The sequence below is a fragment of the Helianthus annuus genome, chromosome 10 (genome assembly GCF_002127325.2).
Source record: "Helianthus annuus cultivar XRQ/B chromosome 10, HanXRQr2.0-SUNRISE, whole genome shotgun sequence".
NCBI classification, from domain to species: Eukaryota; Viridiplantae; Streptophyta; class Magnoliopsida; order Asterales; family Asteraceae; genus Helianthus; species Helianthus annuus.
The window spans coordinates 62,430,248-62,502,336 of record NC_035442.2 but is presented as its reverse complement, the minus strand read 5'-3'; the positions used below and the strand labels follow the sequence as shown (position 1 = coordinate 62,502,336).

The following is a 72,089-nucleotide window of genomic DNA, read 5'->3' as shown; positions in this document are numbered from 1 at the left end:
AAAACCACCAAACTATCAAAGGTTTCGTCTTTTGTTTTCAAGAACATGACCCACGAAAATCTGGAGTAGTCATCAGTCACGACCAAACAGTAAGAATCTCCTGTTATACTTTTAACATTCACTGGACCGAACAAATCCATGTGAAGTCTTTCCAAAGGTCTCGAAACTGAATTGACTTGTTTTGTAGGGTGTGACTTTTTCTTCTGTTTACCTCTGACACAGCTTATGCACTCCCCTTCCAGATGAAAACCTTTAATATTCACTCCGGTGACCAAATCATTATGCACTAAGTGATTCATTTTCCTTAGGTGAATATGCCCCATCTTTCTGTGCCATAACCTTGACTCCTTTTCCGTTGCTCTGGACACAAAACAATGAGCCTGACCCGTGGTTGTAGTAGCAACGCTCATGTCCAACACGTACAGATCGTTGACTCTTGGTGCCCTCATGATGATCCACTCTTCAGGTATCACAAATCCCGGTTTCAAGATTAAACATTCTTTGTCGGTGAAATAGGTAGTATACATCCTGTCACAGATCTGGGAGATACTCAGCAGGTTGTTCTCCAGCTCAGCGATGTAGTTAACTCTTTCAAACGTGATAATACCATTTGATAATGTTCCTTCACCTATGATCCTGCCTCCTTGATTACCCGCAAAACCCACATAGCCACCATTAATGTCATTCACATCATACAGCAATGCGGTCTTCCCTGTCATATGCCTTGAAGCTCCACTATCCATTATCCACCTGGATACAAGTTTTGGAAGATCCTGCACATAACAAATCATCATTTAAACAACTTTTAAGAAAGATGCCGATTCATGCTTCGCAATCCAGGAAGCTCCGGCAATTCAAATTGTTTAGTCAAACATGGAGTCCACCCAGGCCTTATCAGCCTTAGGGACAACCGTGACTTTTGCAACTTGAATTTTGAAATTCTTTGAATTAAGAGGTGGAAAATTTGCATCATAATCAATTTTCATTGATTCTTCAGCATTTTTCACCTCAGGAATTGAGACCTTCTTCTCAATTTTTGTTACAACCTTTGGTTTCCACACTTGTTGAGTTTCAGCACCCCGCTTATAAAATTTATCTTGTTTAGGTACCAATTTCTTCACTTGTTTAGATTTTTCTTTCAAGTTGTTAGTTTGAACAACTTTCTTCTCAACATACATCGGTGCTTTTCCCTTTTTGTCATCTTTTCTTTGTTGAACCTTCACAATTTCAGTCTTAGGTTTTACAACAGTACACTTTCGTGCAATATGACCCATTTGATTACATTTGAAGCAAGTACGAGTATCAACTACTTGACTTGTGCCTTCAGACTGAATTTGTGAAGCTTTCTTCTCAAAAAATTCTTTGTTAGATTTTGAAAAAATTTTCTGTTCTTCCTCAGCAAGTGAACTTGAGCTGTTCACAAATGTTTTCTTTTTGACATATCTTTTATTTTGATCAAATCTTTTCTGATATGATTTACCCCCCTGATAACCACCTGACCAATTTCTGTTGTTATTATTATAACCACGTGATGAATAGGCAGTTTTCCTGTTATGAACCTTTTCGACCTTTCGAGTGTTTACTGTTGACAACTCGACTTCAATCAATTTAAAAACTTTGGCCAATTTGTTCAGATTCACATTCTCTAATGGAAACTCGGAATCCGAAAACAACTTATCCGATCCTGACATCTTGTACATGACAAGATCAGATTCATCATGCAAGTTGCTTTTGGATTTCTGTTTCGGAATGTATTTGTCTAGAAAACAACCATCCTCCTCAGAAGTGTCACAATCTGGTTTAAGCACATTATCCACCACACTTTTCACCACATCATTTTGGACACCCTCGTCATTGGAAGACGTGAATGTGACATCAATACTCTCAGGGAATGTAACATCATTTTCTTCTTCAATTTCCACCAAACTAGACTGCTTTTTCGTGTAGTTGTCTAAGATTGGCGGTGGAACTCTGTGAAACCCTACACCTTTTCCATCTGAAAACACATCCTCACCAGCTTTGTTTTTCCCTATGGGTTTAGGAACTATGTGCTGCAAAACAAAGCTAGCTGAGCTATAGCTGTTTAATTTTAACTGGATTCTTTCATTTTCAATTTCACTTTCTTGAACCTTCAGTTTTAATTTTGCTATCTCATCCAGTTGTTTGTTGATTGTTTCCTCTTTTATTATCAAAACAGCTCTTAAATGCTCGTTTTCCTTAGTTGTTTTTCCATTTCTATCATCACTCTCTTTAACGACATTTTTCAATTTTTCAAATTTTTCAACAACATTTCTGCTTTCAAGAAGAATTTTGTCATGATCAGCTTTAATTTTCAGGTTTTCAGTTTTTAATTCTTTTATTTGTTCAGCTGATTCTTTTGACTCTTTGTCACACTCAAGAATTTGACTTTCAAGTTTTCTAACATTATTTGTCAGATTCTTGATTTTCTCCCCATTGAGATATGTGACTGTTGTACAAAAGTTGCATTGTTTATTACAACTTTTGCAATCAGTATTGCAATTGTTTTTGTTACCTGACACAGTTGATGACTTAGTTTGACTGACCTGTTTCTTTGACTCAGAATTAGGAGTAGAATCTACCTCAAGTGCTTTGACAGCAAGCACTTTATCATCCATTTCTCTCAAGTTTTCAGCTGTCATCTCCTGTGAAGTGTTGATCATCCCGGTGTCAATTTTCACAGGTTCTTCTATCTTCTCCTTTTCTCTTCTTTCTTTCTCTCTTTCTTCCTCGATCATTTTCGATGTTGGTGTACCCCACCATTTGTGTTGCCAGTACTCATCCTCTTCTTTGTATTCTTGGATAATGGCTTCAATGTCTATCTTCTTGTAGTCGACAGCAATGTTACCATATTCATCCAAATAACACTCTCTATCTGGATCCCATCGGTTTGCACGTGTTGCTTCCTCATAAACACCTGAGAGTCGGATGATCTTTGCTTCAGCAACCATTTTTCGATATTCGTACTTTTGTTGTTCTGTACGATTATCCTTCCATTGAATTGGTTCATTATGACTCGCCATAAAAGCATAACCAATAGCATCATCTTCAGGTAACACTTCCTTACTCCAATCATATCCTTCATCATCGTAAATCACTGCCAAGGCTCTAGATTTTCCTTTGTTGTCTTCAGATTGCTTTATTCTTGGCGGTTCGGACTTATTCTGATGATAGATAGCTTTCTTGTAGTAGTCATCCTTGAATGGATTCTCAGATTCTTCAGCATATGCATTTCTGCATTCTCGTTTGAAGTGGCCTTTCTGTTTGCACTTGAAACACTTCACCTTTGATTTATCAAATCCCAGCTTTGTTGAAGGACCACCGATTGTTTTTCTTCCCGTTATCTCCATAAAGCGTTGTGCACGTCGCACTGCACTCGCCATTGCCCATTGGATATCAATTAACTCCATCTCTTCGGGATCTATCTGATCATAGTCTTCTTTTGTCAGATTAGTATTCCCAATTTTTCCAGCAATCAGCCCCTCATATGATTCTAGCACAGATGCTAGAAACACCATCTGTTGCTTCACAGATTCTTCATCAAAGTTTTGTGCATTCTTCAGATCAACAGCAATATTACATGAGAACTTTGAATCAGAACGATTTGTCGAGGTAGTAGGAATAGAAGTAGACCCACTATGATATCCACTGTGACTTTCTTTGTTTGAGTTGCTTTGATTTTCTTTAGGAGCAGGAGATATGTTTTCGGCAGAAAATGCAGTTTTCGGTGATGAGGCTTTGGGCATCAAACTTTTGGGATAGTATAGTTCTGGATTTTGTTGATATGAATGATTGACTTTGTACGTTTTCTTCAATTCTAGCTCATGGCTTTCCAGTCGTTCAATCACTACATCTGGTTTTAGTTCTTCTGGCGGAATGGTGTTTTTTAACATCAAAGCATAGTACCTCCAGTCCATTTCATCTGGTAAAGAATCGAACAGTTTATCAACTATCTCCTCATCAGGATATTTGATATCATGACGTGCAAGTTCCAATTTAAGATGACCAAAACGTTCGATCATTTTGCAGACTGACTCATTTTTGAAACAACTGAACATATCAAACTCCTTTTTTAGTAGTTTAGTTTTGTTCTTTAAGATTTCTTTACTTCCCAGACATTTCTTTCCCAGTTTATCCCACAAATCTTTGGCGTTGGTGTAGCTGATCAGTGAAATAATATCTTCCCTGACAGATTGAAATAGTAGTGCTACACATTTCTGTTCAGCAACGAATAGATCAATCTCTTCATTACTTCTCAATACTTCACCATTGTTTTTACCCGCAGCATACCCACTTTTCATGCTTTTCCAGCTGGGGAAAGCAAACGCCATCAGCCATTCTTCAAATTTTATTGCCCATCTTGTATAATCTTCAATAGCCATTAACTTTGGAGGACGATTAAAAGTTCCAAACGCGCTTTCTGATTCCCATGCTTCCTTCCTTTTCTCTTTGATTTGATTTGTGTTGGTATTGTTTGATGTAGAATCATCATTTTCTGGATTTCCTGATCCTCCTGAGCTTACAGTGAAACCATACATATCACTAAAAGGGTTTGTGAATATGTCATCCATTTTGAATGTTCCTGTAAAATCAGACAAACACTTAGAAAAATTTTGACTTCTTAAAAACGCTTAACACTAACACTTGGATCGAACAGGGTAGTCGATCGAGTAGTGTGTTCGATCGAGTAGCTTAGCCGATCGGTTAGACAAATGCTGTTCGATCGATCAGCTGTTCGATCGAATAGGAATCTAGTAAACTTCAAACTTCCTTTTAACAATAATGCAGTCCGATCGATCAGCTGTTCGATCAGATTACCAAGATGATGTCAGCAATAACTTCCAAAATATCTTTGAACGGTTATCTCTTTCAAATTGATGACATCAGTAAACGAATGAATATGCTAATCGATTCGACCAGCTGTCATCAGCAAGTTCATGCAGTTTTTCATTGAAATTGTTCAATTTTAACACGAATTTGTTTGAATCTGATTATGAAACTTAGTAGGATTGTAAAATTTGAGATTCCGAACCGATTGATAGTAATTTTATCAAGTTTTATCCATTGAATCTGTTTTAATTTTGAGTTTTTCAAGTTTTATGATGAAAAAGATGAAGAACGGAGAGAAATATGAGAAAGATAGAGTAGATCTGCAAGTTTTCCGGTGAAAACTATATCAGAAACAAATTTCCGATGAAATTTGTTCTTCACAATGCAATCTTTGCTTGAATTCAGTTGAATCTCTCTTCAAATCTACAAGAATTTGACTGAAATCGATGAACTATGTCTTCTGGTATCTTCAATCAACATCCATAGCTCTGATACCACTTGTTGGTCCCTGGTTGATCGGGATCTTCCTGTTAATGAATGTCACACTATGATTGCTGTGCGGAATCCAGCAAATCATATACAGATACAGAAAGACATATGATTTCCATGTTCAACAGTCTGCAATTCAATTGAAATATATGACAAGATACAAGTTCCAGTTGATCACAGACTTCAGCTCTCTAGGTTACAGACAGATTCAAAAGTCCTAAATGAGCTGACTGAACTTCTATTTATAGGCAACTCAGAATAAGCTAAGTGCTGTCCGATCGGTTAGGCTAACCGATCGATTGGGCCACCCGATCGAACAGCTGTTCGATCGGTTAGGCTGTTCGATCGGCTAGGCCAGCCGATCGGCTTACAAAGCAGCACTTTTACAAAACAAAACCCTGTATTCTGACGCCTTATACATTAAACTATACAACTTTAACAAAATAAAGACTTTAAGCTGACGGAAGCTACAGACGTTTATGTACTAACACCATAACGTACCTAAGGTCCTGCAAGGCATGCAGCAAATAATCAACAACTAGTTAAGCGAGTTCACAGAAAGTAAGTTCGTAACAGTAATGCGTAAGTTCATCTAGTGGGGGCTTCCCATACATGTATATACTATTGGTGAGGGATTCTCACAGTTATCCTTAACAATGGGGGATTCCCATTATGGTACTTACTAGACTAGGGCGACCATGTGTTCTTCTTTAACCAAGAACAGGAATACGTACTGGGTCACGTAGGCTTTACGTGACGTGCCCTTCCCCGAGGACAGTGGTACGCGTGGGGGCTACGTAGGTTTTACGCAGCGTGTCCTTCCGACCCGGAAGACAGTAGAAGGTATTGGGTTACGTAGGCTTTACGTAACGTGTCCTCCCGACCCGGGAGACAAATGGAAATTACTGGGTTACGTAGGCTTTATGTAACGTGTCTTGACTATCCTGAGGACGATGGTCTATAGTCTAGTGATTGCGTAAGTACGAGAAATCATCAAACATTCCAACCCAATTCCCAACCCGGGAATCCCATGCCTTGGCTGTGTGAACTCACATTGGATTGCTCGGCAGATACACAAAGAGTACGGGTAAGCTAGTAAATGGTCAACCACGTCCTATCACGGTTTATATACAAGTTAGGTTCTGACTTCATGTAATGCACGTATAAAACATACAAGTTAACATGTTTCGAGCACTTATAGAACATGGTAACACTTAGCAGTCAAGAGCATAGCTTGTGCGTTCTAATCTCGGCCCAACATAACCCGGCCCAATGATATACTACCAAATAACATATCGGCCCAACCAGATAAGCAGTCCAATAACATACAGTCATAAGTCCAAATTATTTGGCCCAACTGATTTGGCTCGTGACAGGCAGGTCCAATACAGTGTACGTGCAATACCGGTCTCAAGTCGCAACCAGCGATCTCGAGTCGCAACAGGGGGTTACGAGTCGCAACGAGAGGTTTCGAGTCGCAAGGGATGGTCTCGGCTCGTCATGGTCTGGTTACGAGTCGCAACGGGACTCGCAACCATGGTTTCGGCTTGTGCTGTTGTGGTCTCGAGTCGAGACTGTGGGTTCCCGACTCGCAATCTGGGTCGCAACCAAGCGTGTAACTGATTTCCATAATTCATGCAATGATTTATCCGTGATTCTAGCAAACATCTAAGGCAGTTTCGGAAAACAGATCAAACAACAGTTTCAAACAATTCAAAGTATATTCATATCATCATCATCAAGAACAGCAATCATCAATTAATCAAGCATAAAATCGGATCATCATTCAAACCAAATCGACTCCTTTATCTAACATGCAACATAATTCTTTAATCACAGCCGGTTATCAAGCAATATCTGAACCAATTTAACATGTTACCAACACCAATTCAATTCAATAATTCATGCAGCCGGTTCACAATCATTATTAACTATTATCATAAACAACATGTTAACAAGAAATCCTCGGGTATCAAGCAAACATACCCGGAAACATCAACACCCAAACAATAACAAACATATCAAATACTAACCGGATTAGAGAAGAAGCAAGGGTGATCCAAGTATGGAATGATCTTGCCGTCGGGTTCAAGCAAAACGAGAGAAAGAGAAGTCGTCTAGGGTTCTTGTGTGTGTTGTGTGTTTGCTAGTTGTGAGAAACAACCCACCACTTGGGTGTTTGTACGAATAAAAGGGGTGGGCCGGCCCTTGCTTGGGCTGCCCTCGGGCCGTGTGCGAGTGAAGTAGCCCAACATGGGCTTGCACGATTGTTGTGTGTATGTGTTGTGCGGTTCGAGTCAAAATCATACATACATATAATATACACAATGCACGTAACACATCATTCATTAAATCGTATAATTCAGTTCTCACAAGCACGTAACGTACATCAAAGTAAGTCTAAAGTTCGAGTTGTCACAGAGACAAGCATAAACTAGATTAAATCACAACCGAGTTCATTTTACAAATCTTGCACATAAATTCACCAAGATAGCAATTTTGGCCGAAACTACTAACTAAGCTAATAAATCATGGCAAGAATTCATAACAACACCATCTAACCCGTTAGAGTCCTTCCGTGAGGGCAAGCTTTCTTGATTAACAATAATTACATTTTATTAAACCACTAACCATTTCTAGTATCATGATGCCCACATTTTAACCAAGTTAAACTAGTTAACCAAATTAAAAGTTTACTAATACATGATTAATTAAGCTTCATTTTTCAACTATCTTAACTAACCAAGTACCAATCATCCAAAACAATTACTTATAATCAAGAAATCGATATCAATAACAAGGTTGCAAACTAATCATCAAAGATAATCATAGAAAATACTTCAAAATGTAATTACAAACAAAGATTAACATACTAATGGCTATAATCAAGCAAGGGATTGTTGTGTTTTTGCCCAAAGGCTTACATTAATACATAATAATCAGTCTAAATGCTTGAAACATAACAAAATTATGGAAAGTTTTGAGAAACCAAACCATAAACAAGCATAAGAATGAGAATCTGGATAGTAACCGAGCTAAACCGGGCAATGTGGCTTGAATCCGGGCTAAAGCTGATGCTTCCGGAGCCTGAAAATCGCCTGTGGAGCTCTCCAAAATTCCAGAGTTACGAACAGAATGCTTCTGTTCGCTTTTTGTATTTTTTTGATGTCGCACGGTCGTGCACCGATCGCACGACCGTTCACTTTATGCATTATTGTAGTTACTGTTCATGACATCAGCAGAGTTGACTGGTCTTCGGTCTCGCATGACCGTTCTTCATATGGCACGACCGTGCCATTCTGGGATCTCGTTACACGGACAGCAGAACTGGTCGTTCATCACCGGGATATAGCTGATCATCGGATCCGCACGGCGTGCAAGGAATGGCACGACCGTGCGTCACCGAGATTATGTTTAACGCCTTGTTGCACTGGTCGTTCATCGCCGACTGATCTTGGTTTGTCGTAGATGCACGGTCGTTCCTCAGACCGCACGACCGTGCCACTTGCCCAGGTCAGTTTTCTAACAGAATGTCCGCAGCTTTGTCGTTTTGTCCGGAAAGTTCTCGTTTTCACTATCATCTCGTCTGGTATGTTGTTTTAGGCCTGTAAACGAAAGTATACATATTTAAGTATCCGAATGACGGTTTTACGACCGAAAACGCATAAAATGGGGGTAAAATGGGGGACTAGTGAATATCACACACCCTCCCAGGGTGAGACTTTCAACATGATACGATCGTCTACAGCGAACGCCCAGAGTTTCCTAAGTTTATCAACCTTCCCGGCGGTCACGCGTTGCCGCCAACGATTTCCGATCCAAGCAATCTTCCCTATAGTTTCGAGTACAAGTCCTGAACCTGTGATTAGGTTGTCACCCACCCTAATCCAACAAGGAGATTAGTGTTATTGTCCATGCAATGCCTCAAACAGAGTTGTCTGAATACCAGAATGGTATCTATTGCAGCATAACTCAACCAAAGTAAGTGTCCTTCCAATCTACTATGGTCAGTCACACACATGCTCGCCGCATGTGTTCGAGTGTCAGGATGGTTCGTTTACTTTGACCGCTTATCCAATGCTCATGTCTAGACGTGAGCCACGGGTGTTGTGCGTTGCCTTTCATAAATCAAGCATAAATCAAAATCAGAGGTAATAGGAGTTGGCACCTCGTGCCTAAAATCTGCCTCTCAGAGGAACATTCACAGCTGTGAAGACTCGTCAGTTTCCTTGATTGCAAGAAAGTGTGCTGGTAACTTGAGTCCATCAATGATCACCCAGGTGATAATGTTTCCATTTTGAGTTGTAAGTAGACTAGTGACAAAATCCATGGCAGTCTATTCTCATTTCCATATATGTGTTTCTGGTTGCTAAAATCCCACCTTGACTTTCCCACAAGTTAAACATCGTTCCCATGCGTTGCCACGTGGGCCTTCAGGCCCGGTCATCTGTACAGGGTCTTCAGGTTTTAATACATCCTATCAAAAATCAGATGAATAAGATATCGAAACCCGTGTGCTTCGCCTGCACCAGTCCCCTAAGGTTGCTGTATAGTGAAGTCCATATTTGTTCCATGAAGTAGCAAATATCGTCCGACCTACCAAAGGTTGCTTCCCCATGCTCCGCATGGGTCAATGTTGAGAACTCTCTTCCTTCAGTTCTTTAGTTTGGGCAAGGCGAGTCTGATCAGGTATGTTAGAGTGGATAGCGAGCTGCAAAGCTCGTGCACGTCCAGGTTTCACGGTCATATACATTCAAAAGTTCCATCCAACGTTGCCATCACATGTTTAGCTCTCTTGAAGCAAGGGTATACGGGAGGCCCTTGTGATCGGTCTAAGTGGTGCATTCGGTACCGTCCAAGTAATGCCTCCAATTTAGATCCAAAGACTATGGCTTCCACCCCAAGTCGTGACTCATGCAATTCTTCATGTAAATCCACTACCTAAACCGTCACCTTCTCATGCCGCATTGGCATGTAACTGGGTCTCTGCGTTGAATCGTCATGATATACCACTAGATCATTCGTACGATAGTAAATCCTGTGATGAATCTACAATAGTATCTAGCTGGACCAAGAAGTTACTGTATCCCCGATGGACTATTTGGTGCCGATCAATATCTAGTAAAATAGATCTTTAGTGAGATCTGCATATATCCCCTCTTCGTTGACTACGTGACCATAAAGAGTATGCACCTCTCGAATCCAGAAGTTACTCCTAACGAGACTTTGCGTGTAGTGGCTCCTCCCTCAGGAGCTCTAAGATAGGATGCAATTGCCGCCCATGGTGTTCCTTTCTCCTGGAAATGATTCAAGGCGTCCTCAATAAACATGGTCGGTTCATGTGATCCATAAGGCCGCTGGTGTGTTGTTTATCCCCAAAAAAAATCATGGAATAATTCTTCCTATATCCCCTGGAGATGACCGTATCGCGTTCAATATGCCGTTTTAGGAACATCCTCCCCTTGGACTTCCATCCGATGTTAGTTCGTTCGTTAATCAATCTTCGGATAGGAGCTTGACCCTTGCAACTGGTCAACCAGGTTGTCAATACATTATCGAGACAAACAGTTCTGGACTGTCATTTTGATGAGTTCTTAATAGTCAGCACAAAGCGAAGAACTAGGTCCCACAAAGCTCCTGTCCAATAATTCCTGTAGTTGATTTGACAGTTCTTGCGACCCTCCTGATGCAAAACGGTGGAGAGTACGAGTAATCAGGGCTGCCTATGGCGTGAGTTCAAACTGAGATTCTACTTAACAGTTGTGAAAGTAAACCTGAAAGTTCCGAGGGTAGTACACCGGGAGAAATCTCGAACGACTGGTGGATCCTCGATCCTCTTTTCCTTAGCTTTACATCAGTAATAGTTGTTAACGTAGCAGGGTGATCCCTCCGTATACACTTCTGGGCCTTCATTGCTGAAATGATGCTAATCTGTACACTACTCTGACACCTTAGGTCAGGCGACGATTCTCCACTAGGGAGAGGGATACGCAAAATTTCTCCTTACTGGGTGTATCTGTGCGATATCTGGATAACCAATTCATGCTAATTACTACATCGAAGCAACCAAGGTTAGTAAGAAGAAGGTCGATGTCGGACACTTGTCCCACAAGGTCGTGTTTGCATTCCAACAAACATAGGAGGTTTCAATTGACTTGCCATCAGTCGATTCCACAACAGGTTAGTTTCAAGAAGCAATCAGGATTAAACAGAACAGTGACAAAGTGATTAGTTACCAAGAACGTGTAGGCCACCAGGTTGTTATAATCCTGGCGTCGCGCATGCACATCCTAAACGCCCTCCCATGAGCATCATTTCCCGTGTTGTTATGGTCACGTGGATTCCCAATACTGTCATCGTTCCCTTGGTTGTTGATATTTTGATTTAATAACAGTCAATCCTTGTTTCCATACAGCAGGCTACGGTTACGAGTACCTTGATGATGTCGTGACTGTTTCCTCTTCTGTCGTTGCTTGAGTCGAGGCCCTAAAATCTTTCACCAACTGGGTCCATCTTGTCACATTTGCGTGTCACGTCGTAAGGCGTTACTCCTGGTGCGGGCGGTTACACATTCCACCCTATAGTTAGTTGTCATCGATTACGTCCCGATTGATTTGTAAGTGTTGACTCCCATGAGTTGCTTACTAGGGTTAAGGATTCGACTAAAGCCAATTTGCTAGTATTCGTTGCCAGAAACCTAGGCCATTCTAATACTGAAGTCGGTGAGATACTACGATCATCCTTTTGTCCACCGATGCTGCAAGTTACTTGAGTAATACACGGTCCATTACGAGAGTGTTGAAGAAGTGATCACACTTTGGGATCTAAGACATCAATACATTAAGTTTCGGCAAACAGAGAAGTGGGGGATGTATAGACCAATCATTCGACGCTTTGACATCCAACTCAGGGACGTCCGTACAAGCACCTAGCATTCTACACAGTTCGCTAAACGTTCAGATGGGTGTTCAGGTATACTCGATAGCTTCGAGATTCACAAGGATTCAGAGGGAAATGAAAAGGTCACATTCAAGTAGGAGACAATCACTGCTACGACTCCTATAGACTGTTGTATTTCACATCGATCAAATAACGGAACGAAACCCCTTTTTCACTTGTTAAGTCTCACTGGGACTCGCATGCACCCCACATTATTGTTATGTGTGCACCCACAATAATATTGTGATTTGCATGCTCATCTCAGCTCATCCTAACTCATGTCAAATGGTTCCTCAAACTTAAGTAGCAAACAAAGAGCATCACGAAACGTAAGTCATGAATGTTTAGGGAGATATCACCCTATTAGTCACATAACACATGCAAGTAATACATGAATTCATACTGTTGTGCTAAACGTGCAATCACATGCAATATCATATGTAAGTGTTCACTAGTTATGCAGTACAATGAGTATACGAGAGACGAACCTTGCAATCTGAAGCTGAGTGTCATGGTCGATTTAGAATCTGTTCGGTTATAGTCTAGTTTTATATAAAAAAAACGTTTTAAAACCAAGTTCACTATAACCAGTGGCCCTGATACCAAACTATCACAACCCCAAAATACCGCCTAGGGAATGTCCCTGTTAGGCGTGTGACGTGCCAACAACGAGCCACTAATTACACTGAACCCATACAAGATTCAAAATAAAATTCTCAATTAGTAATAAAAATACCATCAACAAGTTTAAATGAAAACCAACATGTTCAGCGGAAGCAAATAGTAGACCAATGATAGACTGTTTCAAAAACAAATGTATGATATCAATGAATCCCTCCAGTCGACCCACGACTACTCCAGCTACTCCAGACAGCAAGTTCCCAAATCCAAGATATCTAACGACCTGCGAGCATGTAACAAGTGTATCAGAGAACGCTGGTGAGTTCATAGTTTTACGAAAACGTTGATTACCAAGTGTTTAGTTAATCCATTGAATTTAATTCCGAAAGTAATGTTGATAATGTCACACCCGCTCATAGCGGAAGCGTGAGGTGTGAGGTGTGATCTAATCGGTTCTCATTGCATAACAATATAAGTGAACATACTAAATGAATAAAAACAAGCTCCAATGCCATTGTCATAATCGTTTCAAAAGAACGCAACATAAGTTAAATGTATTGGTTACAAACCATCAAATGAAAATAAGTTGTCATTGTTTTATACATCAAAATGTAAGTCTTAAAATGTCAAGGCTTTGACCACTATATCACCGCAAAGAGGCGGTATATAACGGGCAAGCGCTTCAAATGGTGGCATGGAGTCTTGATACTTGCTTTCCTTGATTAAAATGTCTGCATGGTCCACTAATTTCCTGAAATACATGTTAAGTTTGAAAACATCAACAAAAGTTGGCGAGTTCAAGCAGTTTAGTTGTATGAGATGTATCTGAAAATGTGAGTTGTATAAAATGTATCTGTAAAATGTGAGTTGCATAAAATGTATCCGTAAAATGTAAGTTGTATAAACTGTATCCATAAAATGTGAGTTGTATAAAATGTACCATAAAATGTGAGTTGTATAAATTGTATCCATAAAATGTGAGTTGTATAAGATGTATCTATATGTAATGATGTAGTATGTAAAGCGTCAATGAAATCATTGATCATTAATGTTTCGCAAGGACATTAATATGTGTGACGAATTAGGAAGCAATCCAAACCTAGACGATTTTGTGTCGACTACTATCAACTGGGACACAAACGCACTCTTCTGTATGGGTCCACGACCAAGAGTGGGGCTCGCCAAAACCCATTAGATTTATCCCCTTGTACCTTGGTCCAAATTGGATTAATTGTGCTTAGATGTATGACCCTAATCGAACATGATCTAAGGTGTTTCATTCCATGACTTAACATACAATTGAACATGTATTTTCCCCGATAGTTATAAAGTTGTATAACATTTAAAATGAATATGGGACATGAACTCACAAAATTGCGTCCGTGAATTGTAAGTAACTGTGATCTGACGTACGATCGTCCTGAATAGTGTCACGACCTACAAACGTTCTATATTTGTTAGACACTTCGGTCTTTGTAAATGACTTGAGTACAAGTCTTGTGTCTTATATATGTGTAAGACGTGTATGTCTTTATTGTTCGTTGAACTGTGTATTAGATTAATGAATTGTTAAACTGTTATATATATTTCACCAAATATATATATATATATATATATATATATATATATATATATATATATATATATATATATATATATATATATATATATGTATACATGTAATCCTGTATCTTGTGAGTTGTATCATCGGGTCTTGTCTTCTTGATTTCCTGTCTTTGTATACGTAAATTGTATAATTGTAATTTTTATTAATTATATGTCATTGGGCTTAGCCCAAGAATTCATGTTATTGGGCACAAATAGTGTTGGGCCCAAATAGTGTTGGGCCTAAATAGTGTTGGGCCTAAATAGTGTTGGGCCTAAATAGTGTTGGGCCTCAATAGTGTTGGGCCTTAATAGTGTTGGGCCTAAATAGTGTTGGGCCTCAATAGTGTTGGGCCTCAATAGTGTTGGGCCTAAATAGTGTTGGGCCTAAATGTTATTGGGCTTAATGTTATTGGGCCTTGGCCCATATGTTGGGTTTTAGGCTTAGCCCATGAGTCTTGATATTGCGCTTAGCCCATGTATTTATGTTAAGCCCAATTAGGATGATAAGCCCATTTGTAAATAGCCCTTTTGTATCATAAATAAGCCCATGTGTTAAAAATATATTCTTTCATTTTTATAAAAGTTACTAAGTATAGGCTTTTTAGTTAAAAGAATACATAATAGTTTTTATAAGTTTCAAAACATCCAGATATTGTTGTCGGTGATTTGTATGTATTCGCGTCGAAGGATCGCCTAAACGTCGTAGTAACTCCTCTGAATGGCGATATGTTCATAGATTCGCCCGTCGTCCGTTTTGACCATAAGTTGTGTTCGAAAGCTCGGAATGTCTGTAAGTGTGTTTTAAGGCGTATTTAACTGTAGTCTTGTAAGCCTTTAGTCGAAATGTACATTGTGTTCATGTGTACCATTGTATTCAAGTTCCTAGTTATCATAAATATAACTAATACAAACAAATAACACATAGCACATAAGTTGTTAAGTTAACTAAATATATATTTTCTCAAAAATATATATTTATATCAAACTTTACTTTTATAAAAACTATTCTTTAAAATATTTTAATCTAATAAAGATTTTGTCAAAAATAATAGTTTTTATAACTTATGATTTTTAAGAAAAATTTGCCATATTTTATTAGAAATATGAACTTTGCCATGTTTAATAAAACATATCTTTTTCTTATAAAATCACCACTAATCTTCTCATATTTTTCTTAATAAAAACATATGAGATTTATAACATAAACTTAACAAGATGAACTCATAATCATGTAGGGTTTTGGTATGATCTTTACATATGTTTACTAGTTCCAAAATCATACTTTACTTCTAGTTTTACAAGCTTTTTATAAAACCCATCTTGTATGTTTCTTTTTATAAATTTGTAAAAGTATTATTTTTAGTGAAAAACCTTATATACTTTTCATCCATCTAAACATTTATGTTTAACAAAACCTTTAAACAATAACTTGTATACTTGTTAGATTATGTTTTTAAACATCATCTAACAAGTTATTCATATGCTAATCATCAAAACTAGATCAAATATGCAAGTATTCATCCTTAGCTCACAACATAAACACACTTTTATATCATGATTATTATTTTGCTTCTTTGTATTTTCATATTATTTTGTATGATTATTTAGTTTACTACATGTTCTTTAACCAAATAATACAAAAATAAGTATGAAAAGGGATTTTAGAAGCTTACTTCTATCACTAATGGCTAGGGATTATCTTAATGATGATTTAAAGAAAAGAAACGTTGTTGATCTTGGGGTTTTGAAAGCTTTTGAATGGATGGAAAGGCTTCTCCAACTTGTTGTTGCTTTAGATCACCATAAGTATCTTCAAGCTCCATTTTGATCATCAAAGAAGTCTTGAAAGGTGAAATGTTTTTGATGGTGTTCTTGGATAATATATGAATGTTGAGAGAGTTTGTTAAGTGTGTGAAAAAGATGGTGAGAAAATGAGATGAAGTGCTTAGAGGATTATGAATAAAAGTGTTATGTCTTCACCATGCTTTACCACTAGGCCCACTTGTGTAACCACTTGAATCTTAAGGTAATTAGCAAGATATTTGTGGAGAAAAGGTAAAAAAAAGTGGGTCCCACATGTGGTTGTAACCGTGAATGAGGGGGGGGGGGGTACCCTTGCTTTGTGAACTTGGTTCATGTTAAAAAGTGTTAGATTTTATTAGATGAAATGTTAGTAAACTTCATATGCTTAAGCGTTTAAGTGTTTAAAGGGTGTTAAGTGAACATTACTAGACCCTAATGATCCAATTAACACTAGATGGTCACTAAAAAAAAGATTTGATATTGTTCGGATATTAGTTTCGAATTGTTTCGGTTAGACGTTATTTGAACGCTAAGTTGTGTAACTTGTGTGAATTGATGTAGTTTTTGGTTCGGATGATACCCGAATGTATCCTCACATGAATTCTATGTTAAATAACATTTTTACATGTCGTAAAAATATTATAAAGCTGATTTCTACAGAATTTCTGTGGAAAAGTGTTGAAATCGTCGCTTTTAGTGCTTTTCGGGCAATTTTTAGTGTTATCGGACTTCGGAAAGGTTTTAAATCAAACCCTTTCACTCCTAGTTAGGGTTTAATATATATTAGATGTTGGACTTTCGTCTGAGTTCTAAAGATGTCGTTTAGATGGTTTATGCGGATCTTGCGTTTTCGTCAAAATACCAGTTTACTAGGTGCTTTTCTAGTAGTTTCGATGCATTGTTTAAACTGTTTCAAATGTATTCAATAAAAATGAATCATGTGCATCCTAAGTAAGTATTCCATGAGTATTCTAGGTCTATGTTACGGAATACGCTGTTCGGGTGTTCAAAATGCATAAAAATGTAGCTAAAAATGAGTACTTTAAGTGTATGAATGTTGCCGGAAAGTAGTAGTTGTCACATTCTCCCCCTGTTATTGAGAATTTCGTCCTGAAATTCAAGTTGAGTCATCCTTTGCAGGAGTATTCTCGAACAGGTGGGGGTATTTTGGTTTTGATTTGATCTGCACGTTCCCAAGTATATGCGGGTCCGTGTCGAGGGTTCCAACGAATTTTACTAATATGTTACGACTCCTTCGTATTTTCTGAACCTTCTGGTCCATGACCTTAACAGTTGCTTTGTGAATTGGAGTTTCTCATCAATGTAAATCTCATCCTCTAGGATGATAACTGTTTCTTGCGTTGGACTCATCTTGAGATTCGACACATAAAAGGTGTCGTGTACACTACTTAGTTCTTCTAGTAACTTCAGTTTGTAGGAAATGGTGCCAATCTTCTCTAAGATTTCAAATGGTCCTAGATATCGTGGGTTAAGCTTTCCATGCTTTCCGAACCTTGCTACGCCCTTCCAAGTCGAGACTTTCAATAAGACTTTGTCTCCGACCTCGAAAGATTATGGCTTCCGTCTCTTGTCTACGTAGCTCTTTTGTCGATCGCGAGCCGTCTTGATACGGTCTCTAATCTGAAAAATTTTATTTGTAGTCTCTTGGACTAATTCCGAACCACTTAGTTGTTTATTGCCTGCTTCCGCCCAACATAGCAGAGAATGGTACTTTCGACCATAGAGAGCTTCAAACGGTACAGTTGGTATACTTGTATGGTAGTTGTTGTTGTAGGAAAACTCAACCAAAGGTAAATGACTATCCCATTTTCCGCCCAAATACAAAACACATGCACGAAGCATATCTTTGGGTGTTTGGATTATCCGTTTGCTCTGGCCGTCAGTTTGTGGATGAAAGGTCGTGCTTAGATTTAAATGAGATCCAAAGGTCAGTTGGAATGACTTCCAAATTCTTGAAATAAAGGGACTGTCTCGGTCTGAAATGGTTGAAATAAGCACTCCAAGACGAGCCACTATTTCTTTGAGATAGAGTTCCGCTAGTTTCTCTGTGCTATCCTTCTCCCGAATCGGCAAGAAGTGTGTGGATTTTGTCAATCTATCAACGATTACCCATATCATGTCGTGGCCTCTAGAGGCCCTGGGTAATTTCGTAATAAAGTCCATCGATATCTATTCCCATTTTCAAACGGGAATCTCGTGGTTGTTGTAGCAAACCCAAGGGTTTCTGATATTCTGCCTTGACTATTGCGTAGGTCAAGCATTTCCCAACATAAGTCGCGATATCCTCTTTGAGGTTAGGCCACCAATAGTATTCTTTCAAGTCTTGGGCCTATGTGCTTCCTCAAAATAACATCTCGAAGGCCGCCAAAGTGTGGAACTCAAATTCTACCCACATGGTATAAAGTTACATCTTCTTTCGGTACTAATTGTTTTTCCATGCCTTGAATTGATTCTGCTTTAAGATGTTCTTCCTTAAGCGCTTCTTGTTGTGCATCATGGATTCGTGTGGTAAGATCCGTGTGAATCGTCGTCTCTAATGCTCGAACTCTCAAAGTTCTAGCTCGTTCCTTGCGGCTCAAGGCGTCTACTACAACCTTCGCCTTGCCCGGATGGTACTTAATTTCACAATCATAGTCGTTCAACAATTTAATCCAGCGTCTCTGACGCATATTTAGTTCCTTTTGACTGAATATGTGCTGCAGACTTTTATGATCCGTGAAAATAGTACTCTGAGTACCATATAAGTAATGCCGCCCTATTTTCAAAGTGAATACCACTGCGCCTAACTCGAGGTCATGAGTGGTATCATTCTTTTTATGAACTTTCAGTTGACGCGATGCGTACGCGATAACTTTCTCTCGTTGCATAAGTGCGCAACCCAGTCCTTGATGCGAAGCATCACAGTAAACTACGAAGTCATCGGTACCATCGGGTAGTGATAAGGTTGGTGCCTCGCACCACTTATCCTCGAGTAGTTGAAATGATTCTTCTTTTTTCTCGATTGGGGCGAATTTAATTGTCTTCTTGTGTGAGGGAGGTTAGCGGTTGAGCAATTTTTAGAAAAATTCTCGGTAAATCTCCGATAGTACCCCGCCAATCCCAAGAATTGTCGTACTTCAATTAGAGTCTTGGGCGCTTCCCAGTTCTTAATTGCTTCGATCTTCGAGGTGTCCACTTGAATGCCTTTCTCGTTCACTATCTGCCCGAGAAATTGTACTTCACGAATCCAAAACTCGCATTAGTGTCTCCTTCTTGAATAGTTCTAAAATGGTTCTCAAATGTTGTTCGTGCTCGTCGGCCGATCGTGAGTATATTAAAATCTCGTTAATGAACACTATGACAAATTTGTCAAGATACGGCTGGCACACGCGGTTCATTAAATCCATGAAGACCGCTGGTGCGTTCGTTAAACCAAAGGGCATAACGAGAAACTCGTAATGACCATAACGAGTTTGAAAAGCCGACCTTGCTATGCTTTCCTCTTGTATTCGTAACTTGTGATACCCCGATCGTAAGTCTATCTCGGAGTAGAAGCTTGAACTTTTCAATTGATTGAATAAATCATCAATCCTCGGTAGTGGATACCGATCCTTGATGGTAAGTTTATTCAACTCTATGTACTATGTGCACATTCTGAACGTTTCATCTTTCTTCTTTACAAACAAAGCTGGAGCTCCCCAAGACGAGAAGCTTGGTCTAATGAATCCTTTATCCAACAACTCTTGAAGTTGTGTGAATAACTCTTGCATTTCAAAAGGTATTAATCGATATGGAGATTTGGTTATGGGTGCGGTTCACGATACCAAGTCGATATGAAACTCGACTTGTCAATATGGTTATAGTCTCGGCATGTATTCAGGAAATATTTCAGGAAACTCTTTTACCACTGGAATATCTATCAGTTGTGGCCCAACAGCCTTCTTGTCGACAACATGTGCTAGAAACGCAATATAACCTTTCCGTAAGCACTTTTGTGCCTTCATACAATTAATAATCCGCAATGGTGTGTCATGCTCCTCTCCATGTATAACCAGTGTCTCTTCGTTTGGTAATGGTAGGCAAATAATCTTCTTATGGCAAACAACTTCGGCTTGGTTATCGGATAACCAATCCATGCCAACCACTACGTCGAAACTACCCATCTCAACGGGTAAGAGATCGATACTGAATCTTCGCTCGCCAAGTTCCAAGGAACATCCTCTAACAACTTTCCCTGACTCGACTAGTTTACCGTATGTCGATTCTATAGAATGAGGGGACGTCTAGCTTACTTGGCTCTAGGCCAAGTATGTCACACCCCCAAAATACCACCGAGGGAGTGTCCCTGATAGGCATGTGACGTACCAGCAATGAGCCACTAATTACATAGAACCCATACATGTTTCTAAAATAAAGTTCTTGATTATTAATAAAACACCATCCAAGTTCAAAAGAAACCAAAGTATTCAGCGGAAGCAAAATTAAACAAAGTTAAATAGCTTAAAACCAATATAAGGTATCAACTAATCAGAACATGAATCCATCCAATCGACCCATGAGACTCCAGCTACTCCAGACAGCAAGTTCCAATGCAAACAGCTAACGACCTACAAGCATGCAAACAAGTGTGTCAGACTACGCTGGTGAGTTCAAAGTTTTGTTACCGAGTTTAGTTTACCAGATACATGTATAAAACAGTTTAACAATTTGGATTGATTTGATGTTGTTATTAACTCGATTACCAAAATGGCCACAAGATGTGTTTGCCCAACCCCAATGTCTCTATCAAAACATTGGTCATTCTTTAAGGAAATTAGTTCACGCCCGACCTCCCTGAGACGGTGTGAGGGTGCCAAACCTAATAGCGCTATCAACTAATAACCTCGTTGCCTTCCCGGCAACTGTCGGTAGATGTAAGGGGTCTTATATGATAGAAACTGAGTAATAACCAACATCCCAATAACCTGCATTCCTCCCTGGAACGTTACCCAATATCCCTTCCCGGGATGCATGCTTGGAAAAAAAGTAGTGAACTCACCTTGGGTTTGCTTGGTAAGATTAAAGTATGTATTCCCAATTGGTCAATTAACCCCTATTGTGGTTACCAAATTAGTCAGTTTCGTGCAAACATAACACATGCGTTCTTTGCATTCATCACACAGGTTGCAATTAAGCAAAACATATTCCATTTCGCAAGTCACAGTAAGTATTCATTCCATTAAACACCGTATCCATAACATAGTAAGTGTTTGGTTCATAAGTGATTCATATTATCAATCCACATAGCTTATGGCAACTAAATCCATTCGAAAATTACCCTAGTGTTTGACTTAACCGAATTAACGGCCCAATTACAATTTATAATTCCACTTTGATATTAATAGTTGTTTACCCTAGTGAGTTGTATAAACTGTATCCATAAAATATGAGTTGTATAAAATGTATCCATAAAATGTGAGTTGTATAAACTGTATCCATAAAATGTGAGTTGTATAAGATGTATCTGTATGTAATGATGTAGTATGTAAAGCGTCAATGAAATCGTTGATCATTAATGTTTCGCGAGGACATTAATATGTGTGACGAATTAGGAAGCAATCCAAACCTAGACGATTTTGTATCGACTACTATCGACTGGGGCACAAACGCACTCTTCTGTATGGGTCCACGACCAAGAGTGGGGCTCGCCAAAACCCATTAGATCTAACCCCTTGTACCTAGGTCCAAACTGGATTAATGGCGCTTAGATGTATGACCCTAATCGCACATGATCTAAGGTGTTTCATTCCATGACTTAACATACAATTGAACATGTATTTTCCCCGATAGTTATAAAGTTGTAAAACATTTAAAATGAATAGGGGACATGAACTCACAGAATTGCATCTGTGAATTGTAAGTAACTGTGATCTGACGTACGGTCGTCCTAAATAGTGTCACGACCTACAAACGTTTTATATTTCTTGTGTCTTAAATATGTGTAAGACTTATATGGCTTTATTGTTCGTTGAACTATGTATTAGATGAATGAATTGTTAAACTGTTACATATATATATATATATATATATATATATATATATATATGTATATATATATTTCACCAAATATATATATATGTAATCGTGTATCTTGTGAGTTGTATCATCGGGTCTTGTCTTCTTGATTTCGTGTCTTTGTATAAGTAAATTGCATAATTGTAATTTTTATCAATTATATGTCATTGGGCTTAGCCCAAGAATTCATGTTATTGGGCCCAAATAGTGTTGGGCCTAAATAGTGTTGGGCCTAAATAATGTTGGGCCTAAATAGTGTTGGGCCTCAATAGTGTTGGGCCTTAATAGTGTTGGGCCTAAATAGTGTTGGGCCTCAATAGTGTTGGGCCTCAATAGTGTTGGGCCTAAATAGTGTTGGGCCTAAATGTTATTGGGCTTAATGTTATTGGGCCTTGGCCTATATGTTGGGCTTTGGGCTTAGCCCATGAGTCTTGATATTGGGCTTAGCCCATGTATTTATGTTAAGCCCAATTAGGATGATAAGCCCATTTGTAAATAGCCCATTTGTATCATAAATAAGCCCATGTGTTAAAAATATATTCTTTCATTTTTATAAAAGTTACTAAGTATAGGCTTTTTAGTTAAAAGAATACATAATAGTTTTTATAAGTTTCAAAACATCCAGATATTGTTGTCGGTGATTTGTATGTATTCGCGTCGAAAGATCGCCTAAACGTCGTAGTAACTCCTCGGAATGGCGATATGTTCATAGATTCGCCCGTAAGTGTGTTTTAAGGCGTATTTAACTGTAGTCTTGTAAGACTTTAGTCAAAATGTACATTGTGTTCATTTGTACCATTGTATTCAAGTTCCTAGTTATCATAAATATAACTAACACAAACAAATAACGCATAGCACATAAGTTGTTAAGTTAACTAAATATATATTTTCTTAAAAATATATATTTATATCAAACTTTGCGTTTATAAAAACTATTCTTTAAAATCTTTTAATCTAATAAAGATTTTGTCAAAAATAATAGTTTTTATAACTTATGATTTTTAAGAAAAAATTTCCATATTTTATTAGAAATATGAACTTTGCCATGTTTAATAAAACATATCTTTTTCTTATAAAATCACCACTAATCTTCTCATATTTTTCTTAATAAAAACATATGAGATTTATAACATAAACTTAACAAGATGAAATCATAATCATGTAGGGTTTTAGTATGATCTTTACATATGTTTACTAGTTCAAAAATCATACTTTACTTTTAGTTTTAACAAGCTTTTTATAAAACCCATTTGTATGTTTCTTTTTATAACTTTGTAAAAGTATCATTTTTAGTGAAAAACCTTATATACTTTAACAAAATCCAAGATTATGATCATCCATCTAAACATTTATGCTTAACAAAACCTTTAAACAATAACTTGTATACTTGTTAGATTATGTTTTTAAACATCATCTAACAAGTTATTCATATGCTAATCATCAAAACTAGATCAAATATGCAAGTATTCATCCTTAACTCACAACATAAACACACTTTTATTTCATGATTATTATTTTGCTTCTTTGTATTTTCATATTATTTTGTATGATTATTTAGTTTATTACATGTTCTTTAACCAAATAATACAAAAATAAGTATGAAAAGGGATTTTAGAAGCTTACTTCTAGCACTAATGGCTAGGGATGATCTTAATGATGATTTAAAGAAAAGAAAAGTTGCTGATCTTGGGGTTTTGAAAGCTTTTGAATGGATGGAAAGGCTTCTCCAACTTGTTGTTGCTTTAGATCAACATAAGTATCTTCAAGCTCCATTTTGATCATCAAAGAAGTCTTGAAAGGTGAAATGTTTTTTTTGGTGTTCTTGGATAATATATGAATGTTGAGAGAGTTTCTTAAGTGTGTGAAAAAGATGGTGAGAAAATGAGATGAAGTGCTTAGAGGATTGTGAATCAAAGTGTTTTGTCTTCACCATGCTTTACCACTAGGCCCACTTGTGTAACCACTTGCATCTTAAGGTAATTAGCAAGATATTTGTGGAGAAAAGGTAAAAAAAGGGGGTCCCGCATGTGATTGTAACCGTGAATGAAGGGGAGGGGGGTACCCTTGCTTTGTGAACTTGGTTCATATTTGTGGACAAAGTCTCCGACTTTTACAAATAGATTTTCGACGACACCTTGTGGATATTTAATGGACCTATCGGCGAGTTGTATGCTCATTTTTGTAGGGCTTGTTTTCCCAAGTCCGAGTCGGTCGAACATTGATGCAGGCATAAGGTTGATGCTAGCCCCAAGATCGGCTAGTGCATTGCGTATGGGTGAGTCCCCAATCGAACAAGGGATGGTAAAGCTCCCGGGGTCGATCTTCTTTTGTGGGAGTTTGTTGAGTAGTAAGGCGGAGCATTCTTCGCTTAAATTAACTAATTGCAATGATTCAATTTTCCTTTTGTGAGTGAGAAAGTCCCTCATGAATTTTGAATATTTAGGCATTTGGGTTAGTGTCACACCCCCAAAATACCACCTAGGGAATGTCCCTGTTAGGCGTGTGACGTACCAACAACGAGCCACTAATTACATTGAACCCATACAAGTTTCAAAATAAAATTCTCAATTATTAATAAAAACACCATCAACAAGTTTAAATGAAAACCAACATGTTCAGCGGAAGCAAATAGTAGACCAATGATAAACTGTTTCAAAAACCAATGTATGATATCAATGAATCCCTCCAGTCGACCCATGACTATTCCAGCTACTCCAGACAGCAAGTTCCCAAATCCAAGATATCTAACGACCTGCGAGCATGCAACAAGTGTATCAGACAACGCTGGTGAGTTCATAATTTTACTAAAACGTTGATTACCAAGTGTTTAGTTAATCCATTGAATTTAATTCCGAAAGTAATGTTGATAATATCTCGATACTGAACAAGACGGCTCCTGATGTATGTTTTGCCCATTCCCCAGTGCTCCTATCAAAACACTAGGCATGACTGGGTCGTTAGTTCACAACCGTCCTCCCTGGTACGGTGTGAGGGTGCCAAACCTAAGTAGCGCTAATACCCCGTTACCTCCCTGGTAACAAAATAAGGGACTTGAGAATGATAGGGTGAGAATATTATCCAACATCCCAGTTTTACCCAAAAGACCTATCCCTCCCCGGGATTCCCACTGACTGTCCCAACCACCGGGACGCATGGTCAAAAGTATTGAACTCACCTTTGATTTGCTCGGTAAGACTAGTTATGTGTTCACACTTGATCAATCGAATCCTAATATCAGTTCCAGTTATGGTCAGTTTTATAGCACTCAATCATACGTCCCTTATACACATTTTGCATGAAATTCCCACATAGATCATACAAGTCATAACAAGAAATCACGCATCACACTAGTCACAACATTCATTGAGGAATCCGTTTCAGTCTCACTGATTCGCTTTCGTCACATGTACATGTATCATATCAACACTTAAATAAACCATTCATGCATTCTACATTTTATAACCTAAGTGTTCACTAACTAGTGCACTTTAACCATTCAATCCACATGTAACAACATATTACATTATTCCACATGAGTCCCTACTTACTATCACGTAGCGTCGCGTCTCGTGCCGTGCAGCCCAGTTGGTTCCGGCCCAATACAGTGTGACCCGACCTCCCGTCGTGCAAGCCGCAGTGACCCAACACCAATATAGAAGGTGCGGCCCAGAGTCCATGGCCCGTTTCCGGCAACAAGGCCCACTCGGCCTAATCCAACAAGTATTGTAATTCTTTTAATCTGAACGACACATTCATTCAGTTTTTGACCCAAGTGATGCCAGCCCAAAGTTCGCTTGGTGAAGTGGTACCGCAGCCTAAATGTAACCCGGGCCCAACTCAAATGCAAGTGTGCTTCCTATTTGGGCGATCCCACACATCCAGCCCATTTTTAACGTGGAACATTACCCAGTGAATTTAGTAGTTGTTTACTATGCAATTAAGTTAACACAAGCCACCTTCAAGATTAATAACATTCCTTTTACAACCCCTCAACATAACCCAACCCTCATCCAGTCGACATCACACATTCCGAGTCATCAAGTAACCTAAGTGTTTATCATTAAACTCCCTAATCTCCTCAAATAATCATGCCGCAATTATAAGCATTAAACCAAGTTAAGCTAACTAAATCCTATCACATACAACACTCAACTAATAATTCAATACGTGTAACGGCCCAATAATCACATAACATCATAGATCGACATAAATCTTCAAGCAATGATTTAGTAGTTCACAACACGTTCACATCGGATAAATCATCATCATAATGAACCTCCTAACATATGCATATAAATTAATCACACATGCTTCGACAGATTCATCCAAATAACCAGTTTCATGTCACGTGTAATTCCTATGATGCTTCATACAGATCCCAATTAAAACATCACACAACATTATAACAGATTAATTAGTAGTTTGAGGAATGTTCATTAAGGTTAATAACATGTGACCCTACACATACTTTAGCATACAGAAACATGATCAAAACATGAAAACAAGTTCTTCACGTATATAAACCATACCAACAACTTTGTTAATCAATATCATTCATACACACAATCATTAACACTTAATAGTTAACACAAATATGGGTTTACTAACCAGTAACCTTGATCGAACAAGGTGATGTATCGAGGGGGGAAAAGTATGCCTACTGGCGTGCGTATTCTTGAAGGGAGGGTAGGGTTTGCAACAAGTTGTATATTGAAATACTTAATTTACGTATGCATAAAGGAAAGGATGAGGTTGGGCCAAGTTCAATTACAAGTGGTGGCGGCCCAATTAAGTTTATCTTGATTGCCCTTTTGTCAGATTCATCACACCCAAAGTAAATCACGTGAAACTTATCAGATTTCATTCAATATGTGTCAGCCCAAAACATGATTGGTCCTGTCACACCCCGACCACGTAGGACAACAAACCGTGGCGGAAACATCGGGGAGTGTTGTAACAGAAGCAATCGTTTCACAACCATGGATACAAAAAGTGTTTCGTTTTTTTGATAATATTAAACATTGCATTGTCTTAACATAGAACAAATAAGTTTTATATCGTCTATCATAGTTATTATGTCACTAAGGCCTCGTCCAGATCCTATGTGACGCATGCACCCTAGTAGTCATTCAAGCATCAAGACCTGAAACATATGTAAAAACTTAGTCAACAAAGAAATGCTGGCGAGTACATAGGCTTTATAGGAGTGTCGAATTCATGGCTAGTTTAAGTGTTGCAATACTTTATTAAAAACTTTGTTTTGAAAAGAGTATAATATTGCAACTTAATTGACCAACTCGAATCAAGTGGGTTATAGTTTATAAAACCTCGTAGCCATGATTCTTAACCCAAAACCCTTTGCTTTAGAACACCAACTTGTAAAACATCTTGTAAAAACTCGTTAAAAACTCGCATAGTTTATATCTCTTAGAAAAACATCGTTGTGTGATATCGTTTCAAAATCGTTTACCCAAGTGAACTAAATAACGCCACAATATGTAATATGATGAAAACACTTATATATAAGAAGTACCATCGGCGTATCTACCATGTTTTCACCACATTACACCCGTCTCGTTATCCAAACACTTAACCAAAAACCAATCGCTTATCGAAATCGTTTAACATCGTTTCCAAGTCGTTCCCAAATCTTTTACTCGTTTCACCTCGTGTATCTCGTTTCAAATCGTTTAACTCGTCCCAAAATCGTATTCGTTTTAATAGTGAAACTACTTTTGGTCGTCTCGCTAACAACATTCAAACCTGTGTGACTCGTTTATTGTTCAACTTGTTTCGTATTAACAAACCACCAAAGGGTAAGTTAACAATCATCAGATTCAGTCGTTACCCACAACCCCCACACATAACCATGGGTGCAGTGCAATAACAGGATTTGTCAGATCCTATGGTACCATAACCTAATACTGGTCGGCTTGATCAATGCTAATGAATGTCATTCGTTATGTAATTACAACCAACAAGTCGTGTACACCTTATCGAAATCGTTATTAGTTTTGTATAAACCACCTTAATCATTTTTGAAATCATCGTTTAAACTTTGAAATTCGCTTTGTACATATGAATCACCCCAAAACAATTGAAAACAGTAAAAGAGGGGACTATGTACTCACCTTGGGTGCGTTTTTAAATGTTAACACAATCCCTCAAATTGTTTATGCGTCCTAAATAAAGTAAGGATGATTTTTAATAATCAAAATTCACATAAATACCGAAGTTTCTCCGATACTTAGAATTTTCACATAACTTTGAGTTTTCTCGAAAAGTCATTATTTTTGATTATTTTGGTGTATTTGTATATATACATATACTCAAGCGTAATACGCATAATCTTGTCAACACTAACACATCATCATACACATATTGTAAAACACATAGCACATTGTGACACATTAAATTTACTTATGAACAACCCATTCTAGTTATGTTGAAAAACACTTATTTTATCGTTTCGGTAACATTTTTGAGCGTCGGAAGCCACGTATGACTAACCGAACACCAAGTAAACTTAGTATAAGTTAAAATACTTGTTTTTATATCAAAAATATCAGTTTGGTTACTGATCAAAAACAGTTTAATAAAAATCCTTCGAAAAGGCGATTTTTAACCGTTTTACCGCATAGTTTTGCATCAAACGTTACCCGAACCATCCCAAATCGAAACGACTTGAAATTTTGACACAACCCATGTTATTTACTGAATAAAATAATGGTTATACTCACAGTAGTGCAGGTCTTAAATAGAGCATATAAATTATGCAAATTTCACATATTTTATCACTTTTTAAGCTATATGTACAACATGCAATGCTACCAAACCTATGTCAAAGTTTTATGCCATTATATTACTCCCAATAATGTTATTTTTAGTGCTTGTAACCTGATCTAAACAGTTTTTGTCATATAACCATTTTTCATCATTTCTTGAGCTTTAAATCCACATATTCCTTCATGTACAAGTGCCTAAATCATACTATCATAACATTAACAAGTATTTAACAAGAAATTGAACTTCAAGGCTCATACACACACATATATATGTACGGTTATACATACATATATATCACCACCATTTTTTTATTTGTTTCATGACCCATTTCTTTTAGAATTTCAAGTTTAGTGAAAATCCCAAGATTCAGGAGTAACTTCAAATCATCAAGAACAACCAAGAATCAAAAGTATGATTTTAACATAGTGTTATACCTTCAAGATTCAAGTAGGTTATGGGATGAGATTTTGATGATAGAAAGCTCGAAATTACTTGAATACACCTTGGAAAAACCTTTGTATCTTCACACCACTTGAAACATGCTTGAAAGGAGCTTTGATTCTTAAGAACAAGGTTTGAAGAAATGAAAATGGTGAGGGTGAAGGGTGTGGACGGTTGGGAGAGAGGAGAGAGAGTGATGAAGATTGAATTTGATCTTGCTTGATATGAAGATATAAATAGGAGATATGGAAAGATATATGGAAGATATGGAAGTAGCATGCATCACCACTTGTCCAACAAAGATCAAATAAAATATTTAGAGATCTTGCAAATATTTTGGTGGGGCCACATATATGTGACCGTGAATTCCAAGGGGGGAGGGGGTCCATGTGTAATTTTGATGGTAAATTAGATAGAAGTAGGTGTTTAATCGGGTACCGGGTATTTTATCTAGCGTTTAAATCCCGGTTTGTGGCGTTCTAAATTATTTTTATTTTTCTATAAAAATAATCTTGCCAAAACATTACTGAAATAAATTTCAGTTGTCAAGATTGGATGCGTTGTCTGCGTTTTGCAGTATAAGCACTGTGTTGCGCAGAAACACGCGGTACGCGCTTAAACTTGAAAAGAACGTTCTTAAGCGTTTTCATTTATTTTTCAAAATGAACCTGATTAGAAATAAAATTTCAATCATAACAGAATATCTTCTGGATTTAAATATTATCCGGGCGGTCACCAACGTTCGTTTCGCAGTTTTGTTGTAAATAGTTCTTTAATTCAAATAGTCATGATTTTGCCATACCGAATCCTTCAAAACTTATTTCTAAGTTATGTAAAGGATATTTAGGGTATGTTTGGCTTACGTCACAGTTCCGGAGTGTATGTTGCGTTAAACTGATTGCGTTTAAGCACCAGTTTGCGTATAACCTTCCAGAAGGTGATCTAAAGCTTGAAATCGGAATCGAATCAAATTGTAAAATTGTCAAACACAAATACACATATATTAACACTAAAACACATAATAACACCAAAGCATATTGTTTTATTGATAACGGACATTGTTTTACATAATACGATGATTACAGATCACAGTTGTCACAGTCTCCCCTACTTTAGGAAATTTCGTCCCGAAATTTTTACTTAGGGGAATCTTGTGAAAACAAATGCGGATATTTCTCCTTCATCTGGTCCTTATGTTCCCAAGTAAACTCGGGGCCACGTTTGGATTCCCAGCGAACCTTGACCAAATGAATCCGTTTGCCTTTCAACTGTTTGTATGAACGGTCCACTATCTCCACAGGTTTCTCGATAAAGTGCATCGTTTCATCGATTTGAATCTCGTCGAGAGGGACGTGAAGATCCGCGTCAGCTAAACACTTTCGCAGATTGGACACGTGAAATGTCGGATGAATATTTCCAAGTTCTGGAGGTAGCTCTAGTCGATAGGCAACTTTCCAAACTCTTTCCACAATCTTAAATGGTCTAACATATCGTGGTGCAAGTTTTCCTTTCTTTCCAAATCTTACCACTCCCTTCCAAGGTGACACCTTGAGTAGGACACGGTCTTCGACTTGAAATTCTACAGGCTTGCGTTTCGAATCCGCATAACTCTTTTGACGGCTTCTAGCTGTCACAAGATTATCGCGAATTTTCTTGATTTTGTCTGTTGCTTCCAGAATGATCTCAGGTCCAGTAAGCTGAGCTTCACCGGTCTCATCCCAACAGACAGGTGAACGACATTTTCGACCGTAGAGAGCTTCGAATGGTGCCATCTTATTGCTAGCATGATAACTATGATTGTATGAGAACTCGATCAATGGTAAATGAGAATCCCAATTACCACCAAAGTCTATCACGCATGCTCTAAGCATATCTTCCAAAGTTTGAATTGTCCTCTGGGATTGACCATCTGTTTGGGGATGATAAGCAGTGCTTAGATTTAGTTGGGTTCCCAAAGCAGATTGCATGGCCTTCCAAAAATGAGATGAAAATCGAGCATCACGATCCGAAATGATATCCAAAGGAACACCATGTCGTGATACAATCTCGTCTACATAGATCTTGGCAAGCTTCTCAGCAGATAGGTCCTCGCGAATCGGGAGAAAATGAGCTGACTTCGTTAATCGATCAATAACAACCCAGATAGCATCATGACCTTTAGAAGTACGCGGTAGCTTAGTGATGAGATCCATCGCAATGCTCTCCCACTTCCAAACCGGTATCTCTGGTTGTACGAGCAAACCAGAAGGTCGTTGATGTTCAGCCTTAACTTTAAGACAAGTTAGGCATTTCGATACGTACAAGGCAACATCTTTCTTCATACCAGGCCACCAGAACTTAGTACGAAGATCCTTGTACATTTTATCAGCACCAGGATGGATAGAATATCGGGACTTGTGAGATTCGTCCATCACTAGGGTGCGGAGATCGTCTTGTTTCGGGACCCACAAACGATCCTTGAAATAAAGCAAACCATCGCTTTTTGTTTCGAGTTTAAGCTCAAGCTGATGTGGTAATTCCATACCCATCAAATTCTGTGAAACACAAAATTGCTGAGCTTGAAGAACACGAGATTGAAGATCTGATAGAGTTTGAACGGAATGAAGCTTGACTCGCTCTTTTCGACTAAGCGCATCGGCCACGACATTCGCCTTACCAGGATGGTAGCGAATTTCGCAATCGTAGTCGTTCAAGAGTTCCACCCAACGTCGTTGCCTCATGTTCAGCTCTTTCTGATTAAGAATATGCTGGAGACTTTTGTGGTCTGTGAAAACCACACACTTCGTGCCATAGAGGTAGTGTCTCCAGATTTTAAGCGCGAACACCACAGCTCCTAACTCGAGATCCTGAGTCGTATAGTTCTTCTCGTGGATTTTCAGCTGTCTAGATGCATACGCAATAACTTTACCTCGTTGCATGAGGACGCAACCAAGGCCTAAGTTGGACGCATCGCAATAGACCACGAAATCATCGCTTCCCTCGGGCAGAGATAGAACAGGAGCATTACATAATTTCTGCTTCAGCATTTGGAACGCTTCTTCTTGCTTGGGTCCCCACTCAAAAGGCTTATTCTTCTGAGTCAAAGCTGTGAGTGGAACCGCAATCTTCGAGAAATTAGAAATGAATCGACGATATTAACCAGCAAGACCTAGAAAAGATCGAATCTCTGTAGGTGTTGTCGGTGTATTCCACTCCTTAATAGCAGTAATCTTGGATGGATCCACATGAATACCCTGCTCGTTGACTATATGACCTAGAAACTGAACTTCTTTAAGCCAGAATTCACACTTGGAGATTTTAGCGAAAAGTTGTTCCTTCTTAAGGAGTTCCAACGTTAAGCGAAGGTGTTGCTCGTGATCGGCTCGAGTCTTCGAATAAATGAGGATATCGTTGATGAACAAAATAATGAACTTATCTAAATAAGGTTTACAGACCCTATTCATTAAGTCCATAAAGATAGCTGGAGCGTTCGTCAAGCCAAAAGGCATGACCGTGAACTCGTAATGCCCATATCTCGTACGGAAAGCAGTTTTGGGAATATCTTCCTCGAGAACACGAAGTTGATGATACCCAGAACGCAGGTCGATCTTAGAAAAATATGAAGCACCTTGCAGCTGGTCAAAGAGATCATCAATTCGAGGTAGGGGATATCGATTCTTGATGGTAAGCTTATTAAGCTCACGATAATCGATACACATTCGAAAAGACCCATCTTTCTTTTTCACGAAGAGGACAGGAGCTCCCCAAGGTGAATAACTCGGACGGATGAATCCTTTATCAGATAACTCTTGAAGCTGTTTCGATAACTCTTGCATCTCTGACGGTGCAAGACGATAAGGTGCTTTCGCAATCGGGTTAGCATTAGGTACAAGGTCGATATGAAACTCAACTTGACGAACTGGAGGCAAACCAGGCAGTTCATCGGGAAACACCTCTGGATAATCCCGAACAATCGGAATATCCTGGATACTCTTACTTTTGCTCCTCTCCTCGCTGACATGTGCTAGAAAAGCAACATATCCCTTTCTTAAATATCTTTGGGCCTTTGTACACGACATAAGCTTCAAACCGCCAGATGGCTTCTCTCCACGAACTTCCAAAACATCGCCAGACGGAAGAGGAATACGAACAATCTTATCGAAACAAACCACCTCAGCGTGGTGTTTGGTTAACCAATCCATTCCAATGATGATGTCGAAGCTCCCAAGTTGCATTGGCGTGAGGTCAATAGGATAAAGATGGCTATCAAGGTTCAACTGACAATCACGAATAACAGAATCGAGAACAAGAGGTTTACCAGTAGCAACTTCGACAGATAAGGGTTTCCTTAATTTAGTTCTAGGTATCGCAAGCAAAGGTTCAAAAGATAATGAAACAAAACTTCGATCGGCACCAGAATAAAAAAGAATAGATGCGGGTTGATTATTAACAAGAAACGTACCGTTGACAACCTCGTTGTCGGCCCTCGCTTCGTTTGCATTCAGATTGTAAGCTCGCCCTCGAGCAGGATTCACATTGGCATTGACGTTCGCATTTGGATTCGCATTAGCATTTGCCAGCCTCAGACAGTTGTTGCGGAAGTGGCCAAACTCTCCACAATTAAAACATGAACCTGGTGGGAATCTAGCAGCATTCCCTTGTGCCGGAGCTTGAACCTGGGCAACCTGATTTTGTCCTGAACGACAAACGTTGGCTAAATGCCCAAATCTACCACACGTCGTGCATTTCTTACAAGCCTGTTGTGCAACATGATGACCGTTGCAGCGAGCACAATGAGGTGCGGTACCAGCATACGCCTTTTTCGCAGGAGGTTGAGCCGGTGCATTCTGTTCAGCCTGAGTCGTAACAGCAAAGTTATGTGCACCCTTTCGCTTCCTTGATTTCTTCGACGACTCACCTTCTTTACCTTTACCCTTCTTCTTGTCTTTAGCAGAATCAGATGATTTCTTCTTGTCACCCTTGCGGGTGAGTTTACCCTTTCTGACTTGGGATTCAGTCAAGGTAGCAGATAACTCGATCGCTTGACGAAGGGTAGTGGGTTTAACAACGATCACAATATCCAGCATAGAATCAGGTAGACCATCAATATATCTTTCGATTGCTTTGTCTGGTGGGGTAACCATGGTGGGACACAATAGACTGAGTTCCTCAAAGCGATCCGTATACGCACGATGCTCAACCCCATCTTGTTTTAAATCGTCAAACTCTCGCTCCAAAGCTCGAATCTCGTGACGGGGACAGAACTCTCTCATCATGAGAGCCCGAAGCTCATCCCATGTTTGTGCTAACGCCACTTCGGCACCCCTATCGCGCATAATACCATTCCACCAGGTAAGCGCTCGCTTCTCAAACACGCTTGAAGCAAATTCAACCTTACGTGCATTCGGACACTGCACATGCCTGAATGTGTTCTCAATACTCTCGAACCACTGTAGGAGCGCAGTTGCTCCTTGTGACCCAGAAAACTTTAGAGGTTTAGCGGAATTGAAGTTCTTGAAATTACACTGCGCATTGTTGTTGTTATTATTGTTATTGTTGTATATCTCGTGAACTTGAGTTACAACACCAGGAAGCACAGCAGCTACTTGTTGAGAGACTAGGGCTGCGATTTCTTCAATGGTGAAAGACTGTGCTTCACGTCGTGGAGGCATTGTCTAACAAGGAAATATGAGAAACGAGTAAGGTTGATAATTAGGAAAAGCGAAAGATGTATCGACAAAACACAAGGAATGCGATCATTTGTTCGTTACCTCGAACAAACAAACGACACGCAGTGACTAATCAAAGTAAATGAATCAAAATAATGCATCGCGAAGACATGCTCGCCTATAAGTGAACACTCACCCCAAGAGTTCCCAGGTAAGAGTGACTGGTCCGATTATGTGGATTTGTACGAACACTCTAGCCTTAGACAGAAAACTCAGGGTACAGGCATTCACTCTTCCAGTTTGCACGTGTTCACATTATTTTAACCCAAACTTTGACGAGATTTTGAAAATGCAAAAGGCACTAAGCCAAATATGAATCAAATTGGAAGGGTTCAAAACCATAAAACAGAGGGTTCAAAACCTAGTAATCAATCATCCTAGAATGGATGATTAATTTTCGAAGCAGATCCGGATTTGTGTTCTCGTTGTGGTTATCACCTAAGGATAGGTGACGGTATTGTTTTAAAATCTAAACACAAGTAAACTTGTGTTAGGGTCCTAAAGTTATAGTCTAGGTCAAAGCATTACTAATAACCTAATTCCCTATAACCATTGGCTCTGATACCAACTTTCTTCTATCACACCCCGACCACGTAGGACAACAAACCGTGGCGGAAACATCGGGGAGTGTTGTAACAGAAGCAATCGTTTCACAACCATGGATACAAAAAGTGTTTCGTTTTTTTGATAATATTAAACAATGCATTGTCTTAACATAGAACAAATAAGTTTTATATCGTCTATCATAGTTATTATGTCACTAAGGCCTCGTCCAGATCCTATGTGACGCATGCACCCTAGTAGTCATTCAAGCATCAACACCTGAAACATATGTAAAAACTTAGTCAGCAAAGAAATGCTGGCGAGTACATAGGTTTTATAGGAGTGTCGAATTCATGGCTAGTTTAAGTGTTGCAATACTTTATTAAAAACTTTGTTTTGAAAAGAGTATAATATTGCAACTTAATTGACCAACTCGAATCAAGTGGGTTATAGTTTATAAAACCTCGTAGCCATGATTCTTAACCCAAAAACCTTTGCTTTAGAACACCAACTTGTAAAACATCTTGTAAAAACTCGTTAAAAACTCGCATAGTTTATATCTCTTAGAAAAACATCGTTGTGTGATATCGTTTCAAAATCGTTTACCCAAGTGAACTAAATAACGCCACGATATGTAATATGATGAAAACACTTATATATAAGAAGTACCATCGGCGTATCTACCATGTTTTCACCACATTACACCCGTCTCGTTATCCAAACACTTAACCAAAAACCAATCGCTTATCGAAATCGTTTAACATCGTTTCCAAGTCGTTCCCAAATCGTTTACTCGTTTCACCTCGTGTATCTCGTTTCAAATCGTTTAACTCGTCCCAAAATCGTATTCGTTTTAATAGTGAAACTACTTTTGGTCGTCTCGCTAACAACATTCAAACCTGTGTGACTCGTTTATTGTTCAACTCGTTTCGTATTAACAAACCACCAAAGGGTAAGTTAACAATCATCAGATTCAGTCGTTACCCACAACTCCCACACATAACCATGGGTGCAGTGCAATAACGGGATTTGTCAGATCCTATGGTACCATAACCTAATACTGGTCGGCTTGATCAATGCTAATGAATGTCATTCGTTATGTAATTACAACCAACAAGTCGTGTACACCTTATCGAAATCGTTATTAGTTTTGTATAAACCACCTTAATCGTTTTTGAAATCATCGTTTAAACTTTGAAATTCGCTTTGTACATATGAATCACCCCAAAACAATTGAAAACAGTAAAAGAGGGGACTATGTACTCACCTTGGGTGCGTTTTTAAATGTTAACACAATCCCTCAAATTGTTTATGCGTCCTAAATAAAGTAAGGATGATTTTTAATAATCAAAATTCACATAAATACCGAAGTTTCTCCGATACTTAGAATTTTCACATAACTTTGTGTTTTCTCGAAAAGTCATTATTTTTGATTATTTTGGTGTATTTGTATATATACATATACTCAAGCGTAATACGCATAATCTTGTCAACACTAACACATCATCATACACATATTGTAAAACACATAGCACATTGTGACACATTAAATTTACTTATGAACAACCCATTCTAGTTATGTTGAAAAACACTTATTTTATGGTTTCGGTAACATTTTTGAGCGTCGGAAGCCACGTATGACTAACCGAACACCAAGTAAACTTAGTATAAGTTAAAATACTTGTTTTTATATCAAAAATATCAGTTTCGTTACTAATCAAAAACAGTTTAATAAAAATCCTTCGAAAAGGCGATTTTTAACCGTTTTACCGCATAGTTTTGCATCAAACGTTACCCGAACCATCCCAAATCGAAACGACTTGAAATTTTGACACAACCCATGTTATTTACTGAATAAAATAATGGTTATACTCACAATAGTGCAGGTCTTAAATAGAGCATATAAATTATGTAAATTTCACATATTTTATCACTTTTTAAGCTATATGTACAACATGCAATGCTACCAAACCTATGTCAAAGTTTTATGCCATTATATTACACCCAATAATGTTATTTTTAGTGCTTGTAACCTGATCTAAACAGTTTTTGTCATATAACTATTTTTCATCATTTCTTGAGCTTTAAATCGACATATTCCTTCATGTACAAGTGCCTAAATCATACTATCATAACATTAACAAGTATTTAACAAGAAATTGAACTTCAAGGCTCATGCACACACATATATATGTACGGTTATACATACATATATATCACCACCATTTTTTTATTTGTTTCATGACCCATTTCTTTTAGAATTTCAAGTTTAGTGAAAATCCCAAGATTCAAGAGTAACTTCAAATCATCAAGAACAACCAAGAATCAAAAGTATGATTTTAACATAGTGTTATACCTTCAAGATTCAAGTAGGTTATGGGATGAGATTTTGATGATAGAAAGCTCGAAATTACTTGAATACACCTTGGAAACACCTTTGTATCTTCACACCACTTGAAACATGCTTGAAAGGAGCTTTGATTCTTAAGAACAAGGTTTGAAGAAATGAAAATGGTGAGGGTGAAGGGTGTGGACGGTTGGGAGAGAGGAGAGAGAGTGATGAAGATTGAATTTGATCTTGCTTGATATGAAGATATAAATAGGAGATATGGAAAGATATATGGAAGATATGGAAGTAGCATGCATCACCACTTGTCCAACAAAGATCAAATAAAATATTTAGAGATCTTGCAAATATTTTGGTGGGGCCACATATATGTGACCGTGAATTCCAAGGGGGGAGGGGGTCCATGTGTAATTTTGATGGTAAATTAGATAGAAGTAGGTGTTTAATCGGGTACCGGGTATTTTATCTAGCGTTTAAATCCCGGTTTGTGGCGTTCTAAATTATTTTTATTTTTCTATAAAAATAATCTTGCCAAAACATTACTGAAATAAATTTCAGTTGTCAAGATTGGATGCGTTGTCTGCGTTTTGCAGTATAAGCACTGTGTTGCGCAGAAACACGCGGTACGCGCTTAAACTTGAAAAGAACGTTCTTAAGCGTTTTCATTTATTTTTCAAAATGAACCTGATTAGAAATAAAATTTCAATCATAACAGAATATCTTCTGGATTTAAATATTATCCGGGCGGTCACCAACGTTCGTTTCGCAGTTTTGTTGTAAATAGTTCTTTAATTCAAATAGTCATGTTTTTGCCATACCGAATCCTTCAAAACTTATTTCTAAGTTATGTAAAGGATATTTAGGGTATGTTTGGCTTACGTCACAGTTCCGGAGTGTATGTTGCGTTAAACTGATTGCGTTTAAGCACCAATTTGCGTATAACCTTCCAGAAGGTGATCTAAAGCTTGAAATCGGAATCGAATCAAATTGTAAAATTGTCAAACACAAATACACATATATTAACACTAAAACACATAATAACACCAAAGCATATTGTTTTATTGATAACGGACATTGTTTTACATAATACGATGATTACAGATCACAGTTGTCACAGGTCCAATAGCTTTAATCCATGGGTTTGAAAGTTAATTCAATAAATGTTGCATTGACAAAGTGTGGCTTTAGAATATTATTTGTCCACTAAAGTGATCGGCCCACTTACACATTTTGGTCCACGGTTCAAGGTGATTAATGCAATGCATTTTTGGCGGCCCATCCTAGTTCAACAGTTCATTCAAGATGCACAAGTTTATGACACAAACAATTATGACAAAGTGTGAAACAAGTAACGTGTCGGGGAAAGGCCTTGAAAGCTCGGGTTGTCACAGTTAGGACTTCTACAAATGGAATATTTACATGCAATTGTTTTAGTAGATTTACAATTTTTTTGAGTGGCTCATCGGTCTTTTGGCGAAGTAACCGACCGGGATAAGGCACCGGAGGATTCTTGGGTGGCTCTTGGCTTGGTGTAGGAGTCGTATCTTTTTGGGGTGTTGATGAAGCTGTGGTTTGGCTGGGTGAACTCCTTTCAGTTGTGGGAAGCGGAGCTTCCTCGGGACCTATGGTACGGTTTCTCAATGTGATGAGATGTACTTGCGCCTTTGGTTTTGTTTCGGTGTTGCTAGGTAACGCGCCTTGTGGTCTCTCGGAGAAATTTTTAGCTAGTTGATTTAATTGTTTTTCAATGTTTTGAATAGTAACTTGTTGGTTTCTAAAATTCGATTCTATTTGTTGAAATCGATGCGAGTTTTTCTTATCGGTTCAGAGATGAGGCGTGAGACGGTGTCTTCAAGCCTCTCTCGTCCCCCTTGTTGTTGTTGAGAGAAATTTTGTGACTCATTTCGTGGTTGTTGAAAGTTTGTTCTTTGGTTTTGATTTTGTTGGTTACTACTATTGCCAGGTTCTCTCCAACCAAGGTTAGGGTGGTTACGCCATCCTTGGTTGTAGGTACCTGTCGGAGGACCTGACGGCCTAGGTCTATTATCAATGTAGTTTACCATTTCCGTTTGATTAACCATTTCTTTCATACAACTCTAATTTTCATGTGATTAACCATAACCGAGGCCGTTTTTGCCATTTCTAACTTTTTGATTTTCGAAGAAAGCGCCTCGATATGGGCTTGTAAAGAAGTGCTTTCGTCAACCTTATGGGCGCCCCGGCAATAGATTTAGTGCCTCGGGGAGTGTGCCACTGAAAATTGTTTTGAGCAATTTCCTCAATTTGATTATAAATTTCATTTGGTCGGCGATTACCTAAAAGTCCCCCGGAGCTAAAGTCAAGTGTTTGTCTTGTGTGCGGCAACAACCCATTGTAGAAAGTGGATACTTGTTGCCATACCGCAAGACCATGATGAGGACACTTTCTTAGTAGCTCCTTGAACCTTTCCCAAGTTTCATATAAGGATTCCCCATAATCTTGTGAATATGTGTTAATTTCAGTCATTAATTTAGCCATTTTAGCAGGAGGGAAATACTTATATAGAAACTTTTGGGCTAGTTCATCCCAGGTGTTTACCGAACCAACTGGGAGGGTATTAAGCCAAGCCTTAGCTCGGTCTTTTAGTGAAAATGGAAATATTCGTAGGCGGATGGCGTCATTTGATGCTCCATTGATCCCTAAAGTATCACATATTTCCAAAAAGTTGGTAATATATAAATGGGGATCTTCGTCCGCAAGCCCGTGGAAAGTTGCGAAGTTTTGGAGCATTTGGATCAAATGCGGCCGAAGTTCGAAGTTGTTGGCATCGATATTCGGCGCATTGATAGCAGCGCCATGATTATCTACAGTGGGTCGTAGGTAATCCATGAAGGTACGTTGATCCGCCATTGGAAATGGGTCCCCCGAAACTTTCTCTTGGTTTTTAGCTTTAAGTTTTTTTCTTAGAAAGCGTTCGGGTTCGTCTAGAGGTTCTTTTATGTCCCTACTGGAACTGGAGCTCATACACTGCATAGAAAGTTCAGGTGCGGCGCCTGGGTTCAAAGTCCTGCAATAAAAATAAAAAGAACGTTGGTCAGAAGTTTCACCACGGCCCCGTGCTCAGATGAACACGGCCCGTGGTCGGAGTTACAGTAATTGTTTTCCGGATCCCTATTACTGGAGAGCTCGACACGGCCCCGTGCTGCACCAACACGGCCCCGTGCTCAGCTCTCTATAACTCGGAAAATAAAAACTGCCAGTAACAATGCTTGGCACGGCCCGTGTCCGACCAGGCACGGCCCCGTGCTGCAGTCTGCAGAAGCTGAAAAACCTAAAAAAACAGAAAAATAAGAAAAACGATTAGGCCGTTGATTCCTAACTTTCTTAAAATCCCTGTGTCCCCGACAACGACGCCAAAAACTTGATGTTTGTCGGTGTGTATATATTTTTATGTATATTTTTAGTCCTTTTTAACACTTTAGTCAAGTTTTAAATTTATAAAACACAATATTCTACGAGCACTAAACACACATATGGCAAGTGCACCAATCGTGAGCGTAGTATAGTGTTGGTAAGATAGCGAGGTCGTCCAAGGACACAAGAGCTTTTAGTACCGGTTTATCCTCAACGTCTAATCAAATCAAAATTTTAGGAAAAGGTTTAAACATGAAAATAAAAACTAAAAATGCTGAAAATAAAAATAAAAATAAAAACAGATAGACAAGATATATCACTTGGATCCGACTCGCCTTTAGTGTAACCTTTGATATTTTCCGCACTTTTTCACTTTTTAAGAGATTATCTTAGTTATGGTAGTAGGCCCCTCTTTTGAAGGTGACGTTACCCTAACCTAGTAGTTTGAGTCAGCAAGGATACAATCCTAAAGGGTTGGATTATTGAAAGATAATTAATTAAGTTATTAATGCGTAATGTGGTATGCCCCTCTTTTGAAGGTGACGTTACCCTCGGCTAAGTGGTTTGAGTCAGCAGGGATACAATCCCAAGTAGCCGGGTTAATGTATTAATAGTAGTTTACATATGAGGGGATCAAGCCATTCGCACGCCCGCCATCCAATACCAGTGGGTATTGAAGGAGGTCCTAGTAAGCTTGACCTAGGTCCTGGCAGGATCTATACACTGAACAAGGCAAGAACCTTACCAAACCATTCCCTTAACCCCCGACCAGGTAGCCAACATATCTCTATATAGACCGTAGAGATATGAATGGTGTAAATCTTTTATTTTATATAGACAGTAAAATAACGCCAAGACACCACGGACAAATGATAAGGAAGTTTCACCTTCAACATAAGAAACTAGTTATTAAAGTCATTAATACAAAACCAAATAAAAACTGCGAAAAGATTAAAAAAACAAAAGTATTACACTAAATGCTTGTCTTCACCAAGTGATGTAAGAGACTTAGGCAAACATGGCCTTTGATTGTCAAGAACTCTTACTATCAATCTTGGATCCCGAGACTACTACACACACTCTATGATGGATGATGGATGATGGTGGTGGATGTGGGTGTTGTGATGGTAGTGGAGTGTGGGTGAAGTGGGAGAGAGGTGGTTTGTCAAGGGATGCCTTTGAAGTGAACCAAGCACCTCTATTTATAGCCTGCAGAGAAGCCCGGACACGGCCCCGTGTCCATTGGGCATGGCCCCGTGTCCATTGGGCATGGCCCCGTGTCCATCCACTTTCTCTTACTTCATTAATTGCAGTTTGTCTGCATTAGTTGACCACGCCCCCGTGTCCGCTGGGCATGGTCTCGTGTGCAGAAGCGTATCTGTACTATCAAGATATGCTTGGATTCTACCAATCTTAGCGTTTTCCATGGCCGTGTTGAGCTGGGCACGCCCCCGTGTTGGGAAATGGAAGCCTCTAGAACTTTGTCTTTTCTGCAGACACTTGAGCACACCCCCGTGTCCACTGGGCACGGGGCGTGTTCAGCTTTCTGATCTCTTGTTTTTGCTTGGGAAGATGCTGTCGAGGGTCGGGCATGCCATGTTTATTCCTTTCCTTGTATTTATGTTAGATTTAGTTGTATATTTGCTTCTTTTGTTTATTTGCGCTCATTTAATACTGAAAATACAAAAGGAAGAAAAAAGCACACTTTTTCCAACATCAATACTAAAAAAGGGGTTAGTTTTATGCCTCATTTGATGTAATTTATATGTTGCATTTTACACACATCAAATACCCCCACACTTGAATCTTTCTTGTCCTCAAGCAAAACTCTTTGTAATGTGGCTTACACACCCAAATGGAATGGGTAGAAGAGAAGTTTTGGGCTTGTCTTGAGTGTCGGGATTCCAAGATCTTTATTAGGTTTTATTTTTATGTTATTTACAATCCTATTCGTTATATTCTTAACCAATAACAACTTATCGAAAAAGAAAACTTTCAAATATTACACATTTAATAACCGAGAAGTTCTAGTTACGAATTATATAGGAATACAATTAATAATGCGGGTTAGAACTGTTCATCCGACACAACATGGTAAACTTAATGTCAAGTCTCCCAAGCTTCTAATCTTGCTTCATACGACACACATGTTGCTTCATTGTTCCACATTTACAACCACTAGATCCTTAAATACACCTCAACTCCAAAATTAGTTATCGCTACCACCTGCCTTATCCTCCCTAGTTCACCATGCTTCCGATTTCAACCATTACCATCTATATAGCGCTTTCATGAACCCTAAGTTAGTACCTTTCTTTGAACCCTTAATTGGCTCCTCAATTGTTGTACTTCAAATAGATGCTTCATTAACATACACTTACACTTAATCTCTAATTCGAACACATATGGGTAACCTAAAGTCATGGAACCATGGGAGGTTCTCCACAAGCATGGTAAATTGGAGCACTAAACTAATTATTCACACACTATCTACTTTGAATAGGTTAATCACTTCACATAATGATATATTACAAAAGCTTTTGATTTAACACCCATTATAGAATGTTGAGTAACATTCTAAGCATTAGAAATTAAAATGATGAAAACACGTTTTCATATATAAATTTTAATGAAGTTGGTTTTGCTATTAAGAGAAGTAGTTACCATTTAATGTTTAATAAAAGTTCAAAAGCTTTCGTTGTGAATTCTCTAATTACTATGTGCTCTGATACAAACTTGTAACACTTATCTTTTTGCCATGATTATATCTGATTGATGTTATAGTCGAAAAATATATGTTTTGAATAAAATCATTTATGTTCATGAACTCAGTAGTTGAGTCCCAAATATTTTTCGGGCACACATCCTAAGTGCCATGTGATTGCAGGAATCGAGGATGATAAGACTACCATATGAGGAGATAGAGGTCTAGAGGGCTTTTGAAGATTTAGATCTCTAGTCTAGTTTAACTGATGAAAATGTTATTGTATAATAATACATATGTAAAGTACTCTTTAATGTTTAATAAAATTTCAAAAGCTTTCGTTGTGAATTCTCTAATTACTATGTGTTCTGTATATCAGATGCGTAACACTCCCAAGAGCTTATCCTGGGATGTGGGTGTTACATACCACCTGCCCTTGTTCAGGGTATTTAATCATTTATCAACATCTAGGTAGTTTGGAAGAACTGATGAAATTATATGAACAATGAACAAGTTGTGGATAACTTTTGATGGTTTTTGGGTGAAGCTCAAGCTTTTAAGAGAAGTTGATACAACCTGCTCTTGTTCATGCTATTTTGTCAATCGTCAACATCCAGGTAGTTTTGAATAGTTGATGAAATTCTATGAATAATGAGCATGTTGTGGATAACTTTGGGATCGTTAATGAATTTTGGGTGTAGCTCAGGATATTAAGAGAACTCGCTACCAGCTCTTCTTCATGGTAATTTATTCAATTGTCAACATCAAGGTATGGGTTGATGAAATTTTTTGAATGTCACACCCCAACCACGTAAAACATCAAATCGTGGCGGAAACGTCGGGGAGTGTTGTAACAGAATTATTGTTCCACAACCATGGTAATTAAATTAGTATTTTATTCATCACCCAGGGGTGGAATACATTGTTTCAAACGAGAACCCACATGTTACATTGTCTTAAAACTACTGAAATAAAGAGTACATAATGTAATTAAACTAAGTCTAGCTCTGTTTTATGTCACTAAGGCCCAAATCCACCCTAGCGTGTCACGATCATCATCCTATGCATTAGCTCCTGAAAACACATGTGAAAATAGGTACGTCAGCATAAAAATGCCTGTGAGTAACATAGGTTTGTAAAAATAGGATTCATGACTTAGGTTTAAGAAAAGTGTTTGATAAAAGTTAGTCATGAACCTTGTAAAATGTTTTGTTTTGTAAATCAATTGAAAAGTGATGAAATCAGATGATATGTATAAGTAAAGAATAATGTATGGTTAAAGAATAACCAAGTAGAAATAAGTTGTAAGAAATAAATTGTTTTGAAAAACGAAGTCTTGTGAAAAATATGTTATTTGCAAAAATATATAAGTCCAAAATCGAATGATTTAAATAACGGTATGTCATGTAATACAATACAAGCACTTGTATATAGGAAGTACCAGCGGCGTATCCACCATGCTTGTAGCATACTACACACATATCGTTACTTAAGTCACTTAAACAAATCACCAAAGCATATAATTCATGTTCAAACCAATCATCAAATGTTCTTGTCTAAACCATTGTCAATGTTTAAAACCCAAAATGTAGTCATGTAGTTAAAACAAAAGTTATGTATGGTAAGTAACAAAATGAGAATACTTAACCATAAGTAAAAAGGAACAAAACAAAGTATTTTGAATAAATCAAAAAGTTATGTTTTGCCAAGTAAAAGCTTGTTTTATTGATACAAACATTTATGTGGTAAGTTAACGCATTACATTCAAGCCTTGAGACAGCAGGATAACCTTAGAGTAAAGGTTATCAAAGTAAAATGTTTTCGGATTCAGCCATTCCTTTCACCCAAACAAACCTTGGGTGTCAGGAACGGGATTTGTTAAGTCCTATGGTACCATTACTTACTACCGAGCCGCATAGCTAATGTTAATGAATGTAGTAAAGAACCGTTTATGCAAACCAAATGTCATACCAAATGTAAACAAGTTATGTGAAAACAATGTACTAAGTATGCTAAGTAAACATACAAAGCAGAAAAGTCATGTAAAACAGTGTGCTAATATGCCATGTAAACATATATAGCAAAACAATGTAATGTAAATCAATGTGCTAGCATGCTAAGTTAACATACATAGCAAAACAATGTAATGAAATCATGTACTATAAGTGTACTAAAGAACATAGCAAGCATATGATGTGAAAACAAGAAAGCACGAAAGTAACAAGTAGGCACATGTGTTTCACCCCAAAATGTTTGGAAAACAGTAAAAGAGGGAACTATGTACTCACTTGAGATTGCTTAGAAGTCGTAGGATAACCACCAAGCAATGCTAGAAGATCACGGAATCAAACGGCACCTATATAGGTATCTACATTAATAAACGGACCTATCGGAGGATCGGGTAGTACGAGGGTTCGTAAACCAAATAAGTACGGGAACTTATGTAATATGGTTTGACAAAGCCTACATACTAAAACGAAACTTATTCTTAGTGCTTTTGACCCGTTACGACCCGCTTAGGTAGCTTATGCTACTTTAACGCGTCATTCGCATAAAATGCGTTCGGAAAGCATAACTAGTCCTATAACAAGTAAGATATGCCTTAGCATGCTTAATATTGTTGTTAAATCAGTTTAGATACCAAAAATTATGTTACATAGGCTTAAAATAAATTTTAGCGTAAAAAGGGCATTTTGGTAATTTACCTAAGGCACATATACTACCTATCATACAACTACTTAAACGATGTGACCATAAGGCATAACCTCGGAAGGTTATTCCCTATATACTATGGTCACCTAAAGTGTTTGGTCGGACCCTAAAGATCGACCAAATGGGTCGGGTTCGTAAGCATAAGCGATTGATTAGATCGCTTACCTTTACGACCCTAAACAAGCACAAATCTAAAAGCGACGAGCTAAACATGCTAGAACATGTTTAGTAAAGTTTAGAAAACAGGTTTGGTATTAAAAAAAACGGTTTTAATACCCTAGAGTAGTTTGGTTACAAAATACGCGAGAGAACGCATTTTGGCCGAAACTACGACTCGTCACTGAGCCTAGATAACGTGGTAATCAGTAGGTATAGTTACTAGGGACTATAACCATCGTGATTACGCTCACTTTATGAAGTTCAAACGAACTTCGCGTTGACCATAAACTGGTCAATGCAGAAAGTCAAACACAGTTTGACTTTAACGCTAACACGAACAAAAAAATGCGAAAGAATACTTACAGAAGGTCCCCGCAAGATTTGAACCCGATTCACTCTCAGGTAGGAAGTATATAAACTTCCACTTAGAGAGCTTTGAATCAGATTTCAAATGTGAGGGAAAATGAGCAAGACATGGGGGGTATTTATAGGAAACATGGAACCGTTAAGATCGTTTCTTGTTCCCCAAGCGTTAAATCTGAGCCGTACAACACATACCCACTGAATTACAAACCCATGGGAGCCCCTAGGATTGATAAAAAACATTTGCAAGTGGTTTTGAAGTGCTAAACAGCTGTAAACAGCTGTTTGCAACATTTTTGCATATCTGGGGAGGCCATGCGGCCCGCATCAGGATCCACACAAACTCAGGCGGGCCGCCTGAGGTTGTCTGATCAGCATAACTTTTCAAAAATGGCAGTTTTAGCCCCTGCATGCTTTTAAGTCCATTTTCGACATGTTTAAGGCCCGTTAACCTCATTTCAAGCCTCTAAAATGAAGTTAAAGTATAGGGAACTCAAAACATGCTCAAAAATATCTCGGATGTCGGTTCGTTTGGTCGTACGATCGCGATGTTCGCTTAATTACGACGGAATGCGCATAAGCGCGAAAACGATCCAAATTGCGCGACGAATGGATTTTTCTCATGCCAAACATTAAAACATAATATTTTATGCTTACATAAATTTTTGGATATTCCGGATGTATTCAGAACGTAAGTTATGCGCGAAAGTGCAAACTTATGCACTTTTTGACGCTTTTAGTCCCTGAATGAGCATAAAGTTTATTTTAGCACACCGAACCCCTCAAAGCCTATTTCTAAGCTATGTAAAGGATATTTAGGGTATGTTTAACTTATGGGCATGTTCCGGAATGTTCGTTACAGTTCAAATCGGCATACTTTCACAGTTTGTCAATTTTAGTCCCTGTAAGCGAATTAACTTGAATTTTGCCATACCAAAGCCTTCAAAACTTATTTCTAAGTTATGTAAAGGTTATTTAAGGTATGTTAAGCATAAAATGATGTTCCGGAGTATTTGTTTCATATAACTGATTACGTTTTCGCACCAGTTTGCGTATAATTCTCCAGAAAGCGATATAGAGTTTGAATCGAATAAAAGTCAAAACATGAAAAGCATCAAACACAAACAGACAAACATAGGGATCAAATAACTTTATTTCATTGATAACTGAACTGTTTAATGAGCATGATATGGATAATTTTGAATGGTTGGTTAAATTCAACTAAAAATGTTGGTAATTTTTGAAGGATTGAGATAATTCTACGGACAATGGTGGATAACTTCATCCTGAAGGACAAAGTAATCAATTAACATAAAATCACATCATGTCCTATTTTTGTTATTTTATTTATAAGCCCAAGTCTCATTCTCTCAACCTTGGAACATGAAAGAGATATTAACTAACATATTTGAAACCTTATTTATCAACACAAAATAGGTTTTTTTTTTGTTTTGCAAGAGCAGATTTTACTTAAAACAAAAAGTTCTTCAATTGTGCTAGAGTAAAATTAAAAGGTATGAAAATAAAAAAGTATCAAAGAGATATTTGTTAAACACCTATGCTCTTTAATTTTTATAACTAGATAATTGACTTCAAAAGTGATATTATTATAAGGAGTAGTTGTTTAAAAAATCATGTTAATGTGGAGTATTTAAATTACTAATGAGAAGCCGAGTCTCCTTCCCGAGGATCCTAAAGATTTGTAGAGTGTACATATTAACGAATCCAGAACCACCATTTCAAACTCTAACCAATATGAGTCCTAATATTTATTAGAAGTTTAAACGTAGCGCTATTATATGATGTTTAAAAAATCAACTTTCAATAAAACATCGACCCACTCCATTTAACAAACTTCAAATTTTCATTAGCATTTATTTTGAACTTGCACATGTAAATGTCTTCCACTAATCTCTGATATAAAACCGGATCTTGGTAGTGAGTTTTTTTACAATTACCAAATGAATGACTCTAGAATCTCTTATTACGCGACTCTCAAAGATCTCAAGTATGCATGTTAGGATCTGAGTTTGGATTGATTGTGATTTGTGTTTGAATTAAGATGAACAATGGAAGAGTAGTGCAGCGGAAATTAAATGGAAGCAAACTTTTCACAATCAAACAGGAGAAATGATTTCAAACATACATTTTCAACAGAGAATCAGATGCTTAAATTTATTTCAAACTTTGATTACACTTGCATGTATGCTTACAAACTCCCCCTCAGCCCGAGCTCAGTAATTTGTTCGTGCAGGAAGAAGATGGTGAAGAGCTAAACAGAACAGTACAGAGCACTGTTCTATTTATAGGCACGCAACAAACCACTGAGCATCTAAGCTGACATCACCATGAAAGTGACATCTAACCTCCTAGCAAACTCTTAACGTCTGACCTATACAAACACTGCTATGCTAACTACTGATGTTACAATACATTACATAAAGTAAATAAACAGCTGTTGCATCCTTCCACTGCTGTGAACCCAGCAGTACTTGTCATGATCAGCAGTGCTTGAAACAAGGCAGTAGATTGAGCAGCAGAGCTATAGTTCTTCATCAGTCTTTGACTTGATCAGCAGTTGTAGGTCAGCAGTTTGTATGATCAGTAGATAGGAGGTCAGCAGATGTTGAAACCACTTTCAAGGGGAGAGACTTGTATGCATAACATCTGCTTATTCTGGATCCACTGTTCTGATCCAGTTTTGGCTTTAATTATCTGTTCCTCTGGTAGGGTTCAATCCCAACAATCTCCCCCTGGAACAGATAATGCCAAAACTCTCCATTATTGGTAGATCTTTATTGCCTCATCAGCAGTTCCCTTATTTACCCTTTGAGTTGTAGTTCAAAGTTAAGGCATCTGTGTCATCATCATCCCTGCTAAGTGGAAGATCAAGGAGATCCTGCAAATCTTCAAGACTCTGGCCAAGAGCTTGTTCCCTTGTTAATTTCTTCACTTCTCCACTAGACTTGAACACTGTCAGTACGTGGGTCTGTTTATCAGATTTCCACTTTAGTACTTTTGAGCCTGGTGGGTTTCTTGGGAGATTTTTATTGGATGAGGTATTTGGTGATGCAGGCCTATTCATGACTGGCTGAGCAGTACTTGCAGATTGTTCCAATTCAGAATCTTCTTTCATCATTAACCTAATGCCCTCTTTTACAAGGTTATCACCAGCAATTAGATCTTGAATTGTTTCAGCACCCAACTGGTTTTGACTCCTTCTTTTGTAGATGGCAGCACCAGCTGGAGCAGTGGTTCTTTTGACTTGCAGCTTTGGTGGTTTTTTTGAGACCTCTGCTTTGGAGTAGTCAGGCTTTTGTGGAACTGTTAGATCTTTCTTCCTAAGTTCCTCTAACTTTTTGTAGGTAGCCCTGACCCTATTTTCTCCCCACTTTCTCATAGAATTCTTTGGCCCATAATCAGCTGCTATCAGCTCCTCTTTTATTCTCTTCAACTCTAAAGCTTTGTCTGTTTCATACTATTTGAATTTTTCAGGAGGAGTCTGTTTGACCTTATTTTTTATCATTTCTTGAATCCTGGCTGCCTCACTTTCAAGCTCAGGAATGGTCCAGTTGTTGTACATGTGTTTCTCCCCCTTGTATTTCTTGTAGGTCATGATGTTATCAATGTAGTCTTTTCTTAAGGACTCATCTGCCCTTTCTGAAATTTGCTGACATACATTTTTGGCAAATTGCTCCATAGATCTGACATGTGTGAGAAGAAACTGATAGTTTTGCTTAAATTCTCTATTAGATTTCCCTTGTTTATTTTTGTTTGAGATATCCTCTGCTTGCTTGGCCTTGATTTTCAAATATTCTTCAGTATTGTTTGGCCTGGGATATCCTTCAACTGATGGCAAACTCCTTTTAGCAGGGTCATCCTCATAATAGAAAGATTTGATTTCTTCTCTAACTGCTATGAGGTCCAAAGGAAATAAAACACCTACAGGAGGTAATGGCTTTTGAATTTGAGCTGAAGAGAGAGTAATGGGTTTTGGAATTGTGACAAGTGATAGAGGTTTTGATGATGTTGGTGGTGATGGAGAATCATCATCTGGTATGATAACCCTTCTCCTTTTTATTGTAGGAGAGGCAGATGATGTTTTGAGTGGAACAGTGGTGGTGATATGAGAGGCAGTGGTTTGTGATTGACTAACAGCTGTTGAAACAACTGGTTTTTCAACCACTGTTGTCATTACAACAGATGTTGTAACATCTGTTGTCTTCTGCTTTTTGACAGGAGGTGATGGTGGAGATGTTGTTTTAAGTGGTGATGGTGGTGGTGGTAAGGCAGTGATTGTAGTGTGTGTTGAAGTGGTGTGTGTTGTAGTGAGAGCAGCTGTTTGAAACAACTGAAGTATCAGAAGATGTTGATACAGCAGGAGTTACAACAGCTGTTTGGGTGGAGGTTTGATGTTGGGGGCTTTTGGACGGTGGTTTTGGAGTATGCTTTGTGAGTGTGGATGGTGTGGACTTGGGTTCCCTTACTTTTCTAGTAGGATTTCTTTTTAGCTTAGGATTTTGAACATCCTTTAGCCCAGAACAACCCTGCGCATTCATCTCCATGTATGCTCTTTTCTCCTCATTCCACCTTGATATATCCTTTGCCGCTCTATCCCTTTTTACATTTATTACACCTTCATCAAGTGCATTCTGGGTAACATAAACCTTCTTGCTATCATCTGGCAAGGGAATTTTCCTTAGCATAGCATCCTTTTCTGGCTTAATATACAAACCATTATCAATCCCTTTCTTCCTCCACTCCTGAATTTTTCCCCCTTTTTGGCATTATCTGGGGGAAGTTCATCAATAAAAAGAACTGTTGGAGGAGCAGTGTCAGTGGTTGTCAACAGATGGGCCTTTATAGCCTTGATGTTTGCTTGTGTGTTCTTGAACTTAGACTCCATTGTGTTTCTCAGCTCTTGAACATGTTTTTCATGTTGCTGATCAACCGTCTTTTGTTGTTATTGGAGAAAAGGTTGAAAAAGGTTCCATAGCTCATTTGTAACATCTGCTGGTGGTGGAGCAGGTGCTTGAGGTGGAACAGTAGTGGGTTGTACCATTTGAACTGTGTTGGTCCCCTTTGGCGGCCCTGTTAGAACGGTGCAACTTTCTTCGCTCGTTGAGACGGGTGTTTGTGAAGTAAATAAATATTCTAAAGAGTAAAAAATATAGACAGTGAGAGCGATATATCTTCAATAATTAATTCTTATTAATCAAAGAAGAAGGGGTCGATCCGAGAATAAACTCGAATCTAAATGTCACCCCCGGGCCAAACCAGGGGGTAAACTCTCATAAAAACTCTATATGAAATATTACAATACAAAAGCACACATAATTTCTACGAAGGAATCATGCATTTATAGAGAAATTCATAAGCCTATCTCAAATGTGATTGGTTATTGGTATGTGTGCCCATCCACTTGCATGTGCCTTATCTTCCTTTTTGAACCAACTTGTCCTTCTGTGATGAAATCACCAATTTGAGATATTTATCTTTTCTGATGAAAAGAATGAAAAGAAAAGATTCCTTTTTACTTTATGATGATTTCTTTTCCTAAAAGGAAAATTCCTTTTCTTTTCACCAGACATGCATTTCATTCATTAGAAATGCTTTGTTTTTCTAATGAAAGCTTTTTCATAGAAAAAATATATTATGTGTTAATAAGATATATTATCTTATTAACACAATTCTTTGACTTTGTAACATGTAAACTCCATATGTCTCGCTAACACTTTAAAGTCTTGTAACCTTGTCGAGATCTTTAATCAAAGAATTTAGAAGCTTGATTTTTTCTTTCTCGGTCTTCATATTTAGCGCTTCTGGGACGGTTCGTCGGTCGGTTCGTGTTGACGAAATTATTTCTAAGTACTTAAACTATTTTTAACAACAAATACAATAAAGTTGTCTAACAGTCACCCCCTATTTGTTGTTAAAAATACAAACAATGCACTTATACTTAGAAATAACAAATAAACTTTCTGAAGATGTATCTTTCTTTTCCTCTTGGCACGTTATCATGTAGGCATTTTTTTTTTATATTTGTTGACTGTATCTTCATTGGCATGAAAGTTTATTTGGCAAACGTCCGACTTTTTATGGATGATTATCTGATTATAATTCATTTGTCGTTATAATTCTTCACCTCGATTTATACTTCCACCTAAATGTAAGCATTATATCTTGTATCCCTACCAGCTAGGATATAAGTATCTTCTATCAAATATAGGATAAGTGTTTAGGCTGTTGATGAGGCTTCAAACAATAACAAATCATGCAAGGCTATAAAAAATGATCTTGAACCGTTGAGTTTTTTTTTTCGGATCAGAATTTCTGATGAATCTGATGAAATTTCTGATAAAACCGAGCAAAAAAAATCTTTTTTTACAGAATTTCTGATATTTTCTGATCAATCTGATCACATTTCTGATAAAATAATCAGAAAATCTGATAAAAGTTTTTTTTTAACAGAATTTCTGATGGATTCTGATAATTCTGATGAAATTTCTCATAAAAACTCTGAAAAGCTGAAAAAAAATGTTTTTTTAACAGAATTTCGGATGTTTTCTGATTAATCTGATGACATTTCTGATAAAATAATCAGAAAATCTGAAAAAAAAGTTTTTTTTTTAACAGAAAAACTGACGAACGCATCAGAAATCATCAGAAAAATCTGACGAACGCATCAGAAAATTCGATATATTTTTTTTTAAGATGAGAGGGAATAAGTAAGGAAAAGAGATATTACTTACACATATTTTTCTGGTAGAAGCCTAAGTACATGTTCTTTTCTTCAAGGAATATTTTGTGAAAAGAAAATTTCTAAAGATAATAATTATGAGTATATTTTCTAAACTTTCACACAATTTTTTTAATCTCTTTTTATCATTATCATTCCTCTTTTTTTTTTGAAGACTAACTAACCAGAATTTGGAGTTATTTCATTAGATAAGATACGAACAAACTTTCTTATATCAGAAACTTTCTTTTTAGATGTCAAAATTTTTCTTTCTGATAAACTAAAGTTCATTTATTTTTGTTTAACTCCTTTTTTTGTGTTTTTTTATATCCTTTTTCTACACCTCTTTTTATACAAAAAAATACTAATAGAGATAATAATAATAATAATAATAATAATAATAATAATAATAATAATAATAATAATAATAATAATAATAATAATAATAATAATAATAATAGTAATAAAAGCAATAGTAATGAAAATAACAGAAAGAAAATAATAGCTCTACTATATGCTTTATTTTTTTTTTTTGGATCTACAAAAAAAGATTTCTTTTTACCTTTAACAGATCAAGAATATACGTCTCTCTTACGGGAGCAAGGGATCTTGGAAATAATTAATCCAATCTGCTCTGATACCACTTGTTGGTCCCCTTTGGCGGCCCTGTTAGAACGGTGCAACTTTCTTCGCTCGTTGAAACGGGTGTTTGTGAAGTATATAAATATTCAAAAGAGTAAATATATGAAATATTACAATACAAAAGAAGAAGGGGTCGATCCGAGAATAAACTCGAATCTAAATGTCACCCCTGGGCCAAACCAGGGGGTAAACTCTCATAAAACTCTATATGAAATATTACAATACAAAAGCACACATAATTTCTACAAAGGAATCATGCATTTATAGAGAAATTCATAAGTCTATCTCAAATGTGATTGGTTATTGGTATGTGTGCCCATCCACTTGCATGTGCCTTATCTTCCTTTTTGAACCAACTTGTCCTTATGAAATCACCAATTTGAGATATTTATCTTTTCTGATGAAAAGAATGAAAAGAAAAGATTCCTTTTTACTTTATGATGATTTCTTTTCCTAAAAGGAAAAGTCCTTTTCTTTTCATTAGACATGCATTTCATTCATTAGAAATGCTTTCTTTTTCTAATGAAAGCTTTTTCATAGAAAAATATATTATGTGTTAATAAGATATATTATCTTATTAACACAATTCTTTGACTTTGTAACATGTAAACTCCATAATGTCTCGCTAATACTTTAAAGTCTTGTAACCTTGTCGAGATCTTTAATCAAAGAATTTAGAAGCTTGATTTTTTCTTTCTCGATCTTCATATTTAGCGCTTCTGGGACGGTTCGTCGGTCGGTTCGTGTTGATGAAATTATTTCTAAGTACTTAAACTATTTTAACAACAAATACAATAAAGTTTCCTAACAAACTGTCAACAACTGATGCAGCATTACTTTTATTTCTGCAACAGAGTTATCCAGTTTTTCAACTCTTGCCGTCAATTCTTGGTACTTTAAACCATCACCCAATTTAATGGGATCATCTAATTTCCCACTAGCAGTGGTTTTATCAGAGGTTGAGGTAGGGAGTGTAATCCAAACATCAACAACTGATGCCCCTTTTTCTTGGTACTGGGGTCTTCTTCCTTCAACACTTGATAATCTTTTAATGGAACCAGTGGTCAACACAAACTCACTAGCAGATATCAGAGGTGTTATAGAAGGAATTGCCTCCAAGGAAGTCTTATGGATGTAACCACTGTCCAAATGCAAACCAGTGGGTTCAACACTTGTAGTGGCTGCTTCACTTGGATTACTACCAAGAGTTACTTGTAACTCAAGGGGTGTAACCTCCTCAGGTTGTGTTGGTGGGTTAGCAAAGATTGATACATTAGGCCCAGTCTGTTGTTGAGGCATATTCTCATGGACAGATGATTGAGAAGGATTGGTTTGTGCCTGGTTCAAATCAATTGCATCCAACAAAAGTTTTATATTTGGTGGAATTGGGGATGTGAGGGTAGGTGTAGAAAGAGAATTTGCCCCGGGCATTGGGCTGTGGATGATGGAAACGAGTGCTTCCAGAGCATCATGATGTGGTGACCCTATTTGTACAACCTTTTGTTTTTGAGAAGAAGCAGGAGGAGTTTCAGGTATGGTTTGAGATATTTTTACCAACTGCTGTGAGGAAGTAGCAGCAGTGGTTTCTTGTGACTTTTGTGCTATCACTGGTAGTTGCTCTGGTATCTCATCCTCCAGAGTTGCCTTTTTGGTAGGATTTGGGTGTTTTTGAGTTTTCTTTTTCTATGGCTTTTGGTGATTGTAGGTGTGGGTTTCAAAGCAGTTGTTTTGCTGCCTTGATCACCTAGAGCAGTGGGCTCAGCAGCAAATACCTGAGGAGCAATGGTAGCTGCTAAATTCTGCTCAGGCACCTCTGCTTGTGTTTTGCAAGGTGTTGACATTCTGGTAAAAGTTTCAGCATTTAAGCTGTGCGTTTGAATAAATTCACCTTGGTTTATTAAAGAAATATCATCCTTACTGAATTTCTTTTCAAAATAATAGCTTAGAAATCTTGGAAACAGTAAGAATGATTTTGTTTCAATATTTTTAACCAAATCATTGAAGATTTCCTTGGAATAGTTAAAATTTTCTTCTTGTAGAATAGCATATCCCAAGTTTTGAATCTTGAATGGTATTTCATTAAAAGAAGTGGTTTTATTTGAAACACACATAAGGAGGGTATGGAATAAAAACCTTGTTGCAGGAGGGAAGAAACCTTTTTGTAAGGTATCCCTCTTCATCATTGTGTCTGCATACCCTCTTTCAATGAAGTCAATTTTTAACTCATTTTTAGGAAAAGAATTTTTACCTTCCTGATCATTGAGCTGAAAGATCTCTCATATGGATTGTGGTGTTTTTTGGACTGCTTTTCCCTGTAGAGTAGAGTTAACGGCTATGACATCTTCGCCTTGTTTGTCAAGGGTACAATTTTTCCAAAACTCTCCCTGGGTTTGCAGGTAGATGGGAGCATCTGCTGTAAGCAAAGTTTTGTACTTTGACGCAGTGATCATATCAAGGATGGAATCGAAGGTATCGATGGTGCCGGGTTCTGTGAGAAGACCCAGAAGATTGTGAGATGGTTTGTGTGGAATTTCTGTGGGTTTAGCCTTTTGAGAGGCCCCTTTGGAGGATTTTGCAGAGGACTTTGATTTAGTCATTTTGAAGAAGACGATCGAAGAAATTTGTGAAGGGATTTGACGAAGGATGAAGAAACTGCTTTGAGAAAAGAATTTTTAAGAATTCAATTCGACAGTAAACCCTGTTTGGGTTTAGAATGGGGGTTTTATGGAGAAAAAGTGAATGCTGACGTGGCAACGGTTACAAAAGGTCCGACCACTATGTACTGTCCACGTACCATCCCCTGATGAAGTGAAGGACAGTACTTTCGTCAAAGTTACTGATGAAGGTAGTGGATGTAACGGTACTGAAGGCAATGGATGATTTTTGCTATCAGTGGATAGCTCATCAGTGGATACAGCACTGCTTTTGAACAGCAGTGTTTATCAAAGGAATGAGAGAGCAGGGGATGATTTTCAGCAGTGGATAGACTTTTGAAGTAGAACAGACTTTTGAACTCATCAGTGGTTATAGCAGACTTTTAAGGATTTTAATGAAAAATTCATTTTTAGCTATTTTTAAGGATGGATTTTTAATTTTCTGAAAACATTTTAATGCTTTTATTCATAGAAAAACAGGATTTTGCCTGTTATTCCATGTTTAGCATGCCAATCCTAGAGATAAAGCTTTCAAAGGTGGATGTGTCTAATGCTTTGGTTAGCACATCTGCCAGCTGATCCTTAGTTGGAACATGATGCAGAGAAATCAAACCTTTTTCATAGCAATCCCTCACAAAGTGACGTCTGATGTCAATGTGTTTGGTGGTTGAATGAGAAACTGGATTTTTGATGATATTTTCTGCTGCCTGGTTGTCCAACATGAGTGTTGTCTTCAAGGCAGTGATACCAAAATCCAGCAACTGATTTTGAAGCCATAGTAGTTGGGCTGTACAGCTTGCAGCAGCTATATATTCTGCCTCAGCAGTGGATGTGGAAACAGCTGCTTGCTTTCTGCTTTGCCAAGACACTAAGCAATTGCCTAGGAATTGACACCCTCCTGAAGTGGACTTCCTTGTCTTGTCACATCCAGCAAAGTCACTATCTGAGAAAAACCTGAAAGCTCAATTTTACCATCAGTCGGATACCAGATACCAAGTATGGGAGCACCTTTTAGGTATCTGAATATCCTTTTTACAGCAATAAGGTTTGACTTTCTAGGGGCTGACTGGGATCTTGCACAGACACATGTTGCAAACATAATATCTGGTCTAGATGCAGTTAGGTACAATAAAGACCCAATCATGCTTCTATATAAGGTCTGATCAACCAAATCATCCTTTTCATCAGACATGACCAATTTATTGGTTGCAATGGGTGTACTGCATGGCTTACAATCATCCATATCAAATTTCTTTAAAAGTTCTTTGGCATATATGCCTTGATGGATGAAAGTGCCATATTGCAGTTGCCTTACTTGAAGACCAAGAAATCACTGGAGTTCACCCATTGCACTCATTTCAAACTCAGCTGTCATGAGTTGTCTGAACTCTTCACACATTTTATTACATGTGCTTCCAAATATGATGTCATCCACATAGATTTGGACAATCATCAAATCCTTCCCTCTCTATTTTAAAAACAGTGTTTTGTCAATTCTGCCTCTGGTGAAACCAATGGAAAGTAGAAAGGTGGAAAGAGTTTCATACCAGGCCCTTGGTGCTTGTTTCAGGCCATACAAAGCTTTATTCAGCTTGTAGACATGATTTGGATTAAATGGATCCTCAAAACCTGGAGGTTGACAAGCATAAACCTCCTCTTGAATCTTACCATAGAAGAATGCACATTTGATATCCATTTGATACACCATGATGTTGTGGTTGACAGCAAAGGCCAGAAATAATCTGATTGCTTCAAGTCTTGCAACAGGGGCAAAAGTTTCATCATAGTCAATGCCCTCTTCTTGTCTGTAACCTTAAACCACAAGCCTGGCTTTATTCTTGATAACAATGCCCCTTTCCTCAGTTTTGTTTTTGAAGACCCATTTTATGCCAACAGGACTCACACCCTCTGGCAATGGAACAAGCTCCCATACTTGTTGTCTTCTAAACTGTTAGAGCTCCTCTTGCATGGCTTCTACCCAGCTGTTGTCTTTTAGTGCCTCTTGGTACTTGACTGGCTGATGGAGTGATAGAAAACCAGTAAAAAGACAAATGTTTTGGGATTGACTTCTTGTGAGCACCCCTTCATTGATGTTGCCAATAATTTGATCTGGTGGATGAGATTTCAAGAAGATGAGCTCTCCTTGGTATGGAACAATGGCATTGAGTGGTGAGGGCTGCAGATGTGTATCATCTGAGCTAACCACTGCTGGTGACTTTGATGACCCAGTAGTGGCTTCAAAAGGTGGTGGCATAGGGGGTAAAGGCGTGGACACATGCTGACTTTGATCCACTGTTTGAGGACTTTTATCAACAGTGCTTGATGATGTGGAAGCAGTGGTTAATGGGCTACTTTGGTCAACAATTGTTTGAGGTAGCAGCGGTTGAGCTTTGACAGCTGTTTTGTAGATCTGCTGCTCTTCCCATTTTGACAGACTTTTGAGGGATGATGATTTCATACCCATAGTCTGGTGTTGAATCCTCAGATGGACCTGCATTGTTAGTCTTGACAGCAGTGTTTTCAAAAGTGAATTTATCACGATCAAACAAATCAGCAGGATTTGCTGGGATTTTCATTGATGAAAGTTCATTGAACTTTACATTCAAAGTCTCCTCCACTGCTTTGGTCCGTGTATTAAACACTTTGTAAGCCTTGGCAGTGGTTGAGTATCCCAGATGATAACCACAGTCATCAATAATAACCAAGCAATATTTTTTCTTCTTGAGACTCATGACTTGAACTTGGCCAAAAAAATCCATGTGCAGCATTTGCAGACACTGGGTTGTTTTGGACTCTTCAATGGACTTGAAGGAGCTTTTATGTTGTTTTCCTTTTAAACAGGAAACACAATGCTCAGGACATGAAACAGTTTTTGTGGTAAGCCTCTTACTAGGCCATTTTTTGAAATTTCAGTGATTGTCTTGAGATTTGTGTACCCCAGTCTTCTATGCCAAAGTTCTGTCTCTTTGTTAGAGGCAGCTGAGAACAGACAGGCATCAGTTCTGGGACACTCTTTTGACATATCAACAACATAAACATTGCCACTTCTTTGAGCAACAAGTTTTGTTTTTCCTGATTTTATTATTGCTTCAATCTTTTCAACCATTTCTGGTCCAACAATCCTACAACACTCCTTTGTGAAGAATGACCCATACCCCTTATCACTCATTTGTGAGACACTCAGGAGGTTGAATTTCATATTGTCTATCAGATTAACATTTTCAAATTTTACATTTCCAGACTGCACTGTACCAGACCCCAGAACTTTCCCTTTACTATTATTGCCAAAGGATATATCACCCCCTCCGTGGATTTTGAAATCTTTGAGTAGGGCTTTACATCCTGTCATGTGCCTGGAGCCTCCACTATCTACATACCAAAGACTATCTAAGCATGCAGAAGCTCCCTGCACATGAAGTAAAAGGATTAGTTCATTAAGGTCTCCAAAGCCAATAAGGCTTTGGATGGGGTCTCAATAGTGTCTGAGATGGTGACAGATGTATGGACAGTGGTTAGCTTAGGGGTTTGAACATTTATTGGAATGTTTTTCTCTAACCGTTGTTGAGGGTCTTGGCCAATCACCTGTTGATAGCCAAAAGGATGCATGTTCACTTTGGGTTTAGAGGGCTTTTTGTAAACCTCATAAACATGTGGGATCCTTTGGTATGATTGTTGTCCTTTACCACTCCTGAATTGATTGGCAGGGGGTGCATCAGTCACTTGAACATCCCTTTGAATAGATGTTTGGTTCAGCTGTTTTGTGACAGTTGTTTGGACTCGGACAAACAGTGGTTGTTTCTTGGTAAATTTAACAGATGATGCTGATGAACTTAAGGATGTTTTTGCTGTGTACTCCTTCTTTTTCTCATCAAATTTTTTGAGATACACACATTCCTTAGTTTTGTGGTTATTTTTACCACAAATGGTGCAGCTCTCAGCAGGTACAATGACACTTGTTTTGTTTAGATCATGTGCTTTTAGATGAAAACAGTCTTTTGTTAGATGATTCCTTTTTTCACAAAAATCACAAAACAGGTTTTTAATCTTTTCTCTCTTCTTCCTTTTCTCAGATTCCTTTGCAACAGAGTTTTGAATAACTGTTGGGATATCTTTGATAGGAATGATCTTTGCTTTTGGAGCTTTTACACCACCAGTGGTTGTGAAATCCATTGGTTTAAAGTTTTCCAGGATATCACACTCATCAGACCATGTGGGTTTAAATTGACATTTCTCAATCTCCTCAAAAGTTGAGGATCCCACAGATCTTTCCAGAGTAATTTTGTTACCAAGTTTGTCAGTTATTTTAACCGCTTGGCCATTTTTGTTGGTTGGTATTATTTCAGTTGAGCCAGCTTGTTTTTCAGCAATGTTTACAAGATCATCATATTTTCTATGTCCTATACCAAACTTGACATTGCTTACAAGCTGTTTTGCAAGCATAACCTCATACCCTTTACAAGACTCCACCCATCTTTCACAGGTGATCTGGGTAGACTCCAACTCCTTTTTGCAAACTTGGTATTTTTCTACCATAGTTTGGAGTTGAGTTTTGGTTATGCTCTGCTCTTCTTTGAGACTGCTGATCACTTTATCTTTTTCAGCAAATTTGTTTCTGAGTTCTTTTAATGACTTTTCAAATTTGACTTCATCAGACAAGAGTTTATCCCTAAGGTTTTCATTTACCTCTTTAATGTTAGCAAATGCAATAATACATTTGTCTGAACACAGTTTTTCAAGAACTTGAGGTGTTACCTTGGCAGCAGCCATCATGGCATAATTACATTGATGATCACCTTCTTCATCAGCTCTCCCTTCTTCCTCACCAGCTTTCTTCACTTCTTCTTTCTCTTTGTCTTCTTTGGACCAAAGGTCAGACAGTGGTTCAATCAGGGTTTCTGAATTTTCTCCCAGCAGTAGTTCACCAGCAACTACAGTAACCACTGCTTCAGCAACTTCATCCACTGTTTCAGTACTTAGCTGTTCACCTTCAGTTTCTACCCCTTCTGGTATTGACTCTAATGCCATCAAACAAAAGTTATTATCAAAAGTATCATTAGAGGCACAGAGAGCAAAATTTTCATCACCGAGTTCATCAGGCATGTTGCTCCAATCAACAAAGCCTTGTGTGAAGAAGCTTTGCTAATCTGGTTGTGCCACTGTTGGAGCAGCTTGTTGAGGTGCAACAGGTTGCACGTGTGCCTGAGGAACAGGGGCCTGAACATACTGAATTTGTGGAACAGTGGTTTGAACATAATGCACAGGCACAGGGGTTGCAGCATAGTGAGTAGTGTTAATGTGACAACTCGAACCTTAGACTTACTTTGTGTAACGTTACGTGCTTACGAGAACTGAATTATATGTTGGATTTAATGAACGCTATGTTATGAATGTGCGTTATGTGTGTATGTATGCTAATGGCCCGATTGCACAACACCACTTGTCCACACAAGCCTTCGGGCTTTACACTTGCTTGCGGATCACTAGGGAAGCCCAAGTGGGTTCGGCCCACTTCCCCTAACCGAATAACACTAATGGAGTTGTAACTATTCCCCACTTTTTACAAAACACACATCACACACAAGAACCTTTCTCTCTCTCGTTGCGTGGAGACCGACGGCACAAGAACCAACTCCCCATTCGGATCACATCCCTTTACTTGTAACCGGTTAGTATGATGATTATTGTTTGATGATGTTTGATATGCGTACTATATAGCCTAGCATGTTTGATCTAGGGTTCGTGATTAGCATGATTGATTATGAAAGAATCCTTGCTCGCATGATCTCTTGTGATTATAGTTAATAGTAAATCGGCTTTCATGTATTAATGTTATGGTTGTTGATGATGTGATAATCGGGTGCTAGTTCACAGGATTTGGATGTTTGTTTATATAAAAACCGGTTGATAGAATGGCTAGATGATTGGTATGAACATTGTATGGTTCTTGATGAATTGTTTAAGTGTTGTTCATGTTGTTGTTCATACGGATTTAGTACTAGAAATCCTGTTTGATCGATAATTGCTTGAAAGAGAAACTGTTAATTGATGGTGATTAATTTGGAAACTGATAGTGATAATTGATTTGCATAAATGTTGTAACCGATCTGCTTGAAATCAGGAAAACTGTTACACACTTGGTTGCGACCCAGATTTGCGAGTCGAAACCTCACAATCACGACTCGAGACCACAACAGCACAAGCCGAGACCATGGTTGCGAGTCCCGTTGCGACTCGTAACCGGACCATGACGAGCCGAGATCACCTATTGCGACTCGTAACCAGCTGTTGCGACTCGTAACCCCTGTTGCGACTCGAGATCGCCGGTTGCGACTCGAGACCAGTATTGCACGTACACTGTTTTGGGCCTGCACTGTCACGGGCCCAATCATTCTGGGCTAAACATTTTGGACTTATGCATTTGACTGTCATGCGTTATGTTTTTGGGCTGTGTATACCATTGGACTTTTAATTGGGCCGGGTTATGTTGGGCCGAGACTAGAACGCACAAGCTATGCTCTTGACTGCTAAGTGTTACCATGTTCTATAAGTGCTCGAAACTTGTTAACTTGTATGTTTTATACGTGCATTACGTGAAGTCAAAACCTGACTTGTATAAACTGTGATAGGACGTGATTGACCATTTACTTGCTACCTGTACTCTTTGTGTATCTGCCGAGCAAACCAAGGTGAGTTCACACAGCCAAGGCATGGGATTCCCGGGTTGGGAATTGGGTTCGAAATGTTGATATTGAAAGAGTTACTCGTACTTACGCAATCACTAGACTATAGACCATCGTCCTCAGGATAGTCAGGACACGTTACGTAAATCCTGCGTAACCCAGTATTTGCCATTTGTCTCCCGGGTCGAGAGGACACGTTACGTAAAGCCTACGTAACCCAATACCTTCTACTGTCTTCCGGGTCTGAAGGACACGCTGCGTAAAGCCTACGTAGCCACTCACGCGTACCACTGTCCTCGGGGAAGGGCACGTCACGTAAAGCCTACGTGACCCAGTACGTATTCCTGTTCTCGGTTTAAGAAGAACACATGGTTGCACTAGTCTAGTAAGTACCATAATGGGAATCCCCCATTATAAAGGATAAACGTGAGAATCCCTCACCAGTAGTATTTGCATGTATGGGAAACCCCCACTAGATGAACATATGCATTATTATACGAACTTACTTCTGTGAACTCGCTCAACTAGTTTGTTGATTATTTGCTGCATGCCTTGCAGGACCTTAGGTACTATGGAGCTTGCACAGGGAGGAGCAGGTCGTTGTGGGATTCGGATCATGAACGATATCTGAACTTATAACTGTTTTGAGTTTACATTACTATGCTTCCGCTACTTAAACAATGTTTGGTTTTGAAACATCAATCATGTTATGATGAACTACCTTAACTACTTTTATTATTATTAAATGTTATGTTTGATATGATTGATGGCTTGATCCTGGTCATGTCACGCCTCCAAGCGGTGGTACTCCGCGTGTGGGATTTTGGGGGTGTGACAGATTGGTATCAGAGCCATTGGTTATAGAGAACTTGGTTCTAATATGGGAAAACGTTTTTATTAAAACCAGACTATAACCAGAACAGTGCTCTCAACGATCCACAACGAAGCTTCGCTCCACGTGCAAGACTCGACATCCTAGGTAATAAGGTTTATGTTTATTGCCTGTATGCTAGAACTGCTTAGAACTTTGCTCACATTACTCTTAGATACACATGATACTATAGCATGAGAATCCCTACGTGCTTACACTTTTCTGTCATCGCCCTACTCGCGAACCACTCTCACTCACGTTACTTTTTACTATGAAGATCATGTCTGGAAGAATTAACATGACACAAGCCCAGCTAGAGGCTCTCGTTCAAGCTCAAGTTGCTGCGGCACTTGCAGCCGCTCAAGCAGGTAGTATACCCTGCAGTATAGATTCATACTAGGATCCTTAGATCCTGCATTAACTCTCGTATTTAATCTCGCCCTATTCGTACACAATAGGTCAACCAGCGCAGCAAGTTTGCACCTTTAAGAACTTCATGGACTGTCGTCCAAATTCTTTCAGTGGCACCGAGGGGGCAGTGGGACTCCTCCATTGGTTTGAGAAGCTAGAGTCAGTATTCGAAATGTGCGAGTGCCCTGAGGCTCGCAAGGTTAAGTATGCAACTGGCACCTTGGAAGGAATCGCGCTAACCTGGTGGAATGCGCAGGTGCAAATTCTGGGGTTGGCAGCTGCTAACGCCACACCCTGGAACGATTTTAAGGAACTTATAAAAAGAGAATATTGCACGCGTGAAGATATTCACAAGCTGGAAGACGAGCTGTATAATCTGAAAATGGTTGGGTCAGAGATCGAAGCATATACTAAACGGTCAAATGAGCTAGCCGTGCTGTGCCCAACTATGGTGGACCCTCCATACAAGCGCATTGAGATGTATCTCAAGGGATTGGCGCCAGAGATCCAGAGCCATGTTACCTCGGCTAATCTCGACAACATCCAGGAGATTCAACGCCTCGCCCATCGCATCACTGACCAGGCAGTGGATCAGAATAAACTGCCTAAGCGTGTCAACGCTACTACTACAGTCACTCCTTCAGCTACTCCTGCTACTACTAGCGACAGCAAAAGAAAGTGGGATGGAGATTCCAGTAAAGGTTCAGCATCTGTTCAGTCTCAAGCTCAGCAACAGAAGACTGACCACTACCAGAGTCCCAGTCAGCAATCCTCTGGTGGTTATAGACGGGGAAGATATCAGGGTTTTCACCCCAAGTGTCACAATTGCAACAGGCACCATAGCGGCCCATGCAGCAAGGGTCGTTGCCAAAGGTGTCTCAAGATGGGTCATGAGGCCAAAGACTGTAGGAGCCCTCGTCCTGCAAACCAGAACCAGCAACCTCAACAACCAGCTCCACAGAACCCACATCAGCAACAGCAGCCACAGCGTGGAAACCGGGGATGTTTCCAGTGTGGGGCGGAAGGTCACTTCAAACGTGATTGCCCTCAGTTGAACCAGAATCAGAATCGCAATAACAACAATCAGGGCAATGGCAACAACAACGGGGGAAACAACAATAATGGCAACGAAGCTAGGGGACGCGCTTTTGTGCTAGGTCGAGGCGACGCAGTGAACGACCCCAACGTTGTTATGGGTAAGTTTCTCCTCGACAATATTTACGTTACTGTCTTATTTGATTCGGGTGCGGATACAAGCTATATGTCTGTGAAAATGTGTCAACTGCTAAAACGTGCACCAACACTTTTACCCACCAAACATGTAGTAGAGTTAGCTAACGGTAAAAGTCTAGAAGCCACGCACGTAGTTCAGGGTTGTAATCTTATCCTAGCTGGTCAAGCTTTCTCTATCGATCTCATTCCCATAGTTTTGGGTAGCTTCGACGTCGTGATTGGGATGGATTGGTTGTCCCAACACCAGGCAGAAATTCTATGCAGTGAGAAGATAATTCGTATCCCTCGTTCTGGTCAAGAACCTCTCGAAGTACAAGGCGACAAGAGTGGTGCAGTGGTTGGCATCATCTCTTTCTTAAGGGCGCAGAAATGTTTACGAAAGGGGCACACTGCCATTCTGGCACTCGTTACAGACGCATCAGCAAAAGAAAAGAAATTGGAGGATATTCCAATTGTACGCGATTACCCTCAGGTGTTTCCTGAAGACTTACCTGGCTTACCGCCTCATCGTCAAGTCGAATTTCAAATCGAGCTCGCTCCAGGAGCAGCACCCATAGCTCGCGCACCATATCGATTAGCTCCATCAGAACTGGAAGAACTGTCAAAACAGCTGCAAGAGCTCTTGGAAAAGGGCTTCATTCGTCCAAGCTCTTCGCCTTGGGGAGCTCCAGTACTTTTCGTGAAAAAGAAAGACGGTACGTTCAGAATGTGCATCGACTACCGTGAACTCAACAAGGTGACGGTGAAGAACCGTTATCCTCTTCCACGCATAGATGACTTATTCGACCAGTTGCAAGGGTCGTGTTACTATTCGAAGATAGATTTGAGGTCGGGGTACCATCAGCTGAGAGTCCGGGATGAGGACGTCTCCAAAACTGCATTCAGAACTCGCTACGGCCACTACGAGTTTCTTGTCATGCCGTTCGGGTTAACGAACGCGCCTACTGTATTTATGGACCTTATGAACAGGGTGTGCAAACCTTATCTTGACAAGTTTGTCATAGTATTCATCGACGACATCCTGATTTACTCCAAGAGTCAGGAGGAACACGAGCAGCATCTTCGCCTTATTTTGGAACTCCTTCGGAAGGAACAGCTGTACGCTAAGTTTTCAAAATGCGACTTCTGGCTTCGTGAAGTCCACTTCTTAGGCCATGTAATGAACAAGGATGGGATCCATGTTGATCCATCCAAAGTAGACTCGATCAGAAACTGGCCTGCACCGCGTACACCGACAGAAATGCGCCAATTCTTGGGTTTGGCAGGTTATTATCGGCGGTTTATCAAAGACTTCTCCAAGATCGCGCAACCACTTACACTACTGACACAGAAGGGTGTCACCTACCGTTGGGGCAACACGCAGGAAACTGCTTTTCAGTATCTAAAGGATAGGCTTTGCAGCGCACCTATTCTCTCTCTGCCAGAGGGCACAGAGGACTTCGTGGTTTATTGTGATGCATCCATTCGGGGACTTGGATGTGTGTTAATGCAGCGCGACAAGGTTATTGCTTACGCCTCTCGTCAACTCAAGGTTCATGAACGGAACTACACGACGCACGATTTAGAGCTGGGAGCTGTTGTTTTCGCGCTTAAGATATGGCGACATTACCTGTACGGTACCAGGTGCACGATTTACACCGATCACAGGAGTCTCGAGCATATCCTTAAGCAGAAGGATTTGAATATGCGTCAACGACGATGGGTCGAGTTGCTTAACGATTACGAATGCGCTATCAAGTATCATCCAGGCAAAGCCAATGTTGTGGCTGATGCCCTTAGTCGAAAGGACACCTTACCGAAGCGCGCGAGAGCGCTACAGCTTACGATTCAGTCTAGCCTTCCTGCACAGATACGAGATGCTCATGTAGAAGCATTGAAACCAGAAAACGTCAAGGCTGAAGCCTTACGCGGCTCACGACAGCAAATGGAATAGAAGGCAGACGGCGCCTACTATGTAACGGGGCGTATTTGGGTCCCACTTTATGGCGGTCTACGCGAACTTGTGATGGACGAAGCACACAAGTCTCGCTACTCGGTACATCCAGGGTCGGATAAAATGTACCACGACATCAGCACTACTTATTGGTGGCCTAGCATGAAGGCCCACATTGCTACGTACGTTGGAAAATGCTTGACCTGTGCGAGAGTCAAGGTTGAATATCAGAAACCAGCTGGCCTACTTCAGCAGCCTAAGATACCTCAATGGAAATGGGAAGAAATTTCCATGGATTTTGTTACAAGCCTACCTAGATCCCAGCGTGGGAATGATACCATATGGGTGATCGTGGACCGACTCACCAAGTCTGCACACTTCCTACCTATAAAGGAAACTGATAAGTTCTCCACTCTCGCAGACGTCTATCTTAAAGAAGTTGTTTCGAGGCACGGGGTGCCCACGTCCATCATTTCGGATCGCGATGCACGATTCACGTCAGAGCTATGGCAAGCGATGCACAAATCCTTCGGCTCACGACTAGACATGAGCACAGCATATTATCCTCAGACGGATGGGCAGTCTGAGCGTACGATCCAAACTCTCGAAGACATGCTTCGGGCATGCGTTATCGATTTCGGCAACGGCTGGGAAAAGCACCTCCCTTTGGTGGAGTTCTCGTATAATAATAGTTATCACACCAGCATTCAAGCCGCTCCATTCGAGGCATTGTACAGGCGTAAATGCCGGTCACCTCTCTGTTGGGCAGAGGTGGGGGATAGTCAGATCACGGGTCCAGAAATTGTAGTGGACGCCACGGAAAAGATCGCACAGATACGACAACGCATGGCGGCAGCACGCGACCGTCAGAAAGCCTACGCGGACAAGCGTAGAAAGCCATTGGAATTTCAGGTCGGGGACCGGGTTTTACTTAAAGTCTCACCCTGGAAGGGTGTGGTACGTTTTGGCAAACGGGGCAAACTAAATCCGCGCTATGTCGGACCATTCGAAATCATTGAGAAAATCGGCAAAGTAGCCTACAAGTTGAATCTACCAGCTGAACTCGGGGCAGTTCACAATGTCTTTCATGTGTCGAACTTAAAGAAGTGCCTATCAGATGAAACCCTCATCATTCCTTTTAAGGAACTCACTATCGACGTGCGGTTGCAGTTCGTCGAGGAACCAGTTGAAATCACGGACCGGGATGTGAAGGTCCTCAAAAACAAGAGAATCCCTCTTGTTCGAATACGTTGGAACTCCAAACGTGGCCCAGAGTACACCTGGGAACGCGAAGACAGGATGACAGAAAAGTACCCCCAGTTATTCGAAACCAATGCAACCACTGCTGAGGATGAAGCTACTACTTTGGAATTTCGGGACGAAATTCCAGATCAACGGGGGGAGGATGTGACACCCCAGGAAAACCAGTGAACGTTATAACTTACCTAGCTTCCTCAGTGAGTGCATACCAAATTTCGGGACGAAATTTCTAATTAGTTGGGGATAATGTGACAACTCGAACCTTAGACTTACTTTGTGTAACGTTACGTGCTTACGAGAACTGAATTATATGTTGGATTTAATGAACGCTATGTTATGAATGTGCGTTATGTGTGTATGTATGCTAATGGCCCGATTGCACAACACCACTTGTCCACACAAGCCTTCGGGCTTTACACTTGCTTGCGGATCACTAGGGAAGCCCAAGTGGGTTCGGCCCACTTCCCCTAACCGAATAACACTAATGGAGTTGTAACTATTCCCCACTTTTTACAAAACACACATCACACACAAGAACCTTTCTCTCTCTCGTTGCGTGGAGACCGACGGCACAAGAACCAACTCCCCATTCGGATCACATCCCTTTACTTGTAACCGGTTAGTATGATGATTATTGTTTGATGATGTTTGATATGCGTACTATATAGCCTAGCATGTTTGATCTAGGGTTCGTGATTAGCATGATTGATTATGAAAGAATCCTTGCTCGCATGATCTCTTGTGATTATAGTTAATAGTAAATCGGCTTTCATGTATTAATTTTATGGTTGTTGATGATGTGATAATCGGGTGCTAGTTCACAGGATTTGGATGTTTGTTTATATAAAAACCGGTTGATAGAATGGCTAGATGGTTGGTATGAACATTGTATGGTTCTTGATGAATTGTTTAAGTGTTGTTCATGTTGTTGTTCATACGTATTTAGTACTAGAAATCCTGTTTGATCGATAATTGCTTAAAAGAGAAACTGTTAATTGATGGTGATTAATTTGGAAACTGATAGTGATAATTGATTTGCATAAATGTTGTAACCGATCTGCTTGAAATCAGGAAAACTGTTACACACTTGGTTGCGACCCAGATTTGCGAGTCGAAACCTCACAATCACGACTCGAGACCACAACAGCACAAGCCGAGACCATGGTTGCGAGTCCCGTTGCGACTCGTAACCGGACCATGACGAGCCGAGATCACCTATTGCGACTCGTAACCAGCTGTTGCGACTCGTAACCCCTGTTGCGACTCGAGATCGCCGGTTGCGACTCGAGACCAGTATTGCACGTACACTGTTTTGGGCCTGCACTGTCACGGGCCCAATCATTCTGGGCTAAACATTTTGGACTTATGCATTTGACTGTCATGCGTTATGTTTTTGGGCTGTGTATACCATTGGACTTTTAATAGGGCCGGGTTATGTTGGGCCGAGACTAGAACGCACAAGCTATGCTCTTGACTGCTAAGTGTTACCATGTTCTATAAGTGCTCGAAACTTGTTAACTTGTATGTTTTATACGTGCATTACGTGAAGTCAAAACCTGACTTGTATAAACTGTGATAGGACGTGATTGACCATTTACTTGCTACCTGTACTCTTTGTGTATCTGCCGAGCAAACCAAGGTGAGTTCACACAGCCAAGGCATGGGATTCCCGGGTTGGGAATTGGGTTGGATATGTTGATATTGAAAGAGTTACTCGTACTTACGCAATCACTAGACTATAGACCATCGTCCTCAGGATAGTCAGGACACGTTACGTAAATCCTGCGTAACCCAGTATTTGCCATTTGTCTCCCGGGTCGGGAGGACACGTTACGTAAAGCCTACGTAACCCAATACCTTCTACTGTCTTCCGGGTCGGAAGGACACGCTGCGTAAAGCCTACGTAGCCACTCACGCGTACCACTGTCCTCGGGGAAGGGCACGTCACGTAAAGCCTACGTGACCCAGTACGTATTCCTGTTCTCGGTTTAAGAAGAACACATGGTTGCACTAGTCTAGTAAGTACCATAATGGGAATCCCCCATTATAAAGGATAAACGTGAGAATCCCTCACCAGTAGTATTTGCATGTATGGGAAACCCCCACTAGATGAACATATGCATTATTATACGAACTTACTTCTGTGAA

The 72,089-nt window shown here is 39.0% G+C and overlaps 1 non-coding gene across 1 annotated transcript; it reads left to right on the top strand.

Annotated features, from left to right (window-relative positions):
• The first annotated feature begins 40,591 nt into the window (after window positions 1-40,591).
• Window positions 40,592-40,698, top strand: LOC118483511. Its single transcript, XR_004870801.1, has one exon. It is a non-coding gene; the product is annotated as a small nucleolar RNA R71 (small nucleolar RNA).
• Window positions 40,699-72,089: the final 31,391 nt, after the last annotated feature.